Source organism: Rhinichthys klamathensis, unplaced genomic scaffold, assembly GCF_029890125.1.
Source record: "Rhinichthys klamathensis goyatoka isolate OS25496 unplaced genomic scaffold, OSU_Roscu_1.1 h1tg000018l_1, whole genome shotgun sequence".
In the NCBI taxonomy this organism is placed as follows: Eukaryota; Metazoa; Chordata; class Actinopteri; order Cypriniformes; family Leuciscidae; genus Rhinichthys; species Rhinichthys klamathensis.
In genome coordinates, this window is record NW_026606569.1 from 1,124,341 (window position 1) to 1,196,429 (window position 72,089).

Below are 72,089 nucleotides of genomic sequence, written 5' to 3' on the forward strand. Positions count from 1 at the left end.
TTAACAAAGTCCACGGAGAGGTCGCCCACAAGATGGACTTTACCTCTGCTAAAGCTCAGAGGATTGCTCTGGACAGTGTCATTAATGACAACAGTCCCATGCCTGGCCTACGGACGCGAGCCAACAGACACATGCCCCAAGCCACATTGGACGACTTGTCATCACTGCTTCCTGTTCTCCATAAACAAAGGGCAGTTTGTATGTCGACAATGGACAACTACTATCACAACTATGCTGACCCTGTCCAGCCAGCGGTGATGCCAAAACCCCTGCAAGACCGTCTGCGTGACCCACATGCTTTGATCATGCTCCACTATCTATCCTTCTCCAGCATTGTGAGACGGTGAAAGACATGGCAGCTGTGACAAAGGAACAAGCCAACATCATCAGCACATACACAAAGCAGCAGCATAAGTCATCTGCCTGGTATGGAGTACGGGCAGGGAGAGTAACCGCCTCAGCTATGCATGCAGTTGTTGTTTGCAACATTGAGAAGCCGGCTGTGTCCACGAAAGTGTGCTACCCAACAGCACTGTTGACTACACAAGATGGGGAATTGAACATGAGGAGACTGCAAGGAGTGCTTATCAGGCCAAACAAGCACCACACCACACTGACCTGAAAACTGAGCTGTCTGGATTCTGCATCAACCCTGGGTTTCCACAAGTAGGCACTTCACCCGATGTATTTCTTCACTGTATTTGTCAGGGTTCTGTCACTTCTGTCTGGTTTTATCTTAGTGGGTGATAGAGCTCTGACATTCCCGGTTTGTCATGTGTTTGTGTTCTAGTTCTGTTTATTGTGAGGACATGGCTTGTCGTGTGTTTCCTTTGTGCCATGTGCTCTCCTGTCTATTGTCTATAGCTGTCTATTGTCCTGTCCCTCCCATCTTGTTATCTGATTATTGGTTAATTTGTCCCACCTGTCTTTCTTGTTACCCTCCTTTGTTTGTTCCCCTATTTAGTCTCCCTGTGTTTGCTGTCCTGTGCTGGTTCGTTGTCAATGTTTCCTGTTTCCTTGTGTTACCTGTTTTTGCCTGAAACCTCTCTTGTTTTCCACCTCGGGTTTGTTTTGTTTATAGCTTGTTTTATTTTGTATTATTTAATAAACATCATCTCATCCTGCTCTTGTATCCTCGACTCAGTTCTGACCATTCCGTGACAGCATCTGCTGTGGGAAAGGCTGCCTGGAAATAAAGTGTCCAGCAAAGCACAAAAATACCACAGTCCAGGAGGCTTGTGATGGTGACAGGCACTTCTGTCTCCAACTTGTGGACAACACATTTCTACTTAAACGAGACCACTGATACTACACACCGGTGCAGACACAGGTCTTTGTGACTGAGTCCAAATACTGTGACTTTGTGGTGTGGACACAGAAAGATCTCGTTGTTGTCCGAGTCATGCCAGATGTCAGGTTCTGGGAGTCATGTCGACAGAAGGCACAGGAATTTTTCCTGAAGGTTTCCCTGCCTGAGCTCATTTGCCGCCACTACACACAAGATGCCTCCACACCGCAGCCCTCAAGAGTTTTGGCTGTAAAATCTTGTAACACTGTAACAGTCCCACAAGTAAGAGGGCAAAAGAGAGCGAGGAAGAGGACCACAGAAAGTAAAGAGAATATGTGGTGCGTGTGCCAAGGGCCCGAGGAACTGGATGACATGGTTGCGTGTGACAACAAGAACTGTTCGACGCAGTGGTTCCACCTTTCCTGTGTTGGACTTGATGCAACTACTGCAGCAGGTGACTCCTGGTTTTGTGATGCATGTCTGTAGTCACACAGCTGTCCAAAGACATACATTGTATATATTAGAGACCTATTTATTTATAGCATGGAAAGAAACTTATAAGAAACGTATATTTATTATTATTACATAATAAATTGCACTACCTCCATTTTTATTTGTATCCGTTATTGCATTGTTGTTGTTTACTATATTTATAATTTGCACTACCTCCATTTTCTGTCCATTGTTATTTTATAGATACCTTTTTATTTATAGTATTGAAAGAATTTATAAAAAATGTGTATTTATTATTGTTATATAAGAAATTATAAAATAAGAAATCTGTGTCCATTTTTTATTTGTAACCTTTTACCTTGAAGCATTCCAACTGCACTGCACCGTTCTGTGTTCTCAGGTTGCACTACTTGCAAATAAACACTGAAAAACATCTGATTGTGTGACACTTCTTGCTTTTGCACATCATACTGTTATTGCTTCTTGTTTATAATCTAAGTATGTTTATTGTGAAGATTGTGGGTATGGATGCAACAGACACTTATGGTTGTATTTAATGCACATTTATTTCAGCACAACACTAGGGCTCATGTTTGTCAGAACACAACATACAGACACAATCTTATCGAGGAATGTCATGTCTTCATCCTTGCATGGCAACACCATGTGAATCGTGTACCGATATACACACATAATAGGAATACAAAGATACACCTAAATGCATAATTACAAGCACTTAGAGTTCCACTGATACACTAGGAAATCATAACTAGACTAATATGAACTGGGAAACATGCAAACACACAGGAATATATCGTATACAGTTGGCAATGGCTCATATTCTGAGTTTAATGGAAAAGTCTGTGTGTGTGTGTCATGTAGAAATACATGTTAATAAAGCATTAATTAACACACAAAGTAACCATCACTATATGTCTGAATAATAAGATGTATGAATACATTTAAATAGTTTATTAATCATTTACTTACACTTTATAAGTGATCTTATGAACCACTGACAACTCCTAAATAACTGGTTTGTAAATAATGAAATACTTCATTTATAAATTATAAATTGATCATTAATAAAGTATGAAAATACAATTATTAAACACATAGATATGCTTTAAAACAAGAATAAGGCATTTATAGGTGTATTTATAAACTGCTTATTAATGTTGATTAATGTTAATTAACTGTCTACTAATGCTTAACTAATGATTAATAGCGTGCAGTTATTATAAAGTGTTACCTTATTTGGATTATATTCACGTCTCCGCTGTATCCTTGTGGGAACGAACTTGTGTCCTTATTGGACCATTATTTCCCTGGGTGAAATTCCCAAGGTGGGGTAATCTGTGTTAAGAAGAGTCCAGTCGTCTCTAGGAAATCCTGAACCACCTCCTTTGTAATTATTATTGAGTCCAAAATAACTAAAACCAATGCTTCGGTGCCACACTAGGAATAGGCGAGTGGTCTGCTCTTAACTGGGCAAAGGAGGGACACACGCAAGCAGAGACAGAGGGACAAACACACAGGAACGCACGTCGTTCAGTGGCAGGCCATGAATTCATTCGCAGCTTTTTGCAGGACCTCCCAAAGGTGCCCTCACACTACTGCAGATCCACAACATCCAAACAGTATCTGGAACCTGTGTTTCAATCGATGGCTGATCTGTATGCAGTGTATTGTCGTGCTGCTGCAGAGAAGAATGTAACACCTTTGTCAAGGCAAGTGTTCACAGATGAGTTCAAGCGTCTCAACCTAGGCCTTTAACAAAAAATGCAACCTTTTTACACCACAGACTGAACAAAATGAAGAATTGCTTGGTAATTGGTTGAGCTAAATTGGTATTATCTAATTGTGTACTTAAATTTAACAGCTGACAGATATTCAACCTAGTTAAGTTGTGAGCAGAGGTGGAAAGTAACGAATTACATTTACTCGCGTTACGTAATTGAGTAGTTTTTTTGTGTACTTCTACTTTTTTAAGTAGTTTTTAAAATCTGTACTTTTACTTTTACTTAAGTAAGTTTTGTTTGAAGTATTGTACTTCGCTACATTTGAAATCATATCCGTTACTGAGTAAAAAATAATAATACAAGGGAGAGAAAAAAAAATCACACTCCGGAAACTACTGCATTGGCTGAAGGGCGGGAGAACAAACGCGCAAGAAAGGTGACGCAGACCCAGCTGAAGCTGAAAGCGCCCCCGAATTCTTATGAAGCGAATTATGGCAAGTATGCAAATACTTTGTAGAAAAAACGAGTGGTTGTCCTCGAGGATAGATATCCAATTTGCAAAAAATGTGGACGCAAAGTGGCTGCAAAAGGAGGATACATAGGACACCACCATCCTCCTGCAGATAAAGGTATGTCCCGATGATTATAACTTAAGGCCGAATGACTTACGTGATGCAGAGGGAATCCCGGAATCCAGTCATGAAAATGGAATTATTCACATAACGCAGATGTCACGTAAAACATGCAAAATAATGGATGGATGAATACATGGAAAGTAGAAATGTGCAATAAATCCAATCGCGACATGGTCTGTGAATATTTAAGCACAAAAATACTGCTATGTAAATATATAACCTATTTGTTCTGCTGAGCTGCGCCGCTTTGTCTACTAACGTTACATACTCAAGTACGCGTGACGTTCATGGTGTTTTCAGCGTCTCACAAACAATTTGAGGACATGAATACATGAACATTTTCAGAGCTGCTCTGAGAGAACGCCTAATGAGCATTTTCATAATTTTATTTGAGAAAAACCATTGTCAAATACACTTTGAAACGGGTCTTCTTCACTACAACCTGTCAAAATAAAAGTTCGATTTTACTAAGGAGAAATTCTGGGCATAGAATAGAACGAACTTCTCAAAATAATAATAACAACAATAATACATTTTATTTAAACATTATTTAAAGGAATATATGTTTTTTTGTCCATGGTTTAATTTAGTAAATCTGTTTTTGCAGCGCTTCCCCAAAAAATAAAAGGACACAAAATTTAAATTTACATTTGATTACCACCATTTTTGATAATATATTTGGATTAAATCATAAAAAGAAACATTAATTTTCTGAATAAAATACATTTCATAGGACTATATTATTCTTAAACAATTTAATAAATTATTAATGTTAAAAATAAGTTGTTAATCTAATTAATTATCAATTATTGAATTTAATTGATTAGACATGTTTTATTAAAATTTTAATAAACAAAACAAACAAATGGTTTCAAGTTTGTTATAGTAAAAGCATTTGTTCAACAAAAAAAACCCCGTTTTCATTAATTTAACTGTCATTTTAACTAATGAAAATAATAATAATAACCATAATTTAATAATACTGTTTGTTTATTTAAAGGTGCTATATGTAACTTTTCTTCTAAAATGAATCCTTTTTTTATTGCCTGTGTGTGAAGGGGTTGTAATCACACATTACAATGATCCACTTGTCGGGTTCTGCTATTACCTCTGAAGGCCAGTATTCCTATTTCTATGTGAAGTCTCTGGGTCGGATTTTCTGCGAAAGCCATCGGATGTGACGTGCATGCGCTCCCGAGCCTCTCTCCTTTATATGCAGTCTATGCGGCGGCACTGCAGCTGACGACATGGAGTCTGATAACACCAACAAACGACCTGCACACTCCAACACAAACTCCACAAAAATATAAAAAACAAAACAAAACAAAAATGATCTGCTGAAGCTCGTCAGGCCAAACGTGAATCGGATCGACTTAGGACGAAAACACGGATCAACATCGGCAGAGCGTTTGAATTATGGAGAGACCTCCGCTATTTTTATTGCGATAAATTACAAGTTTTCAGATATGCTGAAATAATGTTAAACTATAATGAAATAGCAAGGTAAACTACAACATACATGAGACATGAAATGAATACAAAAGACTGTTCCAGGATAACAAAAAGTAGGTGCTTTAGGATGTAACTTTTATTTTATGTACTAGATCTACTGTCTAACGTCACTCATCCCACTACTATCATATTGTTTATAATACACATTTCCAGACACGTTCAGTACAGTAATGTTACTTCCTGCGATCTTACTGTTACACTGAAATTGTTCAGTCTAGTTCACTAACCGTTTTCGTTATCACATTCATCTATGTTGACATTGCTGCCTGATTGTGAAAGATACACGAATAGTTAGTGAAATGCCTTATGCTAGATAACACCACATGTAACGTTATCATGGTACGAGCATGGAGCATTAGTTCAACGTCAAGCTGATGAAAGTAGCCTATTATTGTAACGTTGCAGTGGGAGTTTACATGAGTTTCCAGCATGTTGTGTGATGCTTTCTCCGGTGTGTTGAAAGTCTCAGTGTGGCTGGTACCATGAGTGCTCGCTCTTGTGTTCGAGCAAGCGCAAGAGCATGAGTGCTCTTGTAAAAATTGGTTGCAATCTGAAACATCACCGATAGAGGCAGCTAAAAAATACATATAGCACCTTTAATAATTGATTAATACTGTAAACCGTGATATTTTCGGAGACGTTATCATACTGTGAAAATCTCATACCATTAATACAACCCTACACGGGGGATTCCCCCACCCGCTGTAAAAAAAGTAACTCAGTAACTTTTACTCTGAGTAAATTTTAAATGAGCTACTTTTTACTTTTACTTGAGTAGATTTTTAGACCGGTACTTTTACTTGTACTTAAGTAAAATTTAATTGAAGTAGTAGTACTTTTACTTGAGTAGAATATTTTATTACTCTTTCCACCTCTGGTTGTGAGACAGTCTAACAGAAGGACGGACAAAACCAGTGAAATATCAACTGATTTGATAACTCTTCTTATATAGTTCTCTTATTATAATAGTTCTTATGAATGTGAGAAATGTTTAAGGTGTCTGAATAAATTTTTGGTTTGTCTGTGTATACAGTATATATATATTTATATAAATAAATATAAAATTGAACACAAAATGAACCCCCACCAGCCAATCTTCCTGAAACCAAAAAGTCCAAATCCCACATGTGATAGTTGATGATTCTGCATTCTCCCTACACAACAACCTCATGTGTTTCATTCCAGGTCCCAGACAAAATTAATGTAATAGTACTTTGTGTGTATATATGACAGTACTGAACATTAAATTGTTCAAAGAACACTTAACACAATAATTGGAAATCTATGATTATTTAATTAAATTAGTCACATCAATATCACATACTGAAAGAGAAACCACTACACAAGGTCTTGGTGCAGTGTGTATGGACAAGCACAAGTCCACAAGTGATAAATACAAATATTATGACCAGAAGAAACATGTTTACACTTAGACCAGCAATGTTATCTGGCATTTAAAAAGAACATTGTATTACTCAATATACCAAATGATACAAAGATTCAAAGCCATGTTGCTTTAGGGGATGAATATTCATTATAACATTTTTTTCCCAGGGAGTGTCTGCTTCAATGTGAGGAGCTCTGACTGGGTAAGAGATGCTGTGTAGTAGCTGGTGTGACGGCTGGGGCCTGCGGATCACCTCTTGCAAACATATCTAGATAGATTAGCTGCATTTACGGGGAGAAGGAGCTGAGAATAAAACACTGCTGATACCGCCGAGTAACAGACGCAAGATTAGAGAGGAGGAGTCTGACTTAGGCCTCGGCATGCTCATGATTGCCTTCATCTGCTCACTGTGTTGCCTCATCATTAGCTTCATAGTCTCATCATGTCTTTTGTTCATGTTTTCTGTCATATTTTTAAACAGCTTGTCACTTTTCTTTTCTGCTTCTTTATTCTTCTTCCTGAAGTCCTCCATCTCTTTAGTCATCCTGTCTGCCTTCTCCTTAAAGCCCTTCTCCAACAGATCAGCCTGCTCCCCCAGTTTGCTGTCCATGGCACGCTTAGCCTCCTCTCTCTGGAGCCTGATCTCCTCATCCATCTTCTCCTTCATCTGTCTCATCCTCTCTTCGTTACTCCGTCTCTCTGCTTCCATCTTCTCTTCCAGTTGTCGCTGCTTCTGTTCCTTGGTATTTATTTCCTGAGCCAGGAGAACAGCCTTATCTCTTTCCTCTGGAAGATGTTGAGGCAAATTAAATAAAGGTTAATGGAAAGTGCACCCAAATTTCCAATCAATTTTGCATTGCATTTCAAATCTTGACTTTTCACTTTAATTAGGCATTGACGCAATTCACTGAGAGTTGTTGAAGAGAAAAGTCCTCAATCAAATGATAAATGTAACCAGACTAGCCAACCTAGAGTTGTTCATGTTCATTTTGTACACTGTTCAGCACAAGGCTCTTGAAGAACATGCATCTGTATTACTCAATCAAAATTGGGTGAAATGGTAATATTCCCTATCATACAAAGTGCTGGAAGCTTTATCTGTGAGGTTTTATATAAGTGAGGCACATCTTAAAAATTGAAGAGTTCTGCATGATCCCAACCATGCGTGATGGTTACAATGCAGTCTAGTGCCTCCCTCTAGCAAGACATTACTGCAAAGGTTAACATTAAGCAGATGATCAGCCAGCCAAGGGTATTGTGTACTGATCTTCGAAACTAAGTGCTAAACAATATTTGGCATGCAAGAAATGTATCAAATTGATAACATTGTATGGAATTTTTACTCTTACAGCTGAAACACAGATCACAGATGTACTGGCTTTCTCCGCTAGTTGGTGCTATCGTTGCCTCATCCAGGACGCAAAAGACTCTCACCCATGATCTTTTTCTCCTTCTCAGTCAGTTTCTTGTCGGCCTGCAGAATGGCATTAGAATCCACACACTTCTGCTTCAGAAACTCTTCAAGTGTGTCTTCTGCCTATGGACAACACACATATGATAATCTGAAAACTGCTACTACTACTATTACACGTGTCCATGTCCCAACAACCGGGGAATCAATGTCTTGCACAAGGATTATTCTAGAAGGAACCAGGATTCAAACCAGGAATCTACTTGTTTCCAGTTGATTTGTCTACTCCTAATCCACTGTTTCCCATATTCTATAAACACATATTCTAGCAAAACATGACAAACCTCTTATAGATAGAAAACATCTGAAATCTGCAATGTTGCAGCAAATGTGTAAAATGTTGATACTCACCCTGACTCCTTTATTGGCTTGGATTTTGTATTCCTTTACAATGTCTTCAAGGTCCTGGGAGAAGAGAACATAACCACCAGATTTGGCATAAAATCCTTTCTTGAGTTTCTCTGTCATTGGTGCAGAAAGGGATGACAGGAGATTCTCGCATCTGTTTTTTGAAGCCTCCTCGTTTTGGCACAGGTATTCTTCAAAGAGTTTATTAATGTCTTCCTGCAGCATCACACAAAATATTAGAAACAGAAAACTTTAAATACCATTTCACGAGTTCACACTTACATCAAATTAAACGGTAAAGATTATGCGTATTTGGCGAGCTCAGCATTTTTTGCCCAAACCCAGAGTATTCCCCCGGTTGTTGTAAGAGTAGTTAGGACTAGAAGTGATGAGATGGGTGGTGAAGAGATGCTGTTAAACTGTCACAGAACAGAGGTAAGTCTGCTGTATATAACTCTTAATTTGTTGATTGGGTTGATTAACTGAATGTGCTCCCCTCGTGTTTAATTAGTTTTGATTATCTGAATGTGCTCCACAGGTGTTTAATTAGGTTTAATTATCTGAACGTGCTTCTCACGAACTTGGTAAATAAAACATCATTTAGAGCAGGGTTGCCCAATCCTGCTCCTGCCCATCGACTGTCCTGCACAGTTAGGGCGCTTTCACACTTGGTTCGACTGCCTGTTCCAAACCTGAGTTCGATTGCTCCCCCCTTCCCCTGCCCCTGCCCCCTGCGGACTGTGTTCACATTTTATTATTTGTATCCGAACCGCAGTAAGCTTGCGTCAAGCTGCAGCTGGCGCATCATCGTGTTGCTTAGTAACCGCTATGAATGAAAGGCGTCAAAATGGATAGAATTGATCGTTCGCAAAGACCCGCCCCCTTTAGTTACTGTTGCTAGGTCAATAAATACCATTTTGTGGCTCTTTAATGTGTCGGACAGATCGCTGTAGAGCTTCAGTTAAAGCTGCTCGTGAACCGATCATCTCTTCCTTCTAGTTAATTTATAGCATCAAATAAACATGAATGAACATAAAAAGGAATGTTGTTTTAACCGCGGAAAGATGTCAGTACAGTACTCCGTTTTTCAAGTTCAAATCCTCCCATGTCAATCTACTGTCTTTCCTGACTGCTTTGTTGGACAAAATGGCGGATTATGATTGGTTAGATCGCCTGTCAATCAAACTCCCTGTGAAGGGTCAATTGCTCGCTTCACATTTGGTTTTGTTTTCAAAGAAAAGATACAGTCAGAAATGCGTTTGTCTGCCGCAAAAGTTGCAGAGGCAAGCAGAAATAATCTGCTTGCAGTGCGTCAATATCGCTTTTCGTCAAGGTAAGTGTACACACACACGCACGCGTGCACGAAAGAGCTAACGTTATTACATTATACGTCATCAATAGCGGTTCACTTCCGCGATTTGGTACGATTGCGTTCATATCAGCAGTGAACCGTACACCAGACCACCCTTTTTAAGGACTCGGCTGCACACCCGAGTTCGGAAGACAGTGTTCACATCATCCAAATAAACCGAACTCTGACGTCATTCGAACCCGGGTGCGCACCAAAAGTGCTAGTGTGAAAGCGCCCTTAATCTCCAACCCTAATCAAAGACACCTGCCTTTAAGGGAGCTTTTACACTGGGCTCGTTTGCTGCGGTCCGAGCCCGAGCGCGTTTGTTCCCGGCGTCCCCCGCAGCGTTGGTCTGGTTTCACACACAACTGGATTCTATCGAACCCTGGTGCGTTTGCGTGCATATTACATCATCACAAACGTGCACGGCGCATGATAGAAAACAGAACGCGGGTCAATATTGTGTTTTTTATTATGCGCAGTTGAGTGAACACTACAGGTTTACTGTGCGTGTGTCACATAAGGTGGACTTCTGCTGCTTGCAAACGGACTCTTTTGAGGAGACAGTGGATTTCCAAATTTGTTTCCCTGATTCCACGCGCAATGCACGAATACACTGCAGGCTCACTCTCGCTCGTACCCAAGGTAAATCATCAACACTATCATCCCTTACAAGTGTTTTATTTAACTAAATACATCACAATAAGCTAAAACGCATGCGCAGGTTACTTTACTTCCTGAACAAGTGCGCACCCGAGTCCGTGTTGCTTTCACATTCACGCGAACCGCGGCACGGTTCGGGAGCAACCGAACTCAGACCACCTCCTCCAGGTAGTCTCGGGTTCGGTACCCCAGTGCGCACCCGGGTCCCATGACAGCGTTCACATTAGCGATTTTTCATGCGAACCGTGCCCCGTTCCGAACTAAACTGCCAGTGTGAAAGCCCCCTTAGAGGCTACAACTATTGAACAAATAGTTTAATATACAATGGCCATTTAAAATAATCTTATTTTTTAGCTTTTGATTCGGATTCAGATACATTACTTATTACAGTCAAAACAATGGGCCTCATTCACCAATACTTTCTTATTTTTCTTCATAAAAAGTTGTTCTTGGAGAGCAAATACTAAAAAAAAGAGTAATATTTTTGTTAAGCCAGTAGAGGTCATGAGTTTTTGTCACGCATTTATATAGTTGAGCAATAACAAACAAGTAACGAATGCAATATCACACGAGTGCTGTTTTTGTCCCGAATAGCACAAGTGCAATTGTGATACGGTTTTTCTACAGCAGTTCAATAAATAAGAAGCTAATACTGTGTTATATTTTAAACACGATACTGTCTGTAATTGCAAAATTTAAAAAAATTACCTATAAAGCCAGAGCAGAACTATTGTGCGAACCAATTATACAATGGCCCATTGATAAAGAGCCATTGAAAAGGGTCGACTCATTGAGACATTTATCGCCACCTACTGGCAGTTTAAGCTTTTTATTTAGAGTATCTCTTCATAAAAAATAAATAAATAAATCATATTTTGGGGATAGTTTGCCCAAAAATGAAAATTCTGTTTATTTACATTTACTCATCCCCATGTTGTTTTAAACCTGCATGACTTTCTTTCATTTGTGTAACATAAAATAAGAAACTTTGAAGAATGTTTAGTAATCAAGGCTGTTGTAGTCTAAAGTTTTTTTAAAATAATAAATTCAATGTTGAATCAAATACATTTTTTATTTCTAAAGCTACCTTTAATTTATGTCTAATTTATGTTTTATTATTTAACACGATAATGACTTTAAATGATCTTTGGGGTAATTTCTCAGCCAAATTCAATGTGCAATTAATTTAATTAATCGGCAAATCGTAATTAATTACATTATATAGATAGATAGATAGATAGATAGATTCTTGAATAACAATTTAATAGGAATTGTACATTATTAACTGGGCATCACCTCTAGACATTTCATGAATTTCCCTTCACTGTCCTTAAAGGAACGCTTCATGAAGACCTGTGTTGCCAAGCTGCTGAGACGTTGGTGTTCTGAGGACACTTCCTTCAGTTCCAGAGGAAAGGATTTCTTCAGCTTCTCCATTCCACTCTTGTAAACCTCAAGGCCCTCTTTCACTGCAGCCTCATTCTCAATCTTTGACATGGCGATCACAGCATTCTCCAGAAATGGAACTACACCACTGGAGATTGTGTCCACGTACGTCCTCACCAGCTGACCAAGAACTTCAGGGAAGGAGAAGGGTCAGACTCAAGGAAATTAACTGGGCAGCTTTAGATTATTAACATGAAGTCCAGAAAGTGTCATAAACAATGTCATAACTCAATTTATGCTAGTTTTAGTGGGAATAATTACAATTTTCCACTCTCTTCTGAAGATTAGGAGCTTATATTGAGTCTCCTAGTTCAGTGCAATTACATCACAAAGATGGAAGAATCCCATACCAGTCTTTTTCCTCCTGCTGGTATGGGGCATTACAGTGCAATGAGAACACAACCTAATAAAAAGAAGCTTAGGTTTTTTAACCAAAATGGTTTCTTGTTGACAGGAGTTTAGCAGCAACTACAGGAGAAATACATGTGTCTTGGTTACCACTGCTATTCACTTGTGTAAATGAATATAGTAAGTTAATAATATATTAATGTTTATTTTGCTAATTTGTCACGTTACATCATTTAATATATCCGATTGAATCACCTCTGCCTGTGACTGTGTGTCCATCTTTCAGCTTTTTCACTTCGCTCCTGTCAAAGATGAACTTGCAGAAATGATCTGAGACCTTCTGGAAATCTGGGGAAAGGTCAGGAGGATCCAAGCTCTCCAGGCGAGACACATTCTCTGGGTTGGTTGGAAACGGAAAAGTAAAACACTTCCGGGATGGGAAATAATTTCGGATACATTCCCGTGGAAGGTTGAACTCTTTAACTGTTCTTGAAGTGCCTTTAAAAGATACGAAACACCTTTTTGTAAAAGAGGTTAGCAAAATACAGTGTTGCTTGTAAATTGCTATTCCCTGTTGCTTTTGGTTGCCTGACTGCTTGAACAGAAATTAGATTATTATTTTAAGTTAAGTTTTTCCGACACTCAGTGATATTTTCTAAAATTGTTCCTAAAACAGACTCTGACCTTCTAGTCAGGGTTTATTTTGTGATTCTGGCTGGCTGTACAGTATCTCTTACACACTATTTTCAATGATGATCAGGTCATTTAGAAGCTCAATTTAAATCTTACCTGGTTTCAGCTTCAAGGCATAGTCTAAGTATTGGTCCTCAGTCACGTATTTGCCATTGATTTTATGTTCCAGGGTGAAGTCCCTCACAGCCCAGATGAAACTAGGGAAGAACTTAACAAACTCTGAGTCGTCTTCATCCTCATCAGATGATTTGACCTTTATATACTCAGTCAACTCAGTGACATATCTGGCAGTGGCTTAGGTTTGAATACTAAGGTAACAGAGAACATAAAAAACGCCATAGAGAAAACAAGAGAACTATCTGGCAGAGAAATCACTGGCATATGGCAGTCCATGATGTTATATGTGGAGTGTGTATAGTAAAAAAAAAGGCATCTGTAATACACGTCACCTTTTTTTATCATCAGAAGCCGATTGATTGTATGTTGAGCATCTACACCTCGTGGTTCAGGTCCTGCAGTCGCCGATGGACAACACCATCCGCTTTGTCAAGGTGTGGACATAGCGGAGCCATTCTGCCGTGCAAAGGCAAAAGACCGTAACTTCGTGTTTGGTCGAAAATTTGTTTTTTATATTTTTGGCACATTCAAGACCCCCTTCATCATGTGGATAAGTATCTTGAGTCAATTCCGTCGTTTTTTCGAGAAAATAATGGGTTGTTGTCTTAACAGTAACTTCCAAAAGCCCGTGAGAAACCAAGGCAGAACACCGTAACACCAGTTACCGCTCTTTGGCTTTGTTTTGGAACGCTTATTTAGAGTTACGGCACTCTGCCTTTGTTTAGCCGCGCGTCAATATGAAGTTACGGTGCTGGCATTCTATCAAATATGCTACCTTTCAGATTGTACGGTGTTCTGCCTTTGTTTTGCTCTCCATTAAAATTGAAATTACGATGTAGCCTGTGTACTTTGTACAGCTGCCATCAGTCCCTGTAACTTCTGATGTCCTCAGAGCTTTGTCCAGCACAAATGCGGTCAGAACATTTAGTATGGTCTGAACCCGCTCCATATGAAAAACGTGCGATAAGCTATCCATCGCGAATGATATATGCAGAGTTGACAGAAAAAAATGTTACACACGCCGTAGCAGGTGAATACAACAAAGAACTAAATCCCCGCCTCACCCAGATCGGGTTGAAACAATCATGCATCTAGCTGGCAGAGTGCCAAAACTTCGCCGGCGCCTTCAGCTCCGCCCTGAACACGGTCGAGCCGACGCGCGACTAATATATCACAGAGTGATAATAATGAAGCAACAACGGTATATTGGTGCACACAACATAATGCAGCAAGAATTGTTGGTGCATACAACATCAGACAAGCTGTTACAAGCGGGTTGAACCTACAATCACACTGTCCGGAATAAATCCGCGGGACGAGCGAAGTGCACTGCACAATAATAGGGCAGACAGCTGAAACCACCGCTACTGAAAAGACGCAGAACACAGAAGGTTGTGCTATAAATGCATTAGTCGTCTAGGTAGTCCAGAGCGCGCTCCCCACCGAGTCTCAAGATGGAAAGCACTGCGTTCGTACTTCGTACTTTTCGTGAACGTACGAGGAGCATGACACCTTCGAACACGAATATACTATAAGCGAGTCCCCAGGTCGAATGTGCGCGAGGACCTGTTTTATCGTGATCATTTTGAACGCGCGTTTATCAAGTCTTATGCCACTCGGTACCAATTGAAGATCTTACCGCTATGGAGGTATTTTGCCATGTCTCATGTATTAATAATGCCACCAGAATGCAACCAAAGCACAGGGTAGTAATAAGTAGATGTCTATAAGTGTAAATCATACAAAATAAATGCCATGATCACTAGATTTTATACAGGTGTTACTATAATGATTTTGTTAATGGTGATCATCAACCAAATATTGATAATGTGGAAGTTACTGCCTTTTGCCTTGGCATAACTTCTCACTTTTTGCTGACAATGCAAAGGCAGAGTGTACAGTAACTTTAAAATAGTGGTCAAAAGTCAAGTTTGAGCTCAAGATTTTTTATGTAGATAATTTTTATTACTAAAACATCTAATTGCCAGATTTACAGTGTCCTACCTATAATTAATTTGGAGGGACAACTGAAAATCTTTAAAGTCATTTTTCTCAGTTCCAAACTCTAGCGAGTTAAGGTCTTTCTCATAATTTTTTTATTTTGTAATATTTTGTAACTATTGATGTAATATTAACCCTTACTAGACAGAACTTACTAAATGTTATTTTAAGGCTATCGTTGTTATCATAGAAATGTTTGTATAGAGTGATAAAAGGCAAAATGGTCAATAAATTAGAAGTTAAGGTATTTTGCCTTTGTATGACCCATTATTGTTTTGCAGATAATGCAAAGGCAGAATACAGTAACTTCCGAATAGGGGTCAAAGGTCAAGTTTGAGCTAAATATTTTTTAATGTAGATAAATATATTCATTATGACAACTACTTGGCAAATTTTCATTGTCCTACCTATCATACAATTGGCTGGACAACAAAAAAACTTTAAAGTCATTTTTCTCAGTTTCACACTCTGGTGAGTTAAGGTCTTTTGCCTTTGTAGGGCAGCATTGGTCTTAGAGCTCTGCTATTGGGGCCTTATAAGGCTAACACCTGTCCTGCCAGGGAGGGAGGAAGGCCAGTACTTCCCTTGCTATAGAGCAGGGGTGTCCAATCATGCTCCTGGAGGGCCACTGTCCTGTAGAGTTTAGCTCCAACACCAATTAAACACACCTGAACCAGCTAATAAAGGTCCTAGTAGGCATACTAGAAACTTCCAGGCAGTAGCGGTTTTAGGCACGGGCGAACCGGGCAGTCGCCCGGGGCGGCATTTCATCATGTCACATGGGGGGCGGCACGAGCAGTAAAAAAAAATCCTCTGTGCCGCGAAGGTTTTCTATTTTTTATCATTTCAATTCAATTATTGGCAATGGCGCCCCTGCTTGCTGAGAAGGTGCCATTCACAGAAGCGATGTCAAGGGGGTCTCCTGATTGGAGGAGCTCACCAAGCGTTCACGTATCGCGTCTTTTGCGCGCTCGAGGTCGTTATTTCAAATGTAGGCGCACGGGAAGCGCGCTCATTATTGAAGCGACGCGCTCATTTTTTCCAGAAGCAGCGAGATGAAAAATTTTAAACTTTTAAGTATGGGAGTGCACGTGCACCCAAACACGTGGGTGTTTTTCTCTTCTCCGTAAATAAATCTTTTAGCAGAGCTACAGCAAGCGTTTTTCTTTGTCGTTGTAGAGAGCGCAGTGCATGGTTGTATAACAACGACAGCCATGGGAAAATCGGACCGAATTTGACTATTTATAATAAAAGATAAGCTACTGTGCATTATAAATGTCAGGAATGTATCTTTATTGACTCATTCTTTTTATAAAGATGATTTAAATGCTGAAATATGTGAGGTTTATCTTTTTATAAAACCTTTTTGTCAAAAGTTTATTTGAACGTGTGCATGTTAGATAACATAAAAGACACTCCTTTAAAATTTGGCCATCATCTTTAATGTTATTAACTTGGTGCATTGATTTCATTGTGTATTACGGTAGGCTTTTTGAACAAGATTCTAACCGTGATCATTTTGGTCACTATATTCATGAAATGGAAATCATTTTCATAATGATCAAATATAATTATGTGTTTTTACAGTAGCCTATAATATGCAAAGTACAATTTTCTATTAAAAAATAATCTCTGATTCTGTCCTTTTCTCTGACATTTAAGAGTGACATAGGCCTACAAAAGCTATTTTAGGTCTAAAACAGTTTGGATAGTTGTTAATATGAGAGCTGTTAGAAATTATTTAAGAGATAACTATTGTGTTACTACATAAATATCTCTCGGACCCTTTCACTTTTAAAAACTCTATTTAGTGACAAAGTATATTTTAACAAGTCATAACTAAAAGTGCTCCATGCATAGAATTCAGGGCAGTAACCAATGAGCTAATGGTTCCTCCCTGAAAGTTAGATTAATCTAGCAAAATCACTTGATTCTATTAACTGTGTTTTTCAAATGAACGGTATGTGATTTTATTGTTGGGTTGTTGTTTTTTTGGTTTGGGGGGGGGGGGGGTCTAGCTCGAAGGGGGTCTCGCCCAGGGTGTAATTCAATGTAGAACCGCCACTGCTTCCAGGCAGTGTTTGGTGAGGCAAGTTGGAGATAAACTCTGCAGGACAGTCAGTTCGGACTAGTGCTGCACGATTAATCATATCGCAATCGCGATGTCAAGCCTATGAGATTATATGACGCAAAATGCTGCGATTTTATGAAATAAATAAATGCATGTGTGGACATGACAACCCATTCTCTCTGAGAGCTGTTTGCCCATTTTCTACACCTCTAATAGAAAGAAGACCAGTCAGTCAGTTTCAGTTTAGGCAGTGGCACGTGTGGCGTGTATGTAAAAATTCTACCTCTGTTATATGACGATATTTTGGCTAAAAGATAATCGACACTGAGCAGAGAAAGCAGGGCTGTTAACTCTCACTAATTCAGCGCGAGACTCACGCAATTGACACTTTTCATACGCTCTCACGCCACACATCCATTTTCTCACGCAATTGCGGAAATTGCGAAGCAAAGAGGACACTGACATCGACAGACTAGACGGAGTAGGCTACTTTTATCAGCTCTCAGATTCTGTCAATCTTATTCACGAAATTCAAACAATAGAGTTTTTAATTGAATTGAATGAGGCATTTATATAGCGCTTTCATATGTACTACTGTACACCCAAAGCACTTTACAATCATATCAGGGGATCTCTCCTCAATCCACCACCAGTGTGCAGCATCCACTTGGTTTTGGCGCTTGTAAATGTGACGTTACAGATCATGGTTACAAAGACTACACTGTATAATTATCCATTATGTGGCTACTTGCCAGATAAGTCAATAATTGAACAAAAAATATAAATTATCTCAAAATGACATAGTAAAGGCTTGAACGTTCTGTTATCAGTTGTAGTGGTTGTTGTGCAATAACACACCATTAGATGGCGCAATTGAAGAATCAGAATTGAGTACTGCAGGGAGCCGTGTAGAAATATAGATGAATGATGCATGGTTCTGTATAAAGCATGGGCAATTTTGTGAAAGGATTGCAAAGCGTCTACACCAGGTGTGAGCGGTGCGACAAAACAAAATCAAACTGTTACGATTGGTGGTGCTGTGAAATACGCACGATGAGGAATAACTTTGGAATGAAGACTTTACTGAATGAAAGGATACTGCAGTTCCTCTATGGCCCTGTTGTCGATCGTCCCTCGGCTGTTCAGGACTAGAGTGCTACTCAGAAGGACGGCCAGAGAGAAGATCTTGGTGTCATGCTTTGAGTCCCCCTGAGACAGATAGGATTCAATCATTTGACAAAGAATGACATGACAAGATTGTAACCATATTACACAAACCCCTGACAGTATAGTGGAACTGTGCACACCCTGGTGGTTAAAATGTGTCAGAAACTAACACATGAATGGTTATTGATGTCTGGTTTGTGGACAAATTGTTCTTTTGAACTGGTTCTTTTCTGTGAACTGGTCTCTCAAATATGTCCAACACCCCAACTTAAAATGAGAAAGATTGTCCAAAGGGCCCTGACGCATCAAGCTGATGTAAAAGGATGCCTCGCTTTCGATGGAACCGAACAGGATTTCTATACACATTTGCTACTTTCAGCTATAATTGTAAATGCTGAAAACTTAAACTTTAGTTTTCTCATAAAAGGTTCTGATGTATGCTTTATCACACTATATCATACAGGCTGTTACGTCACCTTGTCCACGTCTCCGAGTCCCTCCGTGTCCAGCAGCACCAGAGTGGTTCCTGCTTTAGTGGGGTGAGACACACACCACATCCAGATGCCCTTCGTCTTGGACTCAACGGTGCTGCCCAATGCAAATCCTAAAAGATAGAAAGAGCATATTTTGACCAAAATATTTTGTTTACCTCCTTGGCAAATTGAGTAGTGCTTTATTTAGGTTGTGGCAACTTATGTGCTTAATTTCACATTAAATAACAATCTTGCTGAACAGTTTTCTGACAAATTTCCACCAGGATATGTAGTTGTTAGATTTTGACAACAACAGTGTCTTCTGACAGACTGACAAGACAAAACTCTTGATAACTTGTTTATTAAGAACTACCACTTAAGGGGCAGAAAGCAGAGACATGGTTCCACTGTGGCCTAAGCCTTTTGGCAGACGGGTTCCAAACCACTGTGAAGAAGATTAGATCTAGTATTGCTAGATATTGTGTAAAGATAATGTTTACTTTTAGGAATAGAAAGTAAACTGTGAACTAGTTAGTATGTAGCTTATTAGTAAATTTTGTAGGCTACAAGTCACACTGTCATGGCTATTCTACCAGATATTATGTGCAGTGTACAACCATGAACGTCAAACCTGTGGTCGACAGATTAGCGCATAATCACCACAACTGCATGTCAAGTGAGACTATTGTAATACAGGCATAAACAGGGCCGGCGATTGCTATAGGCGACCTAGGCGATTGCCTAGGGCGGCAAATGTGTTAGGGGCGCAGGCGCCCTCTAGTGTCGCCCTTTGCCTACTTCCCATTAATCATAGAATTAGAATGACAAGCGAAATAAAACATGTTTATTAAACATGATCATCATAAGGCGCCCCTCAGCCACACGTTTAATTACTTGTCAACTTAATTTGAATTAAGTTTAATTAGATTGAATTGATGATTATTGTCGATCATTTCCTAATGGGGGAGGGGGAGTTGCGTTACGTTAGGCTAGGCAAGGCAAAGCTGGCCCGTTGATCGAAAATGAAGCGGTCAAAACCCTCGTGCACAGGGAAGAAAAGGAGAAAGGAACAAGATAAAAAGAAAGCCCAGTATAGAGGTAAGTCTTCTCATCTCAGCCATTAAGTTGTCAAACGAAATAAATTTACTTAGTATTGTGCAAAGGCATGTACTGGCCATCGGGACTACCGGAAGATTCCCGGTGGGCCGACGTGCTTTTTGGGCCGATACATCTCGAATACTTTTATATATTTATTTATTTTTTTGTCTGAACGGCCCATAAAACTCGTACATCGGCGGCCCATTCGTTTTGTTTTGTTTAATTGGTGGCGCTGGGTTATAACTTGGTTTCAAGTAAAGAAATGTGTACAAAACTTATTAGGCTATGAAAGTTTCCTTTATTTTTATTATTGCATTTGTTTTACAATATATGGCTATTAGTAATATAGTTCTAACCTGTCTGTTTCCCTGCGAGGCGGTTCATCAGGTAGGACTTCCCGGTGCGGTAGAGACCCACCACGGCCACCACCACCACTGGCTCCTGGATCTGCTGCAGGATCTGTAGTGCTGACTCCTGCACACACAGCTTCCCTTCTGACCCAGTGTCAATCAAGCAGACTGGTTTATCCATGATCACTGGAGAATACAGCTGTACAACAGATACACACATTTAACATCCTTTAAGCTACTGCAGTGTGCTAGAAGTAAAAGTCTAAGATGGGTTGAGAAATATTCTCCAGTTATTCTACAGTACACAAAACCATAGCAGCTTTTCCTCTTCTGTTTGGGGAAGTTTGTGTAAAATTATTTCTCTTGACGTATTAACACACACACACACACACACACACACACATGTAGAAAGAGAAACAAACAAAGGCCACAGAATATACTGACTTATATACATGTATAAACATTCCAATATAAACCATATCTTTCAACAAATGCAGACATCCACAATCACATAATGCACACACACACACACACACACACACACACACACACACACACGTTCACCAAAAAAGACACAAGCACACTGAATGAGACAAAAATGCTGTAAGCTTTGTTTGTGTCCAGCTAAAATATCAGCCCCAACTCAAACTCCTCTGGTCTATAACTTTACTGGGTTTAGTTGATGAACAGTCATTTGAAGCTGTAGAAGACATGGCCCTAAATTTATCAAAACATGTCAAGGTGTAGAGTTAAAACACACACCCACACACACACACACATTTATATATGGCTTATGGTGACTCTTCTTATGTGTAATAGATTTTATGCCGAGCTAATGATATTTCCTATCAGTTGTAATACCCATGTAACCCATGGATGAAAGAACGTCACTTACCCTTTTGCTTAACTTAACTTCAGTTGCTGGATCTGAGTAGTATACATGTTGTAGCTTCCTCAAATTCACTCTGTATTTCTTTAACACTCCTCCAGGTCCGGCCTCTTAAAGCTAATTGGTCTAGAGTAAGTTAGGGGATTTCTCTGGTCTCTCAGTATATCTCTGGTTATTCCCTGAGGCTGACTTGCATCCCTTGTATTGACACAACAAATAGCAATGTGCAGTTTAACTTTTGGTTTCACTTCAAAATCAGCAACTTTACTGTGTTAGCAAATACAAGAACTTGGAGACTTCCCAAAATGTGCAACCACATGATCTGTGGATTTTTCCCCCTGATGAAATTAACTGGAAATTCCCACCAATGTCTGACTTTTTCCTGGTTATCAGACAAAATATGTTTACCTGTGACTCAATCAGTAGTGCATGACAATTACAATGCAAAGATCAGGAGTCCAGGAAGCTCTTTTACTCAAACATTTTCTAACATAGAGATGTGTTCAATAAGTTTACTGTTCAATATAATGATTGCATTAAAGCCTTGATACAAATACCAACCTTGCCAGATAAACAACAACAGATAACATTTACATTTATTCATTTAGCAGACGCTTTTATCCAAAGCGACTTACATATGAGAACAACAGAAGCTGTTAAACTAACACAACAATATGCAAGTGCTATGACCCTTCCCAGTTTAATGTCAAGCAGTACCTGTTTTTTTTTAGGCTATAGATATAGAATAGAAGATAAAGTGGTAGTATTAATGGATAAAGTGTTGCCGAAAAAGATGCGTCTTCAGCCGTTTCTTGAAAATGGCTACGGACTGGGCAGCTCTGGTTGAGTTAAGCAGGTCATTCCACCAGCAGGGAACAGACCAGGAAAAGGTCAGAGAAAGAGATTGAGGCTATGTTTACACGGAAACGATCTGAAGAAAAAACGCAAAAGTGGCGTTGCGTTATCACTTTTTATTCTGCGTTTAGACGAGCGTTATGGTTGGGAAATCCGCGTGCATATGGTGACGCAAAAGTGTGTGAAATTCGATGTAGTATGTACTCCAGGCGGCTAGGTGGCAATGTGAAGCACTGCCACACAACAACACCATATCTTAGAATATTTTGTACAACTGTTGAAAAGACTCTTGTATGTTTTTCAGAGCTGCTAGGTCAAATTGAAGGTCCGACGTATGGAAATAATCTGACATGTTGGTTGTTATATGCATGCATGTGACGTAAATGCGTACGCGACGAGAGCCACCGTGAGCAGATTTGCGTTCTTACCGTTTAGACGGGAACGCGACGGTGGAGCGTTTTTAAGATTTCCACTCTGGAGGGTGGTTTCACTTTTTTGCGTTTTTAAGCCCCCAAAACGCCGTTGCCGTGTAAACGAAAGGCACATCCGATAAAATATTTTTACGTTTTCACCCGGAATCGTTCTCGTGTAAACGGGGCCTTAGTGCCTCTTTGACGTAAGACCTAACCTTATGTCTTCAACATACACATGGAAAGAGTCTAACGCAAAAAGTTGGGATTTCCTCATTATGTTGCAAATTCTGACTACACTGACACTATGAGGCCATTTTTGTCCCTATAAGTATGTCAAAGCAGTACACACAGGCACGGACACACACTCACAGATCTAAATCAATATACACTGCTCAAAAAAAATAAAGGGAACACTTAAACAACACAATTTAACTCCAAGTCAATCACACTTCTGTGAAATCAAACTCTCCACTTAGGAAGCAACACTGATTGACAATCAATTTCACATGCTGTTGTGCAAATGGAATAGACAACAGGTGGAAATTATAGGCAATTAGCAAGACACCCCCAATAAAGGAGTAGTTCTGCAGGTGGTGGCCACAGACCACTTCTCAGTTCCTATGCTTCCTGGCTGATGTTTTGGTCACTTTTGAATGCTGGCGGTGCTTTCACTCTAGTGGTAGCATGAGACGGAGTCTACAACCCACACAAGTGGCTCAGGTAGTGCAGCTCATCCAGGATGGCACATCAATGCGAGCTGTGGCAAGAAGGTTTGCTGTGTCTCCTGAACATTCGTCAAGGTAACCAGACCATTGAAAATTATGTCAAGAACTTTTGTGAACTATGTAATTTGGTTTATTTTAAAGGCGTGGCTCTAAAGGACATTTTCTGCTTTGAGCTAAACAAACCGGTGCGGTCTCGATTACCTGGCCCAATTTATTGACTATGCCCTTCTTCTGAGCGGTTCTCCATTTACTGTGGGTTTCGCAGACGAGCAACCCCACAATGCCTGCCAAGTCTGAGTCTCTTCCTGCCGAGCCTAAACTTCTTCGCGTCGAGCCTGAGCTTCTTCAGGTCATGCCTGTCGAGCCTGAGATTCACGTCAAGACTGCCGAGCCTGAGCTTTACGCCAATTTATAATTGAAAGGACTGTTATTGCGGCATCCATAGACATCATAACAATAATTGTATTGTTTTGCTAGTACTTGTGTATTTAAAAGTCTGAATCCTAAAATATACCTTATGTGGTTGGAAACACTGAATAGATGCGATATGACTCCGTTCCAGCCAAAGCACGAAAGCATGTTTGAATTTAGCAGTTGATCATGTGACGCACAATGTTCTAATCATACAGGTCGGTATGTGCAACTGTGTTGCAGTTAATTATTAACATTGAAACTTTATTACCTTTTTGAAATAATCCATCAAAAAAGTTGAGATTTGAGGAGCGTGCACTAATATTTTCACAACAGGGGCAATATCATGAATACTCCATCCACTGAAACAGTTTTCACAGGAACTGAATATCACACAACACTGGTTTGCTCATACGCATCAAAGGGTTACACGCATGCTTCAGTTTAAGTTTAAAACACAGAACAAAGAAATAAAGAGACCTGAGTGAAAGAATGCTGAGTGTGTTTGTTGGAAATCAGGAATGATGAGAGAAAATTGAGCTTGGTACGTTTTTTTTATCTTCAAACCAAACTTGGGTGTTCAGCTGACAAAGTTTAAATCTCGTCTGGTTAGCTTCCCATAGTGTTTACTCATTTGGCCTGTAGGTGGAGAGTAGGTCTTTGGTGGCTCTTCGAAGCAATCCTGTCAAATGTGTTTTCAACTACATCTGGAAGTGGTCGATAGTGGACAAGCTCAAAACATTTTAGACTCTATTTACTTACACCTGTATTTAGCATCATCCACTTGACTAAAGCACATCTTAACACCAGGGCCTTATTTACAACCACCAATGCAGTCACATACAATTCTAGTTTCTCTTTTCTTTTTAAGTCCCTCTCATTAACGTCTCTTTTAATATCTTGAGCCTGAAGGGCCTATAGAGTTTGGCACTAGCAAGCCTCACATTGCATATTGCAGTGTAAATATTTGTATAGTTTAGTGGGGCATACATATGGCACACTTTCATTGAAGAGAAACAGACTAATCTAATTACCTTATTATTTGTCTCTGTTACTTGTCTGAATATTGATAGTAGTACTCAGATTTTTAACCACTCCTTTGCCACATATACACACACACACACACACACACACACACACACACACACACACACACACACACAGATTTGTTTTTAGAAATACCATCTGTTTATTTGATGCTTACTTGGAATGCCAGATAAACTGTTGAATCACTAATTAACCTTTTTTGTCACTGTTTATAATTACTTAGCAATGTCAAATAAACATATAATTATGATAGATCATGGATCATTTACACTCGACACACAAAACATACAAAAATGAATTGTAATTTTCCTAATCTATCACTGAAGTTTGTGCAAAGATAGAATGAGAACAATTTAATTGTTTTATTGTTAGATTATACCTCTATATACTGTGTTTTCACTGTGAAATTATATGCCTCTAATAAGTAAATTCTGATGAGTGATCACAGAATTTAAGCATTTCACAAGATACAACATCCGCCTGAAGACTTTGCATTCATCCGCTGGATGGCCTCCATCTGTTCTCTGTTTTGCTGCATCATCATAGCCATAGACTCCTCATGTCTCTTGTTGGAGTTTTCTAACATCTCTGCAAACTCTCTAGCTCTATTACTCTCAGCTTCAGCATTCTGTCTCTTGAACTCTTCCATCTCCTGGCTCATTCTGTCTGCCTTATCCTTAAAGCCCTTCTCCAACAGATCAGCCTGCTCCCTCAGTTTGCTGTCCATGGCACGCTCAGCCTCCTCTCTCTGGAGCCTGATCTCCTTATCCATCTTCTCCTTCATCTGTATCATCCTCTCTTCGTTACTCCGTCTCTCTGCTTCCATCTTCTCTTCCAGTTGTCGCTGTTTCTCCTCTTTAGATTTGATTTCCTGCATCAGGAGGGTCGCTTTCTCTGTTTCCTCTAGTCATTCATTGACAAAAAGAAAAAAAGGGAAACAGATGTATTATACTCAAGACTCAAACTATGTGATTAAGAGTCTATTCTGGTGTAAGACATAAAATATTGATTTTATATATGATTCACATACTAAGACACCTTCTAAGAGGAAAACTTCCAAAGAGATTATTTTCATCTCTAAGTTGCACTCTTTTCAAAAACATGGACTGCAGTTGTTATTGCAGGGTGCAATTATTGGACCCTTGAAACAGCTTGTACCAAAATAAGAGGCTGTTACTTCATCTTGTCCATGTGTCCTTCAGTGTCCATCAGCACTCTCACAAGTACCTAAACCTTTGAGCACCTCTTTCACAAGGAGTCTGGTATGAGCTAACAAACAGGGAAAATGGGATTTAAAGATTTAAGACTCTCACCCTTAATAATTTTTTCCTTCTCGGTCAGTTTTTTGTCAGCCTGCAGAATTGCTTTTGATTCCACAGACTTCTGCTTGAGAAACTCCTCCAGGACCTCTTCGACCTATTACATACAGACACATAAAGAAAAAAAGTGATAATTATGATGATGATCATATTTCAGTAATGTGCAGTATGTGTATAGAAGTGTAATAAGTCTAATATGGGCAAGACCTTGACTTCTTTATTGGCCTGGTTGTTATAATTCTTCACAATGTCCTCCAGATCCTTGCAGAAGAGATCATAGCCACCAGGTTTGGCATAGAAGCCCTGTTTGAGTTTTTCTGTCATTGGTTCCGAGAGGGATGACAAGAGATCCTCACATCGTCTCTTTGAAGCTTGCTCGTTTTGGCACAGGTATCCATCAAAGAGTTTATTAATGTTTTCCTATAAAAACACAACATGCATCAGAGGAGATTTCACCAACGTATACTCTGACATCTCTTCATACCATTGAACCCCAGGAGAGGACAGTGAAATAATCACACTGATTACTGGGTTTGCAGTATGTATTCAGAACCAACAAAGGGCCAGAAGAGAGATTACATTTTTCAGTTGGTTGCCCAGTGTTACTGAGTCAACAGTTCACAGCATCATCCTAAATGATCTGAACCTGAAAATCTATGAAGAGATTCTGTCTACCTCTAGAGATTTCAGGTACTTCCCGTCAGTGTCTCTGAAGGAACGCTTCATGAAGGTTTGTGTCGCCAAGCTGCTGAGATGTTGGTGTTCTGAGGACACTTCCTTCAGTCCCAGAGGGAAGGAGTCCTTAAGCTTCTCCATTCCACTCTTGTAAACCTGAAGCCCCTCTTTCACTGCAGCCTCATTCTCAATCATTGCCATGGCGATCACAGCGTTCTCCAGACACGGCACAGCCCCACTGGAGATGGTGTCCACGTACATTTTCACCAAATGACTCAGAACTTCAGAGAAGGAAAGAAGTCAAACAACATGATACGGGAAATGTATTGCACAACAGACAGTCATCTGTATGTTAATGCAAACTCTAAACAGATTTATTTTTGAGTAACCTCTGCCAGTGACTGTGATTCCATCCTTCAGCTTCTTCACATGGCTCTCGTGAAAGACAAACTTGCAGAAACGATCTGTGATATCTAGGAACTCAGAGGAAAGATCAGCAGGATCCAAACTTTCCAAACGAGACACATTGTCTGGGGCAGTTGGAAACGGGAAAGTGAAGCACGTCCTGGAAGGGAAGAATTTTTGGATGCACTCCCTGGGCAAGTTGTGCTCCATCACTTTTTTTGATGTGCCTAAAACAAATAAGCACATGCTGTAGCTCCTCTCAATTCAAATACATTAACCTTGAATTTTAAAAGAGTAACAGAATCTGTTAATCTGTTGACAAAAACTAGTCACACAAACTCATTATTTAATTACCATGTTTCAGCTTCAGAGCAAACTCTAGGTACTCATTCTCTGTTGCGTCTTTGCCATCGATCTTTCGCTCAAGGGTGAAGTCCCTCACAGCCCAGATGAAACTAGGGAAGAACTTCACAAACTCGCTTGAATCGTCCTCATCCTCATCTGATGATTTGACCTTGATACACTCTGTTAGTTCAGTAACAAATCTGACAGTTTGTTCAGGCATGAACACAAAGAGACTGTCAAACAACACAATTCATAGTCAAACAAAACAAGTGTGTCATTCTGTGGCGAGCAGGACGAGGCCGAGGGCCGTGAGAGAATGGCACGAGGCCGATGGTGTGATTACTAATGAGCGACACCTGCACGACGCACCGGTCTCGTATCTCCCACAGAGGAGAAGCTCGAGAGAGGAACAGGTCTGGCCTTATGCTGTGTTTTGTTTTATTATATGTGACAGCAGTCGTCCGTGAGTGGCTGCTGTCTTTAACTTTTGTTTTGTATTTGTTTTATTTTTGTATTAAAATGTGTGTGAACGTTCACCGGTTCCCGCCTCCTTTCCACAACATCTAACATTGTTGCACATTCATACTAAGCAAAGTTTTAACACCTGTTCTAAATACTTTAATATCACAAAGCCTAGCTATGAAGGAAGCCGTTAGATGTAGATAAGTAGGTGTAGAAGTAGGTAAGTAGATGTAAATAAGTCCCCCCCCTCCATCCCTTTGCCCTTTTTGTGCCTTTCTCAGTAAAAATAAATAAACCCAATGCAAAATAAACCCAATGCATGTCCTCTTACTAGACTGTACCAACACATGGCAATAAAATAATATATGTTTAGCACCTTACAAAAAGGGACATCTCCTTGTTTTGACTACTAAGTTGTGCTGTATTTGTTCTCATTTGTAAAAGCATCAACTAAATGACATAATAGTTATCTAAACTGTCAGAAGGATACTGCAACTCCTCTACAGCCCTGTTGTCAATCGTCCCTCGACTGTTGTAGACCAGAGTGCTGCTCAGTAACACAGCCAGACAGAAAATGTTAGTGTCATGCTTTGAGTCTCCCTGAGAAAGAGAAAGACAATCATGGAGTTAGAAAAATGGGAGATTAATCTCAAAAAAGCGGCTCTATTTTAACAGTGTTAAATCAGTGCAAATTAGTCTTTAAATAGGGTGACCAGACGACCTGTTATTCCCGGGACACTAACGTTTTTCAGCTATATTTTTAGTGTCCCGACTTATTATGAAAAAAATCATGTTTTGTCCCACATTGTTCAGTACTTTGGTTTTTACGTCACCTTGTCCACGTCTCCGAGTCCCTCCGTGTCCAGCAGCACCAGAGTGGTTCCTGCTTTAGTGGGGTGAGACACACACCACATCCAGATGCCCTTCGTCTTGGACTCTATGGTGCTGCCCAATGCAAATCCTGATAATGCCACACCAAAAAAATAAAGACTAATATGCATGAAACTGCATGATGTTTTTCTTAAGCTTTTGGATGCTCTCTCAGCACTGTATAGTTCTAACCTGTTTGTTTCCCTGCGAGGCGGTTCATCAGGTAGGACTTCCCGGTGCGGTAGAGACCCACCACGGCCACCACCACCACTGGCTCCTGGATCTGCTGCAGGATCTGTAGTGCTGACTCCTGCACACACAGCTTCCCTTCTGACCCAGTGTCAATCAAGCAGACTGGTTTATCCATGATCACTGGAGAATACAGCTGTACAACAGATACACACATTTAACATCCTTCAAGCTACTGCAGTGGGTAACACTTTATTTCGATAGTCCATTTTAGACATTCTACTAACTATAAGTAACTTTGCAGCTACATGTCAACTAACTGTCATTATAGTGTTAGTAGACTGTCTAATTAATATTTGCTAACACTTTATTTTGTTGGTCCCGCAATAGATATTCTACTGACTATAAGTAACTTGGCAACTACAAGTCAACTTATTCTACTAACCCGAACCCTAACACCTAACCATAACCACAGTCTACCGACAGTTAACTACAGTCTACTAATACTCTAATGAGAGTTAGTTGACATGTAGTTGCAAAGTTACTTACAGTTAGTAGAATGTCTAGAGTGGACAATCAAAATAAAGTGGAACCCTGCAGTGTAGAAGTAAAAGTCTAAGATGGGTTGAGAAATATTCCAGTAATTCTACAGTACACAAAACCAGAGCAGCTTTTCCTTTTTGTTTGGAGAAGTTTCTGTAAAAGGGTATCTCATGTCGTATTAACAAACACGCACACACGCACACACACACACACACGTAGAAAGAGAAACAACCAAAAGCCACAGAATATACTGACTTATATACATATTTAAACATACTAATAAAACCCAGATCTTTCAACACATGCAAACATCAGCAGTTACATAATGCACACATACACACATTTACCACACATTACACAAGCACACTGAATGAGACAAAAATGCTGTAAGCTTTGTTTGTGTCCAGCTAAAATATCAGCCCCAACTCAAACTCCTCAGGTCTATAACTTTACTGGGTTTAGTTGATGAACAAAGTCGTTTGAAGCTGTAACACGACATGGTCCTAAACTTTATCAAGACATGCCAAGGCGTAGAGTTCAATCACACACACGCACACACACACACACACACACACACACACACACACACACACACACACACACACACACACACACACACATTTATATATGGCTTATAGTGACTCTCCATATGTGTAATTGCTTTTATGCCGAGCTAATGATATTTCCTATCAGTTGTAATACCCATGTAACCCATGGATGAAGGAACATCACTTACCCTTTTGCTTAACTTAACTTCAGTTGCTGGATCTGAGTTGTATACATGTTGTAGCTTCCTGTCATTCTATCTGTATTTCCCCAGACACTCCTCCAGGTCCGGCCTCTTAAAGCTAATTGGTCTAGAGTAAGTTAGGGGATTTCCTGGTCTCTCAGTATATCTCTGGTTATTCCTTGAGGCTGACTTACATCCACTTTTATTGACACAATAAATAGCAATGTGCAGTTTAACTTTTGGTTTCACTTCAAAATCAGCAACTTTACTGTGTTAGCAAATACAAGACACTTGGAGTCTTCCCAGGACGTGCGGTGCAACCACATTGTCATTGTTAATCAGTTGTGTTTTTATTTTTCTCACTCCAAATGAAATTGACTGGGAATTCCCAACTATGTCTGACTTTCTCCTGGGTCTCAGACATCATGAAAACATTGGGTAAAATATGTTTACTTGTGGCTCAATCAGTAGAGCATGCTGATAACAGTGCAAACGTCAATCTACCAGAGAAGTTCGTTTCGATTAAAAACATTTGAAAGAGTAAATGACTATTAAATTACTGCATGAAAAAGCCTTAATACAAATACAAACCCTTGCAAGATAAACAACAACACATAACCTTGTGTCTTCAACAAACACATGGAAAGGGTTTAAGATTTGAAAGTCTCTGAAATAGCAGATTGTTGCCATGGTCTGAACTGCTGAGCTAAGAGCTTATTAGAGCCGTGATCAATAAACCGTGTCTGTAGCAACTCATGATGGCAGATCCTTTAACGTGTTTAATGTTCAAAAGTAGGTGAGGGGGTAAATGACTCATTCTCTGTCAGATTCTTCCTCTAGAACAAGGAATAAGTGAATTTTCTGTGCTTTCAGCAGTGTTGACATATTGGAAAAATCACATAGCCTACTACTGTTTATAAAGATATAAAATTAAAGCTAATTTAAGTGATTTTGGGGAGCAGTCCAACTTGAGTAGATATTAGCACAACTGTTAACTAATATCAGTTTGTAGAAGCAATATATAACTTTGTTTCTTTAACTACTATCAAAGTTTCTTGTTTAGTTTAGTTTAGTTAGTGTGTGCTCCTCCTACAGGCAGTGGGGGAAGTTTTGTTATAAAGGCTTGTAGAGGATCGTGTGTCAGGCAGAATCAGCACTTCTGTAAAGTAGATCATCTTTAGAATATGTTATGCATTTTATTTTACTATCACTAAAAAAAAAAATCTGTATTATATACCGACATAACATTTATAACTTGGGATTCCATGTGTAACTTTATTACAGTATAAACAGGATTACACTATATACAGTGCTATATAATTAAATGTGATTTTACTTGCTTTAAAGTTGAACTGTACTTTTTTCATAATTTCTTAACCTTTGCAACATTGGCATTACTTTATAACAGTGAAGCTGCTTTGAAACAATCTGTATTATATAAAACACCATATAATTAAATCACTTGCAGCAAAATATCAACACAGAAACTCACAGAAATGTCCTCTCCTCCTACTCATATTATATTATTATTCCACCTTTACAGCATTACCTCTGATTCTTATAAACATCATGTTGCCTTACTCTGATCAGTCTAATCGAATGTTTACAGAACATTGAAGATCTATGCAACATTCACTCACACAACAGCTGTGATTCACTGATCCAGGAAGAAGGTTGGCTGCTGCTGGCCGCGGCTTTACATGCTCACTTCAGCGAGGATCTGAGACATTCAGTCTATGAAGTTTTCACTGCTAAATTAAATGTAATATCAAGCTAAACATAATCATTTAGACAGTGGTTACAATGCTATTGCTATCAGATATGTTTCTGTCAGATTCTAAATTCCAAAATCAGCCTAACAGCCTATGTTATTTACATAAATCAGGGTTTGTACAGACTCTGTCAAATGAAATTCAAGGACTTTTCGAGCTCTACTTTTTTGGATTTCAAGGACTTCAATCAGCACTTATCAAACAATATCTTTATTATAATTATTATTATTTTTTTTTTTTTTACTCAAATTACATATATGGTATCTAATGTTTCACTTCATAGATATCAATCCATTGACCAGCGCAGTCAGGCATGGGAAATCCCCTTAACCATTGAAATAGATTTTTTTCCCATGAATGTATGATTGACCTGAAGAATGAAAGTTGTATTATATACTTATCATATGATTAATATCATGCTCATAGCCATGAGAAATAGCTCTATATCTCAGATGGGCTGCAGCGTTGATTTAGTGCGTTGAAAACAAAAATGAAATATTTTTAATTAGGGATGCACCAATATCACTTTTTGCAGAACAAGATACCGATACCGTAACTGGTCCCTGAATTTTCACTGCATTTGTAATTTCTAAATGTATTAGTAGATAAAACAAAAGAATATAAATCATTAGTTGGCTTAATTTTTTCATCAAATATATATTTCTTTCAATTATTTTCATGCTTAATTAAGCCTGCTAAAATGCATTGTATGAGCTTCTGTTACTGTTCATTCTATTGCTCTATAATTGTATCTTTCATTGAATCGCACAGCACATGTTTAGAGCTGCTCCTGAAGGGCTCAGTGCTGAGGATTGGGTCAGTGGTACCCATGTTTAGACACCAGTGAAATACCAATTATTTAATCCAATTTTGATACTACAATAAAAACTACCAGCCTAATTAATGTGAATTTAAAACATTATTAAAGGTAAGCAGTCAGTAACAAAATAAGACCAAATAATCAACTTACAAATAAATACAATAGAACAAAGAAAGGCTACAAATGAAATAAACAGTGTTTTTAGAGTTTTTCGGGTAGATCTAACAGGTACAGAAATTTGAATAAAGTAATCAAATGTCAAAAAATTGCATATTCAGTACTGGATAAGTTAAATATAGATGGATCTTATTGTAAAGTTGAAAAGGGTAGCCAATTTAGTCAAGAGCAGTGAGTAATTTATTTGTCCATTGTTTGATTAACATTAAAACAGCAGTGGGTTTATTAAACTGCTGCCCCTTTAAGACTGAACGCACGGACCCCATTTGAACATGGCTATACGTTCACTTGAGATATAACTGACTTTGTTTACTAGGATACTCTCCAAGACGGGCGTTTTTACATCATTTTGTGTGAATTCGTCCGTACAAGCGCAAGACGTGAAAGACAATTTAATTCAGTATTCGTGCGCTGAGACGCTGGTTTGTGTGGCGCGCTAATGTTTGCGTTCATGGAACTTGACCTGGAAACGTCCAGTAATAATGTAGGGAGTCACTCGTTATACATAAATCAGGTAACAGTTCATGTTTTACTTACATATACGATTTAGTTTTCATCCAAATAACACGTGCTGAGTGAACGATCAGCAATCAAGAGCATTCAACAGAACTGCGCTCTCTCTCGTCAGTTAACGTTAAGTTACATCACATGATGCCTCGTTTTATTTTCTTTGCCATTGACATCCGACTGAACTACAAACCTTCCACTGATGTCCGTTAAAAGGGATGTGCTCGACCAGTTCGCGCGTCTGTGCCGCTGTGCGCTCAATCCACAATACTTACTATACACACGCTGCCTGGTAGGCCTATCGGTTGTTGGTATAGGAGCATTTTTACGAGTACGAGTACATGAACTCGGTATCGGTGCATCCCTATTTTGAATAATTCAAGCACTTTTCAAGTACCTCTTCAAAAATATGGCTGTTTTCAAGGGTTTTCCAGGTCTTAAATTTCAAAAAGTCAAATTCAAGTACTTCAAGCACTTTAAGCACATTGTACGAACCCAGATAAATGGATGATCAGCTACCAAACATTACCATATTAAATTGACAAAACTCAGAACTTGAAACAGCTGTGATATAACATATAAAAGTTTGTAGCTATGATTTCAAAACAACAGAAAGTCACATCAAATGCAGTGAGATTATAGCCATTACAAATTCAGAAATCAGTAAAAGCAGTGAACTCCATCTTTCAACACACGTCACTGTATAGAACAGGATCGAGATGCGGGTCTGGGTCTGCTATTAATCGCTTGCATCTGCTGTCTGTGCTGCTGCCTCAATACTTCCATGTTCTGTTCATTTCTTCGCTGCTGATCTGATATCATCTGTGCATACTTTCTCGATGAACTCTCCTCTACTTCTGCATTCTTTCTCGTCAACTCCTGTATCTCCCAGGTCATCCTGTCAGCTTTCTCCTGAAAGCCCTTCTCCATCAGGGCAGACTGCTCTCTCAGCTTACTCTCCATTGCAAGCTTTGTCTCCTGTTGTTGGCGGGACATCTCCTCTTCCATCCTTTCAATGACCTGTCTCACCCTCTCTTCATTATTTTGTTGTTCAATCTCCATCTTCTCCTCCAGTTGACGCTGCCTCTCTTCCTGGGCTATAATTTCCTGTTCCAGAAGGACTGCCCTTTCTCTCTCCTCTGGGGAGCCAAAAAAGAAGGAAGGAGAAGTTTAAGGAAACAGGTGGATTAAAGATTGGAGAAGAGACAAGAGTCTAATCATGGAGACAATCTATCTTAGATAAATTCTACAGTGTCATCCCACGTTAGCAATGAGTACACTGAAAACCGCAGCACTCAAAATGTTGTATGGAACGAGACTGCCTCAGATTCTCTTGGCCATTGACTGGCATCATCCCCTTTCTACTAAATGCATGAATAGCTTATATAGCTTACTGGTTTTACTTAAAAGAGCAGATTGTATTGAAAACAACAACTGCACAACTGCTATTCATCACATCATGTGTGTCTACTAGGTTGAAAACACAAAGCTTTTACCACAAATCCTTCTTTCATTTTCAGTTAGTTTATCATCAGCTTGCAGAATAGCTGTGGTCACTGCAACCTTTTCCTGTAGAAACTTCTCCAACACCTCAGCAATCTATGAGGACACACAAGGGAAGAGTAAAAGTGGTGTTAAAAATATAATATCACTTTACATTCAAAATATATACCACGGTATTGTTATTGCATAATTATAGCTTTAATGCATTTTAACAATAAATAATATTGAAAATATGATTGTCATATTTTGCATAATTTAAAATGTATGACCTTGACTTCTCTGCAGGCCAGTGTATTGTACTGATTCACGATGTCCTCCAGATCCTGGCAGAAGAGATCGTAACCACCAGCTTTGGCATAAAATCCTTGATTGATTCTTTCTGTCATTGGGTCAGAGAGGACTGACATAAGACTTTCACATTTTGCCTCGGAAGCCTTCTCATTGTCCCAGAGATACGCATCAAACTCACGATTGATGGCTTCCTAAAACAGCACACAGAAAAACAGGAAGGATACTTAATGATCATTATTTGAGTAATTTTGCATGTTATCCATGGGGGGAGTGAGAGATGCATACCTGTTAATTTACTTCAAAACCAGTGATTTTATCCCCTAGTTATTGAGAAATATTATGTTGAAATTCAATAGTAAACCTATTTTATTAAGTTTCTGTGATCCAGAATGTTTATGTTTGTATGCAGCACAATCTCAGAGTGACGTGTGTGTGTGTGTGTGCTTCAATGAAAACAGGATCTTAATATAAAACGGTGATTCAAATGACTTGGAACTACCTGTGCAATAAACGATTTTATTACACACCTTCCAGCCACTCAGAATCAAGTACTCAGACAGACCATGGTATAATTTGGTATGGCAACTCCCACCTACCTCTAAAGATGTCAAGTACTTCCCATCATGGTCCCTGAAGGAGCGTTTCATGAAGGTTTGTGTTGCCATGAGGCTGAAACACTGATGCTCCAAAGTGATTTCATTCAGTTCCACAGGGAAGGAGTCCTTCAGCTTCTCCAATCCACTCTGGTAAACCTCAAGCCCCTCTTTCACTGCAGCCTCATTCTCAATCATTGACATGGCGATCACAGCGTTCTCCAGACACGGCACAGCCCCACTGGAGATGGTGTCCACGTACGTTTTCACAAGATGACCCAAAACTTTAGGGAGGCAGAGGGGTCAAACACAAAGAATTAAAAAAGGTCAAAATCAAGGGCGTAGATTTGGTTTGAACATTGGGGGGGTTGAAGTTTGGGTATGCCTCCTGATATTGTGATCATGGTATAAATAATGGGAGGGGTCGTAATGCATAGATTTAAATATTGGGGGGGTTATATCCCCCCCATCCCCACTTAGAGTAGCAAATGGCAGGTAATCTGGTTAAAAGAGAGGCTTCATTTCTGAAGCTGTTTTTGATTTTTCAAGCATCATGTCATGAAGATGTTGGTGAATAAAATGTGCAATAATAGGAAATACTGCCCACCATAAAAAAAAGGTAATCCAAAGCATTAAGAGACTTACTGACTTACCTCTGCCGGTGACTGTGTGTCCATCTTTCAGATTTTTCACTTGGCTCTGGTCAAAGATAAACTGGCAGAAACGATCAGTGACCTCCAAGAATTTTTTTGAAATCTCAGCTGGGTCCAGTATTTCCAGATATGAGACATTGTCTGGATTGGTTGGGAATGGGAAGGTGAAACATTTCCGTGATGGGAAATATTTACGAATGCACTCTCTTGGAAGGTTGTAATTATTCACTTGACTCGAGTTACCTTCAAAAGAACAACACAAAGCTTTCCTTCAGTCAAATGATACACAGTGTATTAAATCAATTATTTAAAATCAAAGAAACTGTAAGCCTCCAATTTATCTACAAATTTTATTTTATGATAATGACCAATTGACTGTAGATAAACACAGGAAGCAAAAATCTCTTATTGGAACTGGCAAACTAAACCTAGCCAGTTCCACATATCCATAAACTAGCTGCACAATCTGAAAATGCAGGTAATTAAATAAACTTTCAGGCTTTAAATATTACCTAGTTTCAGCTTCAGAGCAAACTCTAGATATTCATCCTCTGTTGCGTCTTGGCCATTGATGTTTAGCTGCAGGGTGAAGTCCCTCACAGCCCAGATGAAACTAGGGAAGAACTTCACAAACTCTGAATCATCTACAACTTCATCAGGTGATTTGATCTTGATGTACTCTGTTAGCTCAGTGACATATCTGTTTACTGTGAGTTAAAGAACAGATTAGATAGATTCACAATGAGCCAGGCGACCATATACAAAATCAGTTGTTATTTACCAAATATAGCCAATTCCAAAATACATAATATGAAGGACATAATGACATTGAGTCTTGAGTCTTTGAATGCATGAAAATCTTTTTGAAATATAATCTGTAAGATCCACAATTAAACAGAGTAATAGTGACTACACTTGTTGCTTAATCCTGGCAACATAGTATGTGGTAGATGCATGCTCATTATTATCCAACTCATATATTTATGTATATATCAATATATATCAAATTACTTTGAATTTATTTAAAATATACATGTACCATTTTTGCATCATGCTAAGTACAAGTAAATCCAGCAAATATTTTTTATCAGTGAGGAAAACTTCTATACCCTGAGCATTAAGTTTCTGCTTTAGAAGGGCAAATTGACAATGAAATTTAAATTATGATCAGAAGGATACTGCATTTCCTCTATGGCCCTGTTGTCGATCGTCCCTCGGCTGTTCAGGACTAGAGTGCTACTCAGAAGGACGGCCAGAGAGAAGATCTTGGTGTCATGCTTTGAGTCCCCCTGAGACAGATAGGATTTGGTTATTTGACATGAGACCATAATAGAGACACAATGCCTGATATTTTATTGAAAGGTGCTCTTAAGGATGATCTGTGATTGTGAGATTGGTGTACAATATAATATTTAAGATCCTGAAGATATTGATTCTAGTGTTGGTTTTATCAGTTTATTTTGCCATCTGTATGGATGGAGAGTATCTCCTTGAACGTGTGCATCTTTGTCTGTATACAGACTTACTCTTTCTTCTTCCCCAAGCTAAATACTAGGGCTGGGTAAACAATATCGATTTCTCGATATTAATCGATTCTCATTTTTACGAACCGATATCGATTCTTAAATCTCAAGAATCGATTAGTCATCCTGTTTTCATTTGATGAATGAATGGGACATTGTAGCGCGCATCCCAATAATCTTCAGTGCTTTGTTACTATTGATACTAAATAAAGTCTCACATTTCAAATTACGTCCATTTTCTTACGAAATTCAAAAACATAAATACTGTTTTGGCGCTGTGGCGTGAGATCGCTCTGGCACAGCTCAGCTCAAAAGAAGCAGCAGCGCGCTAAATATATGCACCATATTACATATTCATTATAATTTTTAATGTTCTTCGATATTTAATGCATGTTTGAATAAATCTGGCAAGTTTTTATGACAGCCACCATTTAAATGTTTATATTTCATATAACTTTATTATTATAAAAATATATAAAAGTGTAATTTAAGTGTTTGTATAGCTACAAATCAGTTAATATTTTACCTTCAATATTATAGTAGGCTACAACTGACTCCCATAGTTTACAGCATTAGTTACGAGATTTGTTTTCCTTGAGAAAATTTGCCATGTATTGTACCTGATATCCAAAATAATCCATATTGAATCGAATTGCAAGCTTGTGAATCGAAATCGAATCGAATTGTGAAATTTGTGTCAATACCCAGCCCTACTAAATACTATAACTTAAGTCATCACTACGACACACAATACCCAGCATCGGCTCTGGTTTAAACGGATGCATTTTGGGATTGATTGTAATGTTATTAGGTTCTGGTCCTGGGATTGAATTTTGTAGCATTCCGGGTTCATCTTGCATTTGCACAGAAGACTCTCCAGCAATTATGTGTAAATGAAGAGATAGATAGATAGACAGACTGACAGACAGACAGACAGACAGACAGACAGACAGACAGACAGACAGACAGACAGACAGACAGACAGACAGACAGACAGACAGACAGATAGATAGATAGATAGATAGATAGATAGATAGATAGATAGATAGATAGATAGATAGATAGATAGTGTAATGACAGACAAATATTTTATTTATTATATTTAACAAAAAATCTTTAAAACTCACTCTGGGGTCTATGGACCCACCCCCCAACAAGAGCAAAAAGGGCTCAGTTACCATGACTACCAACTGATAAGACGGTGGTCACTGTTAAAAATGTGGTCACATGGAAACGCAGAGGCCATAGGAAAGACCTACAGCCCTTAAAACAGACTCTCCTGCATTCATTTATAGACAAACTGATCTATAAATGAACATGCACATTGTGCAAATAATTATTACTGTCTTGTGTAGTGTCTTGTTACTATTATTGTTTTGATACTATATATTTTATGATAGAACCAATGGTCAATGTAACCTCACCTATACCATGTTTGGTCTCTATAAATTGGTGCTTTGAAGATCAAAATGACGGTGTATATGATATGTCGATAGCTGCGCAACAGATTACAAGTATTACAAGAATCTTTAATAGTTTCTACATCAGCAACCAATCCAGCTGCACATGCAAATGAGCACGCTTGAAACAAAGAGCCATAAATCTCCAACAGAGGAATTTTACTCCTTGGATATTCCACCTTTCTCATTGGTCAAGCCAACCCGGAGGGCTGGGACCTTTCTCAGGCATTATATAGCCTCTACACAAGCCCTTCTCTCTCTCTCTCTCTCTCTCTCTCCTGTGGGGCCTCACCAGGCTTTGACCCACAACCAACTCAATCAAGAGAGTGGACTCTCTCATCCACAACAGAGTCAAGGACAACTTTGCGAGTTTGTCAAAATTTCTTCATTCAATGCAGAGGAAGTCAATCGCTGAGATCTTCTTCAAAGACGTCACCCACTGCTTCCACTGCAAGGGAGATGCAAGTATCACACATTTGAAACAGAGGTTTAATAATAAGCGGTAGATGCCTCTTAATGTGGTGCTTTAAAAAGAAGAAAGCTGATGGTTCTTTTCATACTTAAATTCATCTTTTCCATAGTTTAATTTCCTGCTTCCAGTTTTATTCTGTCACTTACCATTTTACCCATGTATGTGTGATTGTGTGTATGTGTTTTTAGATTAGTGGTGTTTGTTATTTAGTTAATAACATTTGTGCACAATACATATTCGGTTCTGATTCTCTGAAGTCAATTTAATGATTCCAGAATCTGACTACATGTTCTGCATAATACTGTACAGTAAGACAATTATTTCACAACCTCAGAAATTAACATTTCTATTAATTAATTAATAATCAATATCGAGTTTTCACAGGACGAAATTATTAATTGATTGTAATATTAATGATTCTACATCAAGTTATTTCAATTAACTGATCCAAATATTCATAATAATCAAAACAATAATTATTAATATTTCACTTTTTGAGCTAATTTGTTACAATAGACAGATAGATAGATAGATAGTTACTACATGGTGAAACTAGTTTTTACGTCACCTTGTCCACGTCTCCGAGTCCCTCCGTGTCCAGCAGCACCAGAGTGGTTCCTGCTTTAGTGGGGTGAGACACACACCACATCCAGATGCCCTTCGTCTTGGACTCGATGGTGCTGCCCAATGCGAATCCTGATAATCCCAGACCAAAAAAACAAAGACTTGTATGCATATACCGGCATGATGTTTCTCTTAAGCGTCCGGATGCTCTCGGCGCTAACCTGTCTGTTTTCCTGCGAGGCGGTTCATCAGGTAGGACTTCCCGGTGCGGTAGAGACCCACCACGGCCACCACCACCACTGGCTCCTGGATCTGCGTCAGGATCTGTAGTGCTGACTCCTGCACACACAGCTTCCCTTCTGACCCAGTGTCAATCAAGCAGACTGGTTTATCCATGATCACTGGAGAATACAGCTGTACAACAGATACACACATTTAACATCCTTCAAGCTACTGCAGCGGGTAACACTTTATTTAGTCCACTTTAGACATTCTACTAACTATACATTTACATTTATTCATTTAGCTGACGCTTTTGTCCAAAGCGACTTACAATTGCTATATATGTCAGAGGTCGCACGCCTCTGGAGCAACTAGGGGTTAAGTGTCTTGCTCAGGGACACATTGGTGTCTCACAGTGGATTCAAACCCGGGTCTCTCACACCAAAGGCATGTGTCTTATCCACTGCGCCATCACCACCCTATAAGTTACTATAAGTAACTTTTCAGCTACATATCAACTGTCATTATAGTGTTAGTAGACTGTCTAATTAATATTTGCTAACACTTTATTTTGTTGGTCCCGCAATAGATATTCTACTGACTATAAGTAACTTGGCAACTACAAGTCAACTTATTCTACTAACCCGAACCCTAACACCTAACGTTAACTACAGTATACTAATACTCTAATGAGAGTTAGTTGACATGTAGTTGCAAAGTTACTTATAGTTAGTAGAATGTCTAGAGTGGACAATCAAAATAAAGTGGAACCCTGCAGTGTAAAAGTAAAAGTCTAAGATGGGTTGAGAAATATTCCAGTAATTCTACAGTACACAAAACCAGAGCAGCTTTTCCTTTCTGTTTGGAGAAGTTTCTGTAAAAGTGTTTCTCATGTCGTATTAACACACACACACACACACACACACACACACACACACACACACGTAGAAAGAGAAACAAACAAAAGGCACAGAATATACTGACTTATACATATTTAAACATACTAAAACCCAGATCTTTCAACATATGCAGACATACACACTCACATAATGCACACATACACACATTCACCACGAATGACACAAGCACACTGAATGAGACAAAAATGCTGTAAGCTTTGTTTGTGTCCAGCTAAAATATCAGCTCCAACTCAAACTCCTCTGGTCAATAACTTTACTGGGTTTAGTTGATGAACAAAGTCATTTGAAGCTGTAGCAAGACATGGCCCTAAACTTTATCAAGACATGTCAAGGTGTAGAGTTCAATCACACACACACACACACACACACACACACACTCATTTATATATGGCTTATGATGGCTCTCCATATGTGTAATTGCTTTTATGCTAACCTAATGATATTTCCTATCAGTTGTAAAACCCATGTAACCCATGGATGAAAGAACGTCACTTACCCTTTTGCTTAACTTAACTTCAGTTGCTGGATCTGAGTTGTATACATGTTGTAGCGTCCTGTCATTCTATCTGTATTTCCCCAGACACTCCTCCAGGTCCGGCCTCTTAAAGCTAATTGGTCTAGAGTAAGTTAGGGGATTTCCATGGTCTCTCAGTATATCTCTGGTTATTCCCTGAGGCTGACTTACATCCACTTTTATTGACAATAAATAGCAATGTGCAGTTTAACTTTTGGTTTCACTTCAAAATCAGCAACTTTACTGTGTTAGCAAATACAAGACACTTGGAGTCTTCCCTGGACGTGCAACCACATTGTCATTGTTAATCTGTGGCAGTGGCGGCGCCGGGGGGGGGGGGTCTTGGGGGGTCTCAAGACCCTCCCAAAAAATGCTTTGAGCTGCTACGCTACAGTTTCGTGGATCAAACAGTATCAGTGGCTTGAATATTCAAAAGACACGGCTTTTTTTTTGCATGTCGTAATTGTTTTTCACAGTGTGCATGGATCTGGTGGTCAGTCTCCTCAAAAAGTGTAAATTTTAACATATACAATTATCTGTGGGGTAGCCTATTTTGAGCTAAAACTTCACATACACACTCTGGGGACATCAAAGACTTATTTTACATCGTATGAAAAGGGCATTATACCAACCCCTTTAAACGTTAGTTTTTTTTTGAGTATCAATAAGTATTTCAATCCTGATTCAAGACAATTCTGTAATTACAGCTACAACTTCAGCAGGCACAAGACAAAATTTACAAATGGCTGAGACATCAAGATTAGACAGAGAGACGCTTGAAAAAAGGTGATCTGTTTTGTTATGACACAGATTAAACACTGTTAGGTACATTACCGTTCAATTTGGGGTCTGGAATATTTTTTAATGTTTTTGAAAGTCTCTCATGGATCACCAAGGATGCATTTATTTGATAAAAAAACTGTAATATTATAAAATATTATAATGGAATTTAAAGTAATTATATTTTAATATATTTAAAAAATGTAATTTATTCCTGTGATGGCAAATGGCAGAGAAGAAGACAGGAGGAGGGCAATCAAAAGGTGGTGAGAGTATGAGAATAAATACTATTTTGTAAATATGTTTTCTGTCATGGGTGTGGCTATGGCAATTAAAGTTCGAGCATATAGTTTGCAAAATACAATTGATTAATTCATTAAAAACAAAGTAGTTGATATGCTGTGTTGTTTTTGTTGTTAAGTAGCAGTAATATGCAGTTATTAGCCGTGTCCACTGTATTTTTTGTTGGTTTTCATGAGACCCCCCTTGAAATGACCAAGACCCCCCATTGCCCCCCCAATCAAAATTGTCTGGAGCCGCCACTGATCTGTGGTGTTGTTCTTTCCTAATGAAATTGACTGGGAATTCCCAACAATGTCTGACTTTCTCCTGGGTATCAGACATCATGAAAACATTGGGGAATATGTTTACCTCTGCGACTCAATCAGTAGAGCATGATGCTAAAACAATGCAAAGGTCATGAGTCCAATGTCCAGGAAGCTCTTATACTCAAACACTTTCTACCAGTGGAATGTGTTAGTTAGTTTGGATAAAAAAAAAAACATTTGAAAGAGTAAATAAACCGTGCCTGTAGCAATGATGGCAGATCCTTTTAATGTTCAAAAGTAGGTGAGGGGATAAATGACCTTATTCTAGAGGAATAATCTGACAGAGAATAAGTGAATTTTCTGTGCTTTCAGCAGTGTTGACATATTAAAAAAATCACATGCTACTGTTTATGAAGATATAAAATTAAAGCTAATGTAAGTGATTTTAGGGAACAGTCCAACAAATGTTAACTAATATCACTTTGTAGAAGCAATATATAACTTTGTTTCTTTAACTACTATCAAAGTTTCATGTTTAATTTAGTTTAGTTAGTGTGTGCTCATCCTAAAAGCAGTGTAGGAAGTTTTGTTATAAAGGCTTGTAGAGGATTGATCGTGACAGTCATTGACTGTGAGACGTGTGTCAGGCAGAATCAGCACCTCTGTAAAGTAGATCATCTTTAGAATATGTTACGTATTTTATTTTACGGTCATTAAAAAAAAATCAGGGCTCTTGGGATTCCATGCATAACTTTATTTTCGTATAAACAGTATTACAGCGCCGTATGACTTTACTTGCTTTATAGCTTAACTTTACTTTTTTTTCTGGAATCAATGGAATCCTGTACAAAAAATAATATGACATCATACAGATGAATTCGTATTAATGTTAGAAATGAAGTTAGAGACATTCAACCAAAAACATAGTGAATAAACACATTTAAAGTAAAGATGGATCACAGATTCTTTGGCAACTTCAGTATCCAATTTCAAACGTTCAAGTAACTCCTTAACAGGGTAAATTCTGTGTAGAATTTTAAATGATAATTCTTTATTATTTATAAAAAAATAAAAATTTCCACTGAATGTTTTCATATTTAGATGAGCAAAACACTGTTGGCAAATCATTTTTCTTTAATACATTTAACTTTTATCGCCAATTTCCTTATTTCAATGTTTTTGTTAAGGCTGCAATTCCAATCCAGAAGAGGATTTCCAACGCTTGGACCCAGGGAGTCTGTAATTATTTTTTATTTGTATGTTATATATGTATATCCCCTGGTTTCATAGACAAGGTTTAAGTCTAGTTCTTAAAGGGGTGGTTCAGGATTTTGGACATCGGGCCTCATTTTCAAGTTAGCCTTAGTGTTATTTATCAGTGGAGACAGTTTTCAAAAATTTTCATCCAGTTTTTCCAGTTGCATAGTTCGCCGGTGCTAGCCTAGCGCGAGTCAACGGTAACTGCTAGCCTGCCATTAAAAACAGTTTTACCCACTCCACAGTACACCAAAACCAAATAAATTATAACGCCAGACTATCGATGTAAATGTCTGTTAAGAGAATAATGTTAAAAATCAAACTACTCTTGCATCTCAATGATCGCAATACATTTACAGGAACTAGTTTCTCAGCCGCGGCGGGATTTTACTTTGCTCCGGTTAGTAGTACTGCGCCGAAAAGTAAACACAGAACCGAAGCGCACTACAGTCGGGACTACCTGCACTACCTCTCTCTCTCACTACCTCTCTCTCTCTTTACCTCTCTCTCTCTCTCTCTCTACCTCTCTCTCTCTCTCACTACCTCTCTCTCTCTCTCTCTCACTACCTCTCTCTCTCTCTACCTCTCTCAGGAGTTTTAAAAATCCTCCCAGTCCTACTGACCTTTCTGGGGATACATGTACTCCTCTCCTCCAGACATTTCTGACTTTAAAGAGCAGGATTTTGCCAGGAACATCAGACAATGTTGGTTTTTGTTTTAGGCCACAACCTATTATAATGCACTTTCTCTGCTCTCTCATCAGAATCCAAAGGATTGACAATCCGATATGTCAGCCCCAGTTTTCCATTTTAATCAATAACTTGTACAATTTCATAAGGTCCCTTCCAATGGGGTGCCAGCTTCATACGGCTCTCCACTGGGTTTTTAAAACACCACGGCACCAGTGGTATAAGGCTGGTGATGCAATCCTTCATCATGGTATATTTCTGACGGTCACTGTGACTCCCACTGGGACAGCGCTTGTACCCCCATCCCCATCAAGTTCCTTACACGTCATCCGCCACACATTAGCTACGTTTCCATTTAAAGTTGCGAACATAACACATTTGCATGTTCTTAATTTTCTCATCAGAGTTATTAACATTTATTATTTTTAGTAAGAGTTTTATATTGATTGTTTTTATTTTTAAAAGTATTAAATGCTACATATTTATAATTATTATTAGCTTTTCATAAATGCAAAAACCATAGTTTGGGAAACCAGTTGTAAAGTCTTAATCATTCAAGTGATAAATATGGATTAAAAGACTCAAGTGATTATGGAAAAGAAGTTAATGAATTTATGTGTAAAATAAAATTTCAGCATAATAAAATGTGTGGTCACATTCAACAAAAAAAAAAAAAAAAGAAGAAGAGAATTGTGTCCAGAATATACACTCACCTAAAGGATTATTAGGAACACCTGTTCAATTTCTCATTAATGCAATTATCTAATCAACCAATCACATGGCAGTTGCTTCAATGCATTTAGGGGTGTGGTCCTGGTCAAGACAATCTCCTGAACTCCAGGGCTGCGTTCCAGTCCAAAATTGTCATGCCCTTCACTCGCTAACTTCCCTCCGTCTTGTTCACTCGGATGTACGTCATTGCTTACGTTGCACGAGTGCCCACTACTGGCGGAAACTGCAGTTGGCTGAATTGGAATGTCCTAAGCCCTTGATCACTTGGAATCAGCCATGGAGTTGTTTTTTTTTTTTTTTTTTTTTTTTTTCCTTTAAGAATTTGTTTAATGCAGCATCCAAATGTATATAGGTGTGTTTGGGTTGTTTTAAATTAAATATATTTATAATTAATATATCAGAGTTGTTTGTGGTGGTGGTGATTAGACGAGATCTGCGGTGACGTCACAATTGTGTTGCATTGTGGTATATGGAGCTGCCTGAAGTGTACATATGAAGTAGACTCGCTCCCTCGGTCAAAATCGAGGGAACAAGTGTCTGTCCATATAAACTTCCCTCGTCCACTTCACGAAGTGGAACACACTTCAAAATGGCAGCAGGGATTCCCCCGAGGGGAAGTGCTTAGGGAAGTTCGCAAGTGCGTGTCTAAAAGTGGACAGGAACGCAGCCCAAACTGAATGTCAGAATGGGAAAGAAAGGTGATTTAACCCTCTGGGGACCAGAGTGTTTTTGGGGCCCTTGGGATGTTTTGACATGCACTGACATTTGTGCTTTTTTCAGTTATTTATAAACATGTTAATGGCAAAGGTGTAAATTCACTCTATATAGCACAAACTTGGCTACCATGATGAGTGAGCAACATGTATGTACATGTTTGTATTTTTAATAGAATAATGTTTATGCGTGGTTATTGAAAAAAATAAAAATGAAAGTTGCTGAAATAAGACCACAAAACACATATTGATTATTTCTTCACAAGACTTTTGAAAATTGTATCACATAGCCTAGAATATTTGCTCCCAAACTATGTGAGAATCATCCTGACTACTCATTCAGATAAGTCAATAAAGTCTTTTACATTTTTAATGACGTGTTTTGTTTGAGAAAGCTTTATGCAGGAGGCGTGGTCTCTCATTAATATGTGTGGAATTTCACACCTGAGAAAGACAAAGACCCTCCCCATAATGGCCCTATTAGGTGCTATCAGGCCATATCATTACAGGAGCCTTGCACAAAGAATGAGGAGATTTAAAAAAGAATGGCTTTTAGATTGTTTGGATTTATATAAGGAAAATACAGGGTGCATAAGTCTGGACACTTCTATCACACACCCTTCACCATATAGACATGGTTTTATTTCAGTTCAAAGTTCGAGTTGGAAACATCTTGAAAAGAAAATTGTCTTTCTCCATAAATGTCTTAGTTTGATCATACATATTTCAAAGTTGAGGATTCATTATTTTGATATAGCTTGAACAAACACTATAACATCTTAGTTGATTAGTTTATTGACAAAACATACTATATATTATAACATACTAACATATGAGCAGAAACTCCTAAAAAAAGCTTATTTGATGTCTATTTTAGAGTAAAAACTTTATCCAAAACGAGTCAACGAAATGTTATTTAGTCTGTAACAGTGCGTATCTGTGCGTTCATTCATTCATTCATTCACACACACACACACACACACACACACACACACACACACAAACATGATTCACATTTAACAGTACGCTATTTTTCCGTTTACAGACACTACGTTATTCTATAACGCGATTAGAACAAAGCACTTGCAAAAAACACTTACTTCTCAGCTGAATCTGTTCATCCTCGCAGTGAAAATAAACCCAGTGGTAAATGTCCCAGGATTGTTCCTCATATAGCCGCGCAACGCGAGAGAAGATTAATCTGACTAAAAAATAATGTGTGTTTTCAGAGTTTATGGGCGTTAACGCGTCTCAATGTGTTGCTTCACATATTTGCGTTTGAATAGCGCGTGCTCTCCGTGGGCGTGTCACATTACCAGGGATAATCAGCTGAGAGAACGATAATGAGACGGGCTGACACGTCTCTCTTTTTATATAGATGACATAAACGGAGAATATTAATTTTAGTTTTGAATCGGATCATTTAAAAGTACAAACTCAAAAGATTTAAAAGATATATTGCTTATGGCTGGGTGAATAATATTAGCTGAGTTGTGTTGAAGATTAGAGACGTGCTCCAGAAAAAAAGTTCACGGTGACCGAGAGGCAGAACGCACACCCTGTTTATTTTCTTTATTTTACAAAAGCACAATATTTTATTTCGATTGTATGTGGGCACATAAAAAAGTAGACATTTAACAGATTATTTTCTCATATTTCTTAACTCTATATGAACAGAAATGATGGTAGTACTTTAAGTCTATTTTTCTGCTATGTGAAAAAAAACGAGCAAAACGCGCCCGCGCGTTTCTGGTCCCCAGAGGGTTAAGCAATTTTGAGCGTGGCATGGTTGTTGGTGACAGACGGGCCGGTCTGAGTATTTCACAATCTGCTCAGTTACTGGGATTTTCACGCACAACCATTTCTAGGGTTTACAAAGAATGGTGTGAAAAGGGAAAAACATCCAGTATGCGGCAGTCCTGTGGGCGAAAATGCCTTGTTGATGCTAGAGGTCAGAGGAGAATGGGCCGACTGATTCAAGCTGATAGAAGAGCAACTTTGACTGAAATAACCACTCGTTACAACCGAGGTATGCAGCAAAGCATTTGTGAAGCCACAACACGCACAACCTTGAGGCAGATGGGCTACAACAGCAGAAGACCCCACCGGGTACCACTCATCTCCACTACAAATAGGAAAAAGAGGCTACTATTTACAAGAGCTCACCAAAATTGGACAGTTGAAGACTGGAAAAATGTTGCCTGGTCTGATGAGTCTCGATTTCTGTTGAGACATTCAGATGGTAGAGTCAGAATTTGGCGTAAACAGAATGAGAACATGGATCCATCATGCCTTGTTACCACTGTGCAGGCTGCTGGTGGTGGTGTAATGGTGTGGGGGATGTTTTCTTGGCACACTTTAGGCCCCTTAGTGCCAATTGGGCATCGTTTAAATGCCACGGCTTACCTGAGCATTGTTTCTGACCATGTCCATCCCTTTATGGCCACCATGTACCCATCCTCTGATGGCTACTTCCAGCAGGATAGTGCACCATGTCACAAAGCTCGAATCATTTCAAATTGGTTTCTTGAACATGACAATGAATTCACTGTACTAAAATGGCCCCCACAGTCACCAGATCTCAACCCAATAGAGCATCTTTGGGATGTGATGGAACGGGAGCTTCGTGCCCTGGATGTGCATCTCAAAAATCTCCATCAACTGCAAGATTATATCCTATCAATATGGGCCAACATTTCTAAAGAATGCTTTCAGCACCTTGTTGAATCAATGCCACGTAGAATTAAGGCAGTTCTGAAGGCGAAAGGGGGAAAAACACAGTATTAGTATGGTGTTCCTAATAATCCTTTAGGTGAGTGTATATAGTGAATAACTGTGAATCTAGATTTCCATTACACGAGAGTAGATGTTAAAACTTCATGCTGATTTGTACTTGGCTTTCGCCAAGATAAGCAACACTAAGACGTAGCTTTACAGTAAACTATGCTTCTCCATCCATTTACGCTTCTTTCCATATGGTGGTGTGACTCCCCTTCTGTCCGTCGTTAACGGCTGCAGTGTACTTGGCGCGTCAGCACACACGACGGCTGCAACTACAGTGTGGTCTCCCTAGTGGACTAGCACGACAACCGTCTGGATTGAGCCGAGTAGGGCACATCTCTAGGGTCTTCAAGTGGGCACCTTCCGTCCTCAGTGTTTCGTCGACTAGCCCACGACACATCAAGAAGGCTCGACAGTGACTCTGGCGTCCCAGAGTCACCCCCCCTCCGTCCTCCACTCAACTAAGCCCAGCTTACTGACCTCTACATCCCTCCTGCTGCTGAGACCTAACCACAATCTCTCCGCAACCCAACCATACGCGCCAACCCGTTTGACTAAGGCTGTCGAGCCCCACTGGTGCGTTAATATGCAGTTTCAGTGGCAACGGTTCCGTATGGCATACCACCTACCGCAAAACACAATATCTGCCCAACCACCCGTCATTCACGCACTATACACAGGAATGTAATGACTGTAAATACTATACAACCTATACAAATAAACCAACAGACTCTTCAAGTTTTCAAGAATTCTACGAAACCGTAGCGTGGCGGCCTGTACACAGCCAGCTAGAATCTTTCCGTCTCAACCACAGCCAGTTGCTGCTCCTTGCTGCTGCTTCAGATAAGTTCTTTACTGTGCGACGCCACTCTTGGCCGCTGAATCCGACGTCTCTGAGGAACCGGGCTGTAGAGTGTGCCACAAAACCTCGACAACCCACTTCCACTGGATAAACCTGGACTCTCCATCCTCGCTGTTCTGCTTCAGTGGCCAGATGAGCATACCGCAGTTTCTTCCTCATTTGCCTCATCTACCGCATCCTCCCATGGCACTGTTAACCCTTTAGAACCGGCTGTGTCGTCGCCGACACAGACCAGCAAGCTGTATTCATTGTACCTTAACTCTTCAACCGTTCGCACTATCAAAACCATTCAAATTGCCCCTGACAGGAGACAACATGCGCTTTTCGGCAATATACGGCTTATTACGGTAATTTCGTCAGCAAATGACAGCAGCTTTCTGGCAAAGCGGAAAGGAAGGATTTGAACAGATAGATACGAAGCGCGGCAGGTTAGAGTGTTTTGGATTGCATAAAATAATAAAAGAAACTAACAAATACATGGCGAAAGAAGTGGTAGACAGCAGAAGAGGGGATTGGGATGATATTTAATGAAACTTGGGAGGCGGATGGCCGTTACTCTTTTACGTATCTTTACATGTGGTGTATGCATGTGTATGTGTGTGCGTGCCTATGAATAGACGCATTTGTATGTGTGCGTGTTTAAAAAAAAGTGTCCTAAATGAAAACTGTGCAACCCAATGTCACAAAAAGGACTTGTATAGATGTATTATTCTTCATTTTTCAACTTTAAAGTGTTAGTTTCTTTCGTTCGTGATTTTTCTGGTTTTTTTCTAAATAAAAATCAGAAAATGTATTCTCGTTTTTTTATTTTTGTCTATTTAAATTCTATTTACAAACTCACCACACACAATAATGGTCAATAACTGTAATTTGTTGAAAGCTAATCTTTTTCTGAAAAAGATGACACCTTGCACATGAAGATGGCACATTGCTTTAGAATTTTACAGTAAAAAAATCAAAATATGTGAAAAACACCTATTTTAGCTTCAGGTTCTAAAGGGTTAACTCTATCAGTTGATCAATGCGTGCTGATCCAGACCACAAAACAATATCTGGTCGTAGGTTAGTGGTGGGAATCTCAGGTGGAAAAATAAGTCGTTGATCAAGATCAGCCAGCATCTTCCAGTCCCTAGCAGCTTCCAGTTGTCCTGGGCGAGAATTGGTGTTAACACCTTTTCTTGGTAGTTGCTCGCCTGGGCGGAGGAATATTGTCTTCTGCGTGTAATGTTTTGCTAGAACAGGCGGCAACTTATTGGTCATACTACGCTTGCCTTCCAATGCTAAAGCCAAACATCGCAGTACTTGGTCATGGCGCCAAGTAAACCGTCCTTGGCTAAGAGCCACCTTACATCCTGTCAAAATGTGCCTTAATGTGGCAGGTGATGAACACAAAGGATATGAGGGATCCTCTCCTACCCAGAGGTTTAGGTTCTGTGGTGATGGGAGAACATCATATGTTGACCTGATAAGGATACTGATCCTACTCTCTTCCATTGACCAAAGGTCTTGCCAGCCCATCTTGCGTTGTTCCACACTCTCCCATCTCATCCACTCTCCCTGCTTGGCCTGGGAAATGGCCTTTATACACCTCATCCTCTCCTCCTGCTTTCGCACCTCGTTGACTACCAGCTTCCTCCTTTGAGCTGGGCCTGCCTTGTGGAGGAGCTAAACTGAGCCCAAAACCCCCTCTTCCATGCTGTACCTGTCCCACGATATCACCAATTTGAAGCGCAGCCTTTGCCTCTACCACAGATTTCTTTGCTGACCACTTTCTACCAGTTTTTAACACAGGTGCTGCCTCCCTTACACATTTGTCGCGTGACTCTACTAAGGTCATGTCCAGTCTGACCTTGGCGCACTTAAACTCCTCGGTTAAAGCAGAGACCGGCAGCTGCAATATTCCTTTACTATAAAGTCCTACTCTGCTGAGGCACTGTGGAACTCCCAACCATTTTCTAATGTATGAATTTATTAACGCTTCCAGCTTATCCACTGTTGTCAAAGAAACCTCGTACACAGTCAGTGGCCACAGCAACCTCGGCAATAGACCAAACTGAAAGCACCAGAGTTTTAGTTTGCCTGGTAGAGCACAGCTGTTTATGCTCTTCAACCCTTCCACTGCTTGTCGTCTAACTTATTCCACTCGAACTGTGTCCTTTAGATCCCCATCGTACCATCTCCCAAGACTCTTCACTGGCTTCTCAGAAACTGTTGGTATTGCGTCACCATTAATGAAGAATGTTTTATCTACTACCTTTCCTTTAACTATCGAGATGCTCCTTGATTTAGAGGGCTTAAATTGCATTCGTGCCCATTCAATATTATCGGTTAACTTACCCAATAACCGATTAGTGCTGGCTACTGTTGTAGTCATGGTTGTCATGTCATCCATGTTTGCTCTGATTGGTGGTAGTCGCATCCCAGAAGCCAAGCGCTCTCCTCCTACTACCCATCTTGATGCCCTAATGATTACTTCCATTGCCATGGTAAAAGCCAGTGGAGAAATGGTGCATCCTGCCATAATTCCAACCTCTAAGCATTGCCATGCAGTGCTGAATTCTGGAGTTGAGAAACTAAATTGCAAATCTCCAAAATAGGCTTTCACTAAATTTGTTATTGACATTGGTACTCTGAAAAAATCAAATGCTGCCCAAAGAAGCTCATGTGGCACTGAACCATATGCATTAGCCATTCTGATGAAAACCATGAGCTGCGCTGTACTAGAATCCACAGATTCATCACACTGGATGGAAAACCATTTGCACAAATCCAAGTCTTTCTCCAGCTGTTCCGTTATGTTCGCTAACTCATCTCGCAATTGTGTGTTAGCTCCAAGCTGAACATTCTTGTGATCTTTAAACAGAGTGTTGCTTATCACAGTCATTGCTACCTTGACAATTTGACCATCCAAGAAAGTATTTTTGTTTCGCAACTCTAAATGAAGCTTCGGTTGCATCCTTTGACTTTTTAGCAGGTCTTGTAAAAAATGATTGGTGCCTACTTAATGTTGCTTTCAACTCGCTAACTTTTCTTTTCTAAGTGATGTACCTGGTGGATAACGGCCATTGAAGGTCTTGTGGGTTGTGGTGAAATATCTCTCCGCATTGTGTCTCTTGGCACTCGCTATGCTAGTTCCAGAGATGAGGCATACAGCTTTAACTTTAATGTTAGTGAAGAGGAATTCTGTCTACAACTCCTCCTTAAAATAAGTCTTTTTTTTTTTTTGCATGACCTGCATCATCATCTATAATTAATCTTTTTTCTTTGTTATAGTTCACTTTACCTTATTTATGCCGTCTACCTGCGACTGCCTCAACTCACAGAATAGCATAAAAGTTAAAAAAATTATAGCACAAACGTAACCTACGTCAACGTGCGTTGACTCGATACACGCAGATTCTAAATATTTAAAATTATTGAATGAATATTTTATTTAATGTTTTAATTAGGGCTGTCAAATGATTAATCACGATTAATCACATCCAAAATAAAAGGTTTTTTTTACATAATATATGTGGGTACACTGTGTATAATTATTTTGTATATATATAAATACACACACATGCATGTATATTTAAGAAAAAAATATTATTTATATATAAAATATTTATATATAATATAAATTATATATAAATCTATATACAGTATATACATGAAAATATTTCTTAAATATATACAAGCATGTGTGTGTATTTATATATATAAAATAATTATACACAGTGCACCCACATATATTATGTAAAAAAAACTTTTATTTTGGATGTGATTAATCACGATTAATCATTTGACAGCCCTAGTTTTAATGTTATATGAAATGTTACCATTTGTAATTTTATCTAATTATGAAAAAGAAAATGAAAAAAGAAAAGACTACAATTCAGACTATTTATAGAACATGCTTGGCAGGCGACTCACAGACTCGATGTTGGAGACCACTGTATTAGAACTATTTAAAGGGATACTCCACCGGTTTTTCATATTAAACTATGTTATTCCCTTAACTAAGGCAAGTTGATACATACCTCTCTCGTCTCAGTGCGTGAACTATATCGCTCTGTATTGCCGCAAAACTATGTTAGCACTTAGCTTAGCCCAGTGCATTAAATATGGGCCAAAAAGAGAAGCGACCAAACACTTCCTCGTTTTCCCTATTTAAACACAGTTACTCGAGTAGTGTAACTCGACCTAGGCTGGTGACACAAAATAAAACGTTGCGCTTTTCTAAGTGTTTAAAATTGATGACTATATTGTATGGCGGAATACCATAACAAGTGCTTTTGAGCACTTCGACTTGGCGCAATAATATCTTCACTCGTGAAAAGTCCTCTTACCGGCTCCCGCTTCCTCTCCCCCTCCCTCTCATTTCCGTCAATACAACCAACGTGACTTTTACTACCTGTGCTATTAGCAAACTGCAGATCATTTGCAATGGCGGACTTTGTAGATGATTTTTACTTCTTTGTAGCAGACCCAGAGCCATATCTGTTTGAACCCGAGTACACGGAGGAGGAATTAGCTCTTATGGACAGTGAGAGGGAAGAAAGATATGATCCAGAACAGACTGGAGCTGGCGAAAGACCACGGGCAAACAGCAATTGGTGGTGCAAGTGTGACTGTTGCGAACAGATGCCGACCGAAATTGAGAGCCTGTGCTGTTTAGAATGGGACCAGGTATTGCCATCGAAGGTGGGGGTCCGTGTAGATCCAGAAGACCCTGGACAAATCGCATGTGTCGCGGCAAGCGACTCGTTTGCAGCGATGATTCACCCGGCAGTCGTAAAATTTTTCTTTCCTCTCACGGTCCATAAGAGCTAATTCCTCCTCCGTATACTCGGGTTCAAACAGATATGGCTCTGGGTCTGCTACAAAGAAGTCATAATCATCTACAAAGTCCGCCATTGCAAATGATCTGCAGTTTGCTAATAGCACAGGTAGTAAAAGTCACGTTGGTTGTATTGACGGAAATGAGAGGGAGGGGGAGAGGAAGCGGGAGCCGATAAGAGGACTTTTCACGAGTGATGATATTATTGTGCAAAGTCGAACTGCTCAAAAGCACTTGCTATGGTATTCCGCCATACAATATAGTCATCAATTTTAAACGCTTAGAAAAACACTACGTTTTATTTTGTGTCACCAGCCTAGGTCGAGTTACACTACTCGAGTAACTGTGTTTAAATAGGGAAAACGAGGAAGTGTTTGGTCGCTTCTCTTTTTGGCCCATATTTAATGCACTGGGCTAAGCTAAGTGCTAACATAGTTTTGCGGCAATACAGAGCGATATAGTGCACGCACTGAGACGAGAGAGGTATGTATCAACTCGTCTTAGTTAAGGGAATAACAGTTTAATATGAAAAACCGGTGGAGTATCCCTTTAAATGTATAACTTTACATGACACCACTTCACTTGACTTGACATAAACATTGACCACACAGCGGTCTCAAGGACACATGGCAAACATGAGGGCTTAAATACACATAAGGACTAATAACTAAAAAAGACACACCTTTGAACACGATTAGACAATTAACTAATGACAACATGGCACAAAAGACTAGGGAAGCTCATGGCAGGATCACATGAGGGCAAAGGGAATCACATGACAAGAAAGGAAAACATGACTGACATGAAACATGAACCCAAAACAAAACTAGGCATTACATAAACTCTGCAGGACATTATTCTTTGAATTCAGTTTTGGGTGACTTCTAGAGGGCGTAGCGTTGTCCTACATGTCACGGGTGACAAAAACGCTCGGTGAGCGGAACCTTCTCTCGAGTGCCGAGTTCCTGGAGGGAAGCAATTGTGTGCGACACCTTCCACTCCGGTTCCGGGTGTGACAGAAACATGGTCCGAACTGATTAGCGCTAATACACTGCAGGTGCGAGAGAGAGAGGAACGGCGCTCACACAGGCTTCCTGCTTCCCAAGCCAAACATAAAAGGGCCATTCAAAGAGTGTTGAGGGGTCGTTCAAACGTGGTTCAAGCGTGTTCAAAGAGGGCGTTCAAGAGGGTCGTTGAAGTGTGTTGAAGCTGATGGTCTCAGAGCAGTGTTGGACACCAGCTTCCTCGGGAAAATTGTCTGGGTGTGGGAGCCACCCATTGAAGTTTGCTGGATCAGAGTGATCGTCTGTGGGAAATCTACTGGACTGAGTTATCGATTGAACCTGTACTGTGAAGAGAGGGAGAAAGATAAGTGAATTGATTTCATCTTACGAACATTCAAACAGTTTGAAGAGGATGCAGTGAGTGTGGATCTGACTGTTGGAGAAGCTATGTGTTTCAGAGTGTGTTGAGCAGGAACGGAAGATTTAATGTCCCCCACGTGAGTGTAACAAACGGATTGAGGCCTCTGAACAGCCTTATCGTGTGAGTGAATTGCAGTGCTTTTGCCTTATTGATACACATTGATTCATGGCGGTGGAATTGAAGTGAACACGAGTGTGGTGTGCTTTTGCTGAGAAGTGGCCCCAACCCATGCGTACACGTTTGTGGAAAGTTGTTACTATATCTGCTCTCCATCAGAAGCCTGGAGTGCTACAGCTGAGCTGAAAAGTACTTTGTACTGTGAAGATCCTTACCTGTTCTACTTACCGTCTGAGTCTGGAAGCATGCAGCATTGCTGGTGAAGTAAGCTTTTAAACCACTGTCTCACTATCGTAAACCGAAGAAAATACTTTGTATTGTGAAGAATCCTTACCTGTTCTCCTTACTGTCTGAGTCTGGAAGTATGCAGCATCGCTGGTGAAGTAAACTTTTAAACCACTGTCTCACTATCGTGAACCGAAGAAAATACTTTGTATTGTGAAGAATCCTTACCTGTTATCCTTACTGTTTGAGTCTGGAAGTATGCAGCATCGCTGGTGAAGTAAGCTTTTAAACCACTGTCTCACTATCGTGAACCGAAGAAAGTACTTTGTACTGTGAAGAATCCTTACCTGTTCCACTTACTGTCCGAGTCTGGAAGTATGTAGCATCGCTGGTGAAGGAAGCTTTTAAACCACTGTCTCATTACTGTGCACTGACGAAAATACTTTGTATTGTGAAGAATCCTTACCTGTCTACTTACCTTCTGAGCCCCGAAGTGTGCAGCTATCGCTGGAAGAGGAGTGTTTACCTGTCTACTTACCTTCTGAGCCCCGAAGTGTGCGGCTATCGCTGGAAGAGGAGTGCTCATCTGACTATCTTCCTTCAGAGTCTAAGGTGTGCAGCTATCGCTGGAAAAGGAGTGCTTACCTGTCTACTTACCTTCTGAGCCCAGAGGTGTGCAGCTATCGCTGGAAGGAGAGTGCTTACCTGTCTACTTACCTTCTGAGCCCCGAGGTGTGCAGCTATCGCTGGAAGAAGAGTGCTTACCTGTCTACTTACCTTCTGAGTTCCGAAGTGTGCAGTTATCGCTGGAAGAAGAGTGTTTACCTGTCTATCTACCTTCGGGGCCGTGGAGTGTGTAACATCCCGGGGAAGGAGCCCTCGATCAGCCAAGCTGCTCCGGGGAGAAGGCCCAGTGACCGTAACCATCCTTTTCTTTACTTCCATAAATACAGTGCTTAATAAAGATTGTTATTCCTTGAAATCTACCTTTGCCTCGGTCTGGTCCATTCCGTTGCGTACCTGTGGTGTCGGCTCCTCGCGGTGGTGTCTGGAGTCAGGGGCGGCTGGTCATACGAGTCCGCCCCGGCCTGCACCGGTGACATACACATAATCGGATTGTTTCTATTTTTAACTACTCTAAAAAACTTTTACCATTATCCAGAAAGAAAATAAACTAGACTTAATCAGGATAGACTGCTGTTTGTGCTACTCTAATCTTTAATTTTGTTTTTCAATCCTAAAACAGGAAGTCTGCTGAAGGAGACACAGAGGACTGAGACTTTAGGGAATTTAATGGATCATTTTTATATTTGCTTTTACACTTTGCATGTTTTAAACATTCAGCTTCTATTAGTCATATGTGTTTATTTATTATCTTTAAAGAGAAAAAGAGTGAGTTTCATCGATGATTAGGTAGCATTGTTGATGTAAAGAAAATAGAGAAGCAGAATCTTGAATAGTAGTTTTTTACTCACAAGTGACTGTACTCATAAATCTGTATTTACTATTTGATCCAGTGATTGCATTGGTGTCCTCTTTTAAGTGAAAGGAAAGCAGAAAGGAAAGCAGAGATTAAGGAGTTACGTCTACATTAATCCGGATACATTTAAAAACGCTCTCCGTCACTAGCGTTTTCTTTTGAAAAACTCCTGGAAACGCTAAATACACCTTACTGTGCATGCGTAAAAACTCACTGAGATGATACAGATAGAAAAGTAAATAATAAAGTTATCGTGCAATTCTTCTGACAGGATTATTTTATTTAGCAAAATATCTCAGCATTCACTGTTGCGTCCAGGTCACCATTATATGTTTGGTCTAAAACGCGACTGCTCTCATGTTTTACTGCAGGACAGCCAATGCGAATGAATTTTCTGTCATCTTTGCAGGACTGTGATATGAAGAGTGTGCAAAGTTATATATTTTTTAGCAACTTTGTGAAAGTGGATCGTACATAACAGGCACAATACAGGTATAAGCATGAATATCTGTTGGTACAATATGTGTCACATGACTAAACTTACGTCAATGTTTATAAAAACCTCCGTTTTGACAGTCCACACTACAACGCGAAAACGGCATTTTCAAATTTATCCACTTTGGAGAGCATTTTCAAAAAGCTCTTTTCATTAATAAAAATGCGTCTCAGTGTGGACAGAAGGACAAAACGGAGAGAAAAAGATGCTTTTTCTTTTTTTTTTAACAACAATTTTTTTTATCATGCGAAAGCATAGAATCCAACGGCAGGACCACAGCTCTGTCCACTTCTTAATATTCATATTTAGGATCAGCACTGTATTGTGGGGGACTATCTGCAGGATTGTGATTCACGGAAGAGTCGCTGACCACAGGAACCTGCAAGAAAAACAGGTATGTGATCAGCTTTAATGCTTATTTATTCATTATGCTAATTAAATCTTGAACACACACACACACACACACACACACACATATATATATATATATATATATATATATATACATATATATATACAGGTCCTTCTAAAAAAATAGCATATTGTGATAAAGTTCATTATTTTCCATAATGTAATGATAAAAATTAAACTTTCATATATTTTAGATTCATTGCACACCAACTGAAATATTTCAGGTCTTTTATTGTTTAAATACTGATGATTTTGGCATACAGCTCATGAAAACCCAAAATTCCTGTCTCAAAAAATGAGCATATTTCATCCGACCAATAAAAGAAGTGTTTTTAATACAAAAAAAAAAGTCAACCTTCAAATAATTATGTTCAGTTATGCACTCAATAGTCAATACTTGTCGAGAATCCTTTTGCAGAAATGACTGCTTCAATGCGGCGTGGCATGGAGGCAATCAGCCTGTGGCACTGCTGAGGTGTTATGGAGGCCCAGGATGCTTTGATAGCGGCCTTAAGCTCATCCCTATGGGGTTCAGGTCAGGAGAGTTGGCAGGCCAATTGAGCACAGTAATACCATGGTCAGTAAACCATTTACCAGTGGTTTTGGCACTGTGAGCAGGTGCCAGGTCGTGCTAAAAAATGAAATCTTCATCTCCATAAAGCTTTTCAGCAGATGGAAGCATGAAGTGCTCCAAAATCTCCTGATAGCTAGCTGCATTGACCCTGCCCTTGATAAAACACAGTGCACCAACACCAGCAGCTGACATGGCACCCCAGACCATCACTGACTGTGGGTACTTGACACTGGACTTCAGGCATTTTGGCATTTCCTTCTCCCCAGTCTTCCTCCAGACTCTGGCACCTTGATTTCCGAATGACATGCAAAACAGCAACAGTCCAGTGCTGCTTCTCTGTAGCCCAGGTCAGGCGCTTCTGCCGCTGTTTCTGGTTCAAAAGTGGCTTGACCTGGGGAATGCGGCACCTGTAGCCCATTTCCTGCACACGCCTGTGCACGGTGGCTCTGGATGTTTCTACTCCAGACTCAGTCCACTGCTTCCGCAGGTCCCCCAAGGTCTGGAATCGGTCCTTCTCCACAATCTTCCTCAGGGTCCGGTCACCTCTTCTCGTTGTGCAGCGTTTTTTGCCACACTATTTCCTTCCCACAGACTTCCCACTGAGGTGCCTTGATACAGCACTCTGGGAACAGCCTATTTGTTCAGAAATTTCTTTCTGTCTTACCCTCTTGCTTGAGGGTGTCAATGATGGCCTTCTGGACAGCAGTCAGGTCGGCAGTCTTACCCATGATTGCGGTTTTGAGTAATGAAACAGGCTGGGAGTTTTTAAAAGCCTCAGGAATCTTTTGCAGGTGTTTAGAGTTAATTAGTTGATTCAGATGATTAGGTTAATAGCTCGTTTAGAGACCCTTTTCATGATATGCTAATTTTTTGAGACAGGAATTTTGGGTTTTCATGAGCTGTATGCCAAAATCATCAGTATTAAAACAATAAAAGACCTGAAATATTTCAGTTGGTGTGCAATGAATCTAAAATATATGAAAGTTTAATTTTTATCATTACATTATGGAAAATAATGAACTTTATCACAATATGCTAATTTTTTTAGAAGGACCTGTATATATATATATATTTGTTTTTTTAACCATTTTACACAAAGTCCCATTAGACTGGTGCTACAAGCTTCTCTTACCTCTGATTTGTTAAGATCATGGGAGGGATTGGCTCTAAAGGCATAGGACTGTGGAATAACAACTTGTTGAACATTCAGCACCTTTGAAAAAAAAATACATGTTGCGTTTTAGACCTTCTTACTGCAATACCATTTTAATAACATTGGATGACAGTTCTAGTATTACAGGTTTATAGACAGCACTGTATTTCAAATGGAAAAAGGAAAAGACAAAAATCCTGCAGAAATATTTTGGTGTGGAAACTTTGTGCCTTGTGCAGATTACTGAAAACCAATAGAAGCTGCTAAAACTACCCGTTTTTCTGTCAATCTTCAATGTCCTAGCAACCACCCAGAAAACCTTAGCAACTGCTTAGCAACCACTCAGCTTCTAGACCTGAACGCATCACTCACCTGTGGAGAACAGCAGGTGTTGGCTTTACAGGCAAATGCTGACAGAAAGATGGAGATGATGAACTCAAGGATAGTGAATACCAAGAACACACCACTGATCCCCCTGAAGAGAGTCTAAAAAAAAACTCATTAGCACAAATATCAATTGAATAAATTAGTTACTCGCACTTATACGCTGGCTGCAACTGCAGAATATACAATACTTGAGGTTCATATGGTAATATAACAAATTACATTAATGTATAATTTCAGTGCCTTCTTGCATGGTAAACAGGGCTTGACATTTACTTTTTTGCTCACTAGCCACTGTGTCTGGTGGTTTTCAGAAGTGACAAGCCACTCAGCTCATTTTCACGGGCTACAATTTTTACCAATACCATCGGGAAAAACTGCCATATAGATATTTTTAATACTATCTCGTAATCTCGTTTAGCAGCAGGCTAAATTTGGCTAATTTGGCTACAGTCAAACCAAATATTCAGACACCAGATATCATTTTTGGTATTTTTTTTACTTGTGGGTGCACTACACTATAGTTCATTTATGTAAGTGAGGATAGCAAAATAAAGTAAACTGTGACATTTTACCCAACAAATATTCATACAGTCGACTGTCAGTAAAAAAAAAAAAAAAATTAAATTGGAGCAAAAATTATTGAGACACTTTGACCTGACCATGTTTTGCTTGAGCGTTTTTTCTTTAATTGCTAACGTGACCTTTTTACACCACTGACTGAACAAAGCATTGCTTGGTAATTGGTTGACCTAAATTGGTATTATCTAACATGAGACAGTCTAACAGAAGGATGGACAAAACCAGTGAAATATCAACTGATTTGATAATTGAGTTCTAGTAACTTTTTATTACCATTTTCTAAACTATAGTGAATAAACTGATAATGTGAGAAATGTTGAAGGTGTCTGAATAAATTTCTGTAGCAAATGAAATGAGTGAGGAGAGCCGGGTTTGTGTGTAACTCGTGTCGCTATTTTTGACCACTACATTGCACTTGCACTTCGTTATTTAAGATGCCTTTTTAAAAGACTACAATTGAAAATTATATATATATAATTCAGCCCGCCGAAGTGGCTAGTAGGAGTGACTAACACGCCACTGCTGAAACACACACGCATTTGGCGGGTGTTAATGTCAAGCCGTGATTCATGTAAATGATCAGGAACAGTAGGTCTATTCAATTCTTCTATTAAATGCCAGTAAAAATAAATAAAGGACAGGTTATTGCAGATTACAGCTGAACTTAAACCGACTGACAACATAGTGATCTTATTGTAATTACTAAATAAAAGTGACTAGAAAAGTTGTTAACATACCATATCCAAATATTCACATCTATGGCTAAAGCAGTGAGCTATAGGTGGTAAAGTCAAATCCAGTGAAAGGTTAATAATGGAAATGCCTGCAGTTAAAGCACTTGAGATGTTCATTCCAAGTGAACCTTTCACCTATAGGCAGAAAACAAAAACAAAAAACAAGTTAGAAAGCACTTTACCCAGTGTGTTAAAGCAGATCATGAAACAATATATATGGAGCACTATAAAAATAAATAATAAAGTTGCAAGTTGCAATTAACGGAGTCTAAGTACAAATGACTCGTGAAAACAATACAGTTATACAATTACAATATCTCTCTTCAAATATAATAAAAGTCTTATAATTTCAAATATAATACGGTTCTCTCTGTATGAAACTATTCTTCTATGTACTATTTTACAATATACAATATTGTCTCTTCATTTTAATTGCATAGCAATAGATTTATTCATGTCTGGCAATTTGACATGTTTTCTGTATCATGTAAAATAAAGGTAATTTGGAGATTACCGATTTCTTTGCAAACTGATTAGATTTTGATTAGACTTCATTGAGATTTATGAACATTTAAAGAATTTTATGCATAGTCGATCAAATGAACCATTTAAGACCCCATCACACCGGACGCGTAACGAAAAAGCGAATAGTTCACGTCAAAACCATTCACATCAGCCGCGATGCGAATTTGCGACGTTCAGAGCTTCAACATTCCAAAACATTCGCACCGACTTTGGTGACCACTTGGCTATTGCTCTGTTGCAGGACAGCAGACCTGATTTTGCGGGACACGAGGGAGAGAACTTACTATTATTATACTAGGTGAATAAATATAGATATTAGATGTCTTTTTGCAGTGATGTTAACATGGTTTAAATTGCTAATAGGCTTTATAAAAATGTTAATGACGGCACTGACCGGCGCTGTGCACGTCACTATTGTCTATTCAATCTAAATAATTAAGTAAAAAAAATATCCCAATCGCTAAAAAGGACATTTCCAAATAAGCACATCAATTCCATTAGAAGTCTAAAGATCAAATGCGTTCTTACCGGATTCAGTACATCTTGAATTTATATTTTTTTTGTCTGATCTGGCAGCTTCGAATAGGACCTTCTCATTAATTATTGGACATTACATATTATGTCAGTAACTCCTGGCAGGTGTAGCTCACTTTCACCAGGAGTTCACTTTTTAAGAGGTCCACAGTTGCGGGGTTCCTTGTCTCGGTCTACGCAGCAGTCATCAGAGAAAACACCCTCTCCACGAAGAGGAGTTTGTTTGTTTTCCTGCTATGGCTAGAACCAATAACGGCTGTGTTGCGCATGTTCTGTGTTTTCTTATTACATTTTTTTTATTGTAGAATTGTAATGTAATGTATTTGCGTTTACATGCAATTAAATGCACTCCATTAGTAAACGGATTGAAGGCTCAAATGGTCTGAAAAGCCTTCATGTAAACACCCGGTTGGGCTCGATCCGAATGAGGACAACGTCCCACCTGTCCTTGTTTCAGATTCTCATCCACAGACAACTCGACACACAAGCAATCAGAAGATCCTTCATTGTTGCTGTGACTTCACCTTTGTTTCCTTGTATGTGATTGGCTGAAACCTTTTCTATCGCCTCAAAAAAAATAATAATAAATCGACATCGAAGCGAAATAAATAAAAGTTGTTTTTTTCGCCGCAGCACATTCAATGGGTGTGGAAGCACTCATTACACAAACAGCTGATCAAACAATAAAACCATCGCGCAAATTATTTGTGCGTCAAAATCGCGTCCAGTGTGAAAGGACCTTTATAGTGCATCCCGAAAGTATTCACAGCGCTTAAATTTTTCGACATTTTATGTTATGTTATAGGCTTAATACATGTCTCAAAGGTCTACAGACAATTCCTTGGACTTCATGGCTTGGTTTGTGCTCTGACATGCACTGTTAACTGTGGGACCATATATAGGCAGGTGTGTACCTTTCCAAATCATGCCCAATCAAGTTTTAGAAACACTTCAAGGAGGATCAGTGGAAACAGGATCAGTGGACACAGGATCACTGGAAACAGGATCAGTGGACACAGGATCAGTGGAAACAGGATCAGTGGACACAGGATCACTGGAAACAGGATCAGTGGAAACAGGATCAGTGGACAGTCATCCTTTAACTTCATTCAGGAGATTTGGGGTAACTGCACAACTGACAGAAACTTGATTGGGCATGATTTGGAAAGGTACACACCTGCCTATATATGGTCCCACAGTTAACAGTGCATGTCAGAGCACAAACCAAGCCATGAAGTCCAAGGAATTGTCTGTAGACCTTTGAGACATGTATTAAGCCTATAACATAACATAAAATGTCGAAAAATTGAAGCGCTGTGAATACTTTCGGGATGCACTATAAAGGTCCTTTCACACTGGACGCGATTTTGACGCACAGTGGACACAGGATCAGTGGAAACAGAATCAGTGGAAACAAGATCAGTGGAAACAGGATCAGTGGAAACAGGATCAGTGGACACAGGATCGGTGGACACAGGATCAGTGGAAACAGGATCATTGGACACAGGTTTGGTGGACACAGGATCGGTGGACACAGAATCGGTGGAAACAGGATCGGTGGACACAGGATCAGTGGAAACAGGATCAGTGGACACAGGATCAGTAGCTGCGTTTACATGGTTCAATCGGAATGAAATCAATCCGATTGATGAATTCGAACACGGTGTTTACATGAACGATAAATAAAGTAATCGGGTTGATGTGCGCGTTTATATGTCACAAGATTCAAATCGGAATTGATTTTTTGACATGCGCACTGCACGAATATGCTGCTGTTCGCGCATAACTATTCTCCTCTATTTTGGTGCTTTATTTGTTTTAAACAGCAGACTTAATATATTTATCCGCCTCTGGTCATGATTTGGAGACGATGAGCATGAACCGTTTTGTCGTGCTGCTTATATTGATCATGCAGTAAAACCCCGCGCCCAAAACCAGTCGTCCATGGATGAGAGTCTGAAACAAGCACTGCTGGGACGCTGTCCTGCTCCACTTCACAGACGCGGAGTGAAATGAGAATTTTTTAATAACGGAACACTCATTTATATTCACTTTATTCACCAGGAAGAACAGCTCGTTCCGTGCGTCATACGTCATTACGCTATTTCAACGTCATTGCACATGCGCAGTCCTTTTAGTTTCGGTTTTCAATCCGATCAAGTGTTTACATGTTCTCTCGATAGGATTACAAAAGGAGTAAACCACCCCTTTCAATCCGATCAAAATTTCAATCGGATCGAGCTCAATCGGATCGATTAAGGTGTTTACATGAAGGTTTTTTAGTCCGATTGAGCCGTCAATCTGATTATAAGTGTCCATGTAAACGCAGCTAGTGGAAACAGGATCATTGGACACAGGATCAGTGGAAACAGGATCAGTGGACACAGGATCAGTGGACACAGGATCAGTGGACACAGGATCAGTGGACACAGGATCAGTGGAAACAGGATCATTGGACACAGGATCGGTGGACACAGGATCGGTGGAAACAGGATCAGTGGACACAGGATCAGTGGAAACAGGATCATTGGACACAGGATCAGTGGAAACAGGATCAGTGGACACAGGATCAGTGGACACAGGATCAGTGGACACAGGATCAGTGGACACAGGATCAGTGGACACAGGATCATTGGACACAGGATCGGTGGACACAGGATCGGTGGAAACAGGATCAGTGGACACAGGATCAGTGGAAACAGGATCATTGGACACAGGATCGGTGGACACAGGATCGGTGGAAACAGGATCGGTGGACACAGGATCAGTGGAAACAGGATCAGTGGACACAGGATCAATGGAAACAGGATCAGTGGACACAGGATCAGTGGACACAGGATCAGTGGACACAGGACACAGGATCAGTGGAAACAGGATCAGTGGACACAGGATCAGTGGAAACAGGATCAGTGGACACAGGATCAATGGAAACAGAATCAGTGGACACAGGATCAGTGGAAACAGGATCAGTGGACACAGGATCAGTGGAAACAGGATCAGTGGACACAGGATCAATGGAAACAGAATCAGTGGACACAGGATCAGTGGACACAGGATCAGTGGACACAGGATCAGTGGACACAGGACACAGGATCAGTGGAAACAGGATCAGTGGAAACAGTACGGTGGACACAGGATCAGTGGAAACAGGATCAGTGGACACAGGATCAATGGAAACAGGATCAGTGGACACAGGATCAGTGGACACAGGATCAGTGGAAACAGGATCAGTGGAAACAGGATCAGTGGACACAGGATCAGTGGAAACAGGATCAGTGGACACAGGATCAATGGAAACAGAATCAATGGAAACAGAATCAGTGGACACAGGATCAGTGGACACAGGATCAGTGGACACAGGATCAGTGGACACAGGATGCACCTGAGCTCAATTCTGAGTGTCAAGGCAAAGGCTGCGAATACTTTTAAAAATATGTGATTTTTTTTTTAAAAAATTATAAATTTGCAACGATTCTAAACAAACTTCATTCGCGTTGTCATTATGGGGTATTATTTGTTGAATTTTGAGGAAAATAATTAATTTAATCCATTTTGGAATAAGGCTGTAACATAAAATGTGGAAAAAGTGAAGTGTTGTGAATGTTAGTTGTTTGTTGGTCTTGTCATATCATCCACACACACACACACACACACACACACACACACACACACACACACACACACACACACACACACACACTGCCCATCAAATGCAGCATTATATATATACATGTACCAGTCAAAAGTTTGGAAACATTACTACTTTTAATGTTTTTGAAAGATGTCTCTTATGCTCATCAGGTCTGCATGTATTCGCTCAAAAATACAGTAATATTGTGAAATATTATTATAATTTAAAATGATAGTTTTCTATTTGAATATACTTTAAAATATAATTATTTCTGTGATGCAAAGCTGAATTTTCAGCACCATTACTCCAGTCTTCAGTGTCACATGATCCTTCAGAAATCATTACTACCGTTCAAAAGTTTGGGTGCAATTTTCTTTTCTTTCTTTCTTTTTTTTAATAGAAATTAATACTTGTACTTTCATGCAGTTTTGGGCAGTTTGTTTAGTCTTACAATAATTAAAGTTCAGTGCTTGGACCCCTGAAAATAACAAGTGATGTGCGCATACCAAACACAAACTGGAGGAGCCTTTGCCATGGAGTTTATTTTCTGCAGCAATGCAGAGTGATCCTGCGATAATGTACTGAGAGGATAGAGAAAGGAATCTTCTGTTAGAATATTTAGCTTGTGTTAGAAAACACTGAACTGTACTTACATTGTATATTGTTTGCTTACGATGAGAGATCCCCAATAAGGAATACCACTGAAGACAAAGAGGGAATCTGCATTGATAGTAGACACGATTCCCAACAGTAGAATCAGCAGGCCGATCATTATCTGGACAGTCTGAGGAAGACCAGAAAAATGGCACTTATTGCAGGGGAATAGTGAATCACAGTTATTAGCTGAGCAGAGTTACCAGATCTGCACAACAAAACCCACCCATCTCAACAGTTTGTTAATGTTTGTACTACTGTATTTTTGGATTTGTTCCTCCACCTTTTACACGTACAAAAATGAATTATTGAAAGATTTCTCACCCCAAGCGCTTTTGGTTGGCCTTTCAGAAAAGCCTGAAGTCCTTGAGGAGCTGAAGCTGTCTGTGGCACATAAACAGTCACTGGAGCCGTTTGTTCTGGGGCCTGAAACTGGATGATCAGCGTCGACGAGTTTGTGGGAATGACAGTACTAGACATTCTTCTTTCTGAATCTGAAATTGACCTGTACAAAATCAAGACATGTAAAAACATGTGAAGAATAAGAATATAAAATAGATCATAAATAATCTTACCAGTGTATTTATTATAATGCTATATTTTCATATTTATTATTATAAACAATCTGTGGTCTTTATATTCTGGAAAAACTTATGAACGCAGTCATGTCACAGAATTATTGGTAACTATAATAACTCTTCACAGCTATTGTATTACAAACATCTCAAGTTTAACCCTTTATAGGGCACTCATTGAAATATTTGGAAATTCTAAATTTTAACCTCAGAAAGCTAATGGGGGATGTTACAGGACATTTCTCAATTCTTTTCATCTTTGCATTGCAAATCAAGGTCAATGAAGTTACCATATATGAGCACTTGCCTGTCTAGGGTAAAATAAATTACAGAGAGTGAATTTGAAAAAAATATGAGACAAACACACACAAACTGCAAGGAACATTTATTTATTATAGGCACAAACTGCAAGGAACATTTATTTATTATAGGCACAAACTGCAAAGGGACATTTATTTAGAGACATCTCTGTCTTGCATGACTGTCATACAAGAAAAACTGAGGTGTCCCCGGATAGGCTTGGGGATATCAGCAGAGGTGCTGGAACTGCCTGGCAGTGGTGCTGAGCTCCTGTGGGGTCGAGATGTCATTGACTTTGAGCTACTGGCCGTCTTGAACACCTGGATCCTGAAGTTCTTCAGTGACAGGCCATCATTCACACCAAGAGTCTTGCTGTCACGCCTATACATTATCCAGGCATTAGTGAGGCTGACATCAATGGCATATGCAAAGAGCCGCATGTACCATCTCTTGGCTCTCAAGGGAGTGCGGTAGAGGTGGATCAGCATGTCACTCTTGTCAATCCCTCCCATGTCTGCATTATAGCTCTTGATGAGATATGGACAGTTCACTTGTTCCTTTCGCTTGGTGTCAGTAGCTGTAGACTGACTGAGGACCAAGGCTCTACCCCCATGTCAAGTCAAGTCAAGTCACATTTATTTATATAGCGCTTTTCACAATACAGATTGCATCAAAGCAGCTTCACAGTGATAACATGAAAGTAGTACAACACAGTTCAATAATATTGTTGAATATTAAATATCCCCAACTAAGCAAGCCAAAAGCAAGGCGACAGACAGTCTCTCGCCATGTCTGTTGACATCAGAGTGACAACCTTGTTGTCTTTCCACCTGACCATCAGGATCCCATCATCACTAGTGATGTAGTCACAGGTACTACGAGGGACAGCCTTCTTCATCATCTCTTTGATGGGCCTGAGTGGAGCATTACCAGTCCTGTTGTTCCTGTGTACCGGCAGTTCTTGCTCTTGAGGTATCGCACAATATCTTGGCCACTAAAGTAATTGTCTGCAAAGATGTTTTTTGGGCTGGAGGAGGACATGGTGCTTGCCAAGACAGAGACTGTCTGGCTGGTGACACCCATGACTTGTTGTTCAGGTGTCAGTGGGACACCGTGGGCCTCAAGTGTAGTCTGCCCTTGGTATAGGATGAAGTCGTGAATGAAGCCACCCTGAGAAGCCCTGGCAAATAATTTAAAACCCCATTTGTCTGGCTTGGATTTTATGTACTGCCTCATGTTGCCATCAGTCTTGTCTTTGTAGGCAACCATCACCTCATCAACAGACTGCTTGGTGGTCTCTGGCTCTTTTCTGAAGGCAGTAACCAAATAGTTGAACAATGGCCGGACTTTGAAGAAGCGATCATTGTCACCAGGGATCTGAGCATTGTTATTGAAGTGGACAACCCTCTTCAATAACTTAAAGCGCTTGGATGACATCAGGTTTGCAACTGGTCTCCATTGCCCAGTAGTCATCAACGGAGGGCAGCTCAGCAATCCCCATGTAGATGAGTATAGCCACAAAGTTCATAATTTCATCCTCAGTGGTGGCAAAGGTGGTGTTGATGTTCATCTGGGTCGCATATAAGTTGGTTTGATATGTTATGTGCGAGATTATTTTCGTGACTGAAGTACCTGCTGAAATAATCAAATGGACTTTGGATGAAGTCAGGGGGAATGTGCTGGTGTTCAGGCAGGGGTGGGTTGTCCAGGTCAACCTTCTTCCAGAAGGTTCGCCGGGGTTCTGGCTTCCTTTTGTTGGCTGGCCTCTTTGCCGGCTCTTGATTTTCATCATTTTCGTCCAGGTCCTTGTTTTCATCCAGGTCCTCATCTACACGCACCTCCACTGCAGGCCGCACGCACTTCCTTTTGGCAGAAGGGCCATCACTGTCCAGGTTGTGGGTGGGTGGAAGGAAGTTGGGGTCTGCCACATCATTGTCTTCTTCCTCTGAGCTATCATCATCGCTGATGGCAGGGTTTACGGGAACAACAACGGTATCCCTCTTCCCGTAAAATAGCCGAGCAGACAGCTGCAAAAGGAATATGCATTTAAGTCAATATTAAACCAACTCTAATTTATTTGTTGAGAAAAACAGTAAACATGGTAAACATTTACCATGTTTAGTTATGATGTTATTACTATAGCTGTGGGAGAAGCCAGGTTAAAAAAAGCTATATTTATGATTTCTGCAAGATGGCTGTGTTTGAGGTGCTCCAGGCCACTGCTGATTGGTCAGATGCCTTGATGTCAATATCTGTCAGATTGCTTGATCTCCCCTGATTGGCTGAGAGAAAACCACATGACTCTACAACTCCAAATGGAGGAAGGGGGAGGGCATTTTGAATGTGTGCGGAAGTGACTAAATATGGTTACTTGCCCCATAAAGGGTGTAGCGTATCTGGACTGTGTCAGGATGACTCATTCAATTCTACATGTAAAAATGCTTTTAAAGGACAACTCCGGCGCAAAATGAACCTTTGGTTTAATAACACATTGGTACCTAGTCGACCGTTCTCTGAGATTTGTTTTCATGATAATCGAATGTAAAGAGTTTTATCTCTAAAAACTGTTTAGCGTATAACGCTAGTATATAGGGCATAGAGTAATGAAAAATAAAAATCGCT

General features: G+C 39.6%; 2 protein-coding genes across 5 annotated transcripts; both read right to left on the minus strand.

Annotated features, from left to right (window-relative positions):
- Positions 1 to 7,255: 7,255 nt before the first annotated feature.
- On the minus strand, positions 7,256 to 30,625 carry LOC130070273 (guanylate-binding protein 1-like). Of its 3 annotated transcripts, none has more exons than XM_056234619.1 (10): positions 21,510 to 21,582; positions 20,621 to 20,813; positions 19,170 to 19,297; positions 18,626 to 18,735; positions 13,434 to 13,621; positions 12,900 to 13,142; positions 12,147 to 12,427; positions 8,840 to 9,052; positions 8,452 to 8,554; positions 7,256 to 7,803 (listed from the first exon to the last, which is right to left on the minus strand). In XM_056234619.1, exons 2-10 carry the CDS (start codon positions 20,793 to 20,795, stop codon positions 7,295 to 7,297), a joined length of 1,950 nt encoding a protein of 649 aa, XP_056090594.1. In that variant the 5' UTR covers positions 20,796 to 20,813; positions 21,510 to 21,582; the 3' UTR covers positions 7,256 to 7,294. The 3 variants fall into 3 exon arrangements, with proteins under 3 accessions (XP_056090594.1, XP_056090584.1, XP_056090603.1); XM_056234609.1 differs by lacking the exons at positions 8,840 to 9,052; positions 12,147 to 12,427; positions 12,900 to 13,142; ... (3 more) ...; positions 20,621 to 20,813; positions 21,510 to 21,582 and adding exons at positions 26,481 to 26,693; positions 26,949 to 27,229; positions 27,338 to 27,580; ... (3 more) ...; positions 29,223 to 29,415; positions 30,499 to 30,625 and having other exon boundaries at positions 7,266 to 7,803; XM_056234628.1 differs by lacking the exons at positions 7,256 to 7,803; positions 8,452 to 8,554; positions 8,840 to 9,052; ... (5 more) ...; positions 20,621 to 20,813; positions 21,510 to 21,582 and adding exons at positions 25,085 to 25,857; positions 26,268 to 26,370; positions 26,481 to 26,693; ... (5 more) ...; positions 29,223 to 29,415; positions 30,499 to 30,618.
- A 3,312-nt stretch (positions 30,626 to 33,937) lies between these two features.
- Positions 33,938 to 42,579, minus strand: LOC130070289 (guanylate-binding protein 1-like). Of its 2 annotated transcripts, none has more exons than XM_056234648.1 (10): positions 42,466 to 42,579; positions 41,049 to 41,228; positions 40,832 to 40,959; positions 37,988 to 38,097; positions 37,321 to 37,508; positions 36,809 to 37,051; positions 36,159 to 36,439; positions 35,541 to 35,753; positions 35,265 to 35,367; positions 33,938 to 34,907 (listed from the first exon to the last, which is right to left on the minus strand). In XM_056234648.1, the coding sequence occupies exons 2-10, from the start codon at positions 41,221 to 41,223 to the stop codon at positions 34,465 to 34,467; spliced, it is 1,884 nt and encodes a 627-aa protein (XP_056090623.1). In that variant the 5' UTR covers positions 41,224 to 41,228; positions 42,466 to 42,579; the 3' UTR covers positions 33,938 to 34,464. The 2 variants fall into 2 exon arrangements, with proteins under 2 accessions (XP_056090623.1, XP_056090615.1); XM_056234640.1 differs by having other exon boundaries at positions 41,049 to 41,241; positions 42,466 to 42,577.
- Positions 42,580 to 72,089: the final 29,510 nt, after the last annotated feature.

Coding starts and splice junctions, on each gene's coding strand:
- LOC130070289 (XM_056234648.1), bottom strand. CDS start 41,223: ATGGATAAACCAGTCTGCTTGATTGACACTGGGTCAGAAGGGAAGCTG. Junction 37,052..37,320: donor TGCTCTGAAGCTGAAACTAG/GTAATATTTAAA, acceptor GTTCTTTTGAAG/GTAACTCGAGTCAAGTGAAT. Junction 34,908..35,264: donor AAATGAAAGAAGGATTTGTG/GTAAAAGCTTTG, acceptor TTGGCTCCCCAG/AGGAGAGAGAAAGGGCAGTC.
- LOC130070273 (XM_056234609.1), bottom strand. CDS start 29,397: ATGGATAAACCAGTCTGCTTGATTGACACTGGGTCAGAAGGGAAGCTG. Junction 29,122..29,222: donor CCTCGCAGGGAAACAAACAG/GTTAGAACTATA, acceptor TGGCATTATCAG/GATTTGCATTGGGCAGCACC. Junction 8,555..26,480: donor AGGCCAATAAAGAAGTCAAG/GTCTTGCCCATA, acceptor TGTTGTCCATAG/GCAGAAGACACACTTGAAGA.